Source organism: Camellia sinensis, chromosome 3 (genome assembly GCF_055761805.1).
Source record: "Camellia sinensis isolate YWXY chromosome 3, ASM5576180v1, whole genome shotgun sequence".
Classification (NCBI taxonomy): Eukaryota; Viridiplantae; Streptophyta; class Magnoliopsida; order Ericales; family Theaceae; genus Camellia; species Camellia sinensis.
Window position 1 is genome coordinate 110,696,608 of NC_138963.1, and position 72,089 is coordinate 110,768,696.

The 72,089-nt window shown below is 39.0% G+C and overlaps 1 protein-coding gene and 1 pseudogene across 10 annotated transcripts; both read left to right on the plus strand.

Moving 5' to 3' along the window:
- Nucleotides 1-1,519: 1,519 nt before the first annotated feature.
- LOC114317316 (2-isopropylmalate synthase) lies at nt 1,520-27,894 on the plus strand. Of its 9 annotated transcripts, XM_082920537.1 has the most exons (10): nt 1,520-1,905; nt 5,224-5,290; nt 7,416-7,612; nt 8,213-8,326; nt 16,552-17,133; nt 22,882-23,288; nt 23,376-24,123; nt 24,238-24,302; nt 25,095-25,558; nt 27,533-27,894. In XM_082920537.1, the coding sequence occupies exons 1-9, from the start codon at nt 1,690-1,692 to the stop codon at nt 25,420-25,422; spliced, it is 2,724 nt and encodes a 907-aa protein (XP_082776663.1). In that variant the 5' UTR covers nt 1,520-1,689; the 3' UTR covers nt 25,423-25,558; nt 27,533-27,894. The 9 variants fall into 9 exon arrangements, with proteins under 9 accessions (XP_082776663.1, XP_082776664.1, XP_028119821.2 ...); XM_082920538.1 differs by having other exon boundaries at nt 1,521-1,905; nt 7,351-7,612; nt 22,882-24,123; XM_028264020.2 differs by having other exon boundaries at nt 1,521-1,905; nt 22,882-24,123.
- Nucleotides 11,650-13,118, plus strand: LOC145822726 (prefoldin subunit 3 pseudogene; annotated as a pseudogene). Its single transcript, XR_014364406.1, has one exon. The product of XR_014364406.1 is annotated as a prefoldin subunit 3 pseudogene (transcript).
- Nucleotides 27,895-72,089: the final 44,195 nt, after the last annotated feature.

Consider the following 72,089-nt stretch of genomic DNA (forward strand, 5'->3'; position numbering starts at 1 on the left):
TGCGACCCCCACTGAGGGTCTATAGCGGAGCTCTATTATCTTTTATTTCCAGAATAGGGTGAATGCCGTTTTTTAAAAAACAACTTTCGAAAAACCGTGTCTTATAATTAAAATAATAACAAAATTTGAACATAAAAAAACCACTTTAGAAAAGTCAGTTTTAATTAAGTTTTTAATTAATTTTAAATTAATTAAAAATGATTTTGATAAAATCGATTTTACATTAATTTTTAATTTTTTTAATTTATATTTTTAACTTAAATATTTTTTGACTAAAAATATTTTTAATAAAAAATGGTGTTAGAAAAGTCGTTTTAGAAAACGATTTTAGTAAAGCCGGTTTTACATTAATTTTTAATTTTTTTTATTTATATTTTCAACTTAAATATTTTTTGACCAAAAATATTTTTAATAAAAGACGGTGTTAGAAAAGTTGTTTTAGAAAACGGTTTTGGTAAAACCGGTTTTACATTAATTTTTAAATTTTTTTAATTTATATTTTTAACTTAAATATTTTTTACCAAAAATATTTTTAATAAAAAACGGTTTTAGAAAAGTCGTTTTTACATTAATCTTTTTTAATTTATATTTTCAACATAAATATTTTTTGACCAAAAATATTTTTAATAAAAAATGGTTTTAGAAATTTTTTTTTTTAATTATTTTTTCTCATGTGGAAAGGTTGGACTTGGGAATCAAAAGATAAGTAAGAGAGCAGCAATTTCAATGCATTCAAAGATGAGTTTCTTTAGAAAATTACAGCACAAATAAAAATAAAAATTAAAACGTAATGCTTGCTTTGAGTTTTCTAAAATATTTTTTAGATAATTCTATTTTCTTATTTTTCGTATTTTTTTGTTTTTGTTGAATTTTTTAATATTTTAAGTTTTTAAACATACCTAGCATAAATACACTAAATACCAAAAATACAAACAAACAAAAAAAACGAAAATTCAGTACATTTTTCATATTTTTGTGTATTTATTAATTTTTGAAAATATTTTTTTACAAATATTTTACTTTTTAAACACATCTAAGTAAAATGCATCTAAAAAAGTAAAAAAAAAAATGCTTAAAATTTTAAAAATATTCACTAAAAACAAAAAACTCAGTTTTCAAAAAACTTAATTCAGAAAACTGAAACCTAGGGCTTGTTTGGTTTGTATCTCAAGATATAATTTTTGAGAAATTTTTTTAAAATTTTTTGTAGTTCAAATTTTTTGAAAAAAAAAATTCCAAAACCACTTTTCAAAAATTTCCAAAATTTCAAAGTGTTTACAAAACCCACCCTAGAGTGGGAATAAATATTTGAATTTTGCTAGAGAGCTCTAATTAGAGCTGCTCAAAAACAGCTCTAATGAGCTGTCACCATTAAAAAATAAATAAAATAAAATAAAGAAAGGTAAAAGACAAAACAAGAGAAAAAAAATGACAAATTAATGCCCTTTAAAGCTCCAATTTTAAACGTCTCACTCATTTTTGTTAATCAAAAAGACACCGCTAAAGTGGACTAAAATTTTGAAAATGGTATAGTCAGGGAAATCAGCCCTCCCGCCATCCCCAATCTCTCTCTCTCTCTCTCTCTCTCTCCATACTTTCTCTCTCTAGATTGCTTCTGCTCTCAAACCCCAAAATAGTGTCCCTAAACAAAACCCTAATTTGAAAACCAGCCCTAATTAAGCTGATCCAATGCACAACTCGGCCGCGGAGGTCGCCGGAGTCGGTGATCTACAGCAACCCGTCAGCCGGAGATTGGTCCACTCGACACTGTTCCCGCATAGGTCGCAAGACAATGCAACAGAGAAAGAGGACAAAGATGGCGATCAAAAGCCCAACGAAGAAGAAGAGTATTGCGCGAGTCAAGGCAAGAAGAAGAGACAGCGAAAGTCCGGAGCTCCTAAGAAGGTGAGTTTCTCAATTTCGGCTTGGTTTTGTGTTATTTGTTTATTTATTTTTTGATTGAATTGCTTTCTCAATTTCGATAGGGTGCTGATACAGTCAAGACATTGAAAAAATTATGCTTGCATTTGTACTAATTTCATGCTTAGTTGGCTGGATGGAAAGTAAACAAGCTTGAACATATCGAAATTTTATAGGATGTACATTAACAACTTAATTAATCCAGGTAATGGAATAGTCACTGAGTTTGATCAAATCATCAAACAAACAAGAAAACTTGTTGCCTTTGGATAGTGGGTGTGAGTGAACAACAAAAAACTCTTAATCTTGATTATGCTTCTTTAAAGAACAGGTTATGGTTGTAAGTTATTTTGCAGTCTATCAAGGCGGAAAATCTAATCGAGGATTTGAATAATTTTTATTGAAAATTCATAACATTCACAATCAAAACAATATTATTTGTTGTAATTTTAATTTTTTGATTGACAATCATCGAATATATCTAACTTCGCAATCAAAACAATTTTGATAATTACTAAATTAAATCATGTAAGGCCATCTCCAACGTTTAACCAAATCCATCACCAAATTTGAATTTGGTGAAAAAGTACACTTTTTGGTCTCCAATAGTTTTATCAAAGCTGTATCAAATTGAGAACATCCCAAATCTTTCACCAAACTAAGGATGTTTTGCATTTTTCAGCAATTTACTGTACGTAGTCGTTGAGTGTTGGACCCACTGGACGACCGGTCGGACGTCCGGCCGGATGTCCACCTGATCATCCACTTAGTCAAAAAATTCAGGTCAATCAAATTCAAGTTCAACCCAGTTGAAGACTGCAATGAAAGAAAGGGGATAACCCAAGAGCAAGGTTTGTGTTTCAGAGAACAGAGTAAAACAGAGGAGAGAGAAAAGGATATAAAAACTAGTTGGGGAAAATCGAAAATGGTTTTTTTTCCCTTCTAGAGACAGAACAACGAATAAGAGAAAAGGGTATTTGCTATTTACTTTGATTCTAGAGTTTAGGAAAGAGATTGAGTTACAAGATGAGAGCACAAAGGAAGATGAAACAGAAGTTGACAAGATCAAGCTTATAGAAGCCACTGGCATGTTGTCAAAGCTTCCAACAATTGAACACTATGACATGAGTGCAACTATAGAAAAATAGATGCAAATGAAGTTCCAAGTTGAAGAATCCAAAACTTCAGAAGCAATGTCTGAGTCCTAAGTTTATGGTGTTGAAGAAATTCATGATTGGGCCAAGCCTAACTGTGGGAAAGACTCATATAGACGAAGTGGAAGAAATCAAAGAAGCTCCATATACAATATTTGAACCCACCTATCAATGTGTCGAAATAGTCATTGATAGAGATATTACCATTAATCAAACTCTCCCAACTCAGAGAAATGAGCAACTTCAGGAACCATCCTCTTGCCCAAGGAACAAAACCACGAAACTCCTACCAATGTGGAGTTGATAAAAGACAGACCACAAAGAAAGATGAAACCCAACCGAGTGAGATGAAACCTAACAAAAATTTTAGATTTTTCATATTTTGGTAATCGCCAAGTCAAAATTTTAATTTATTTTCAAGTAGCTGTTTGCCCTATTTGGTAGGATTTATTTCCAGCTTATTTAAGCTTTTAGCTTAATTTAAGCTATTTTGATGTGTTTGGTTCAGCTTAACAATACAACTTATAGTTTTTTGTAAGTCAAAAATCAACTTTTAATCTTTAAGTGGAGGAGGAGAAGCTTAATTTATAAGTCAAAAATCAGCTTATGTTCACAGATATAAGTTATAAGCTGTTAGGCTATAAGATGTAGAAATGTTTAGGCTCTTTGGTTTTCAGAATTTGTTTCCTGGGGGGGAAAAAAAACTTATTTTGGTGAAAAAATTGAATTGGAAAAAAAAAGAAAAAGAAAAAACTCAGGGGTTTCATACGGTTTAACCTTTTTTGAGGGCAAAAATGATTTCTAAAACTTCAAAAACATATTTTTGGTGTTTATTTTGTTAAACCAATTTATATTTAAAAAAAAAAAAAATCAGAAAACTGATTCTGAAATTGAAAACAGAGCATTAGTAGCTGTTGTATACTAAAAGGGCAATTATCCAAGCAAGCCAGAGTTCACCTTCCTGATACAGAACCTTTGGGTGTATCTGTGAGAATAATATTCTCACAGTATCCAACCAATTTATACTTAATTGCTTGTTTTGCTACTCTCTTTTTGTTTCAGTGTTCTTCTCAAACATGTTGCACATAAAGTGAATACAGCATAGAAGTAAGCTGTGCTTTGTGCCTATAATCTGTACTGACCTTTGTAATTCTTCACTGCTTCTATCTTTGGGTGCTACTTCACTCTTTGATAGCTGTGTGGTGTGGTTGGTGTGTTCCTCAGTTTCTCTCTCACTGGTTGTAAATTTTTTGGATTACACTTGCCGGTTGACCGGCGTTTTGCTGACAGCCAAAAAATCACCGTTGGAGCGTTGGATATCAGATAGAGGAATTTCTCAAATTTTTACTTAGATTTGGTGAAATATTTGATATACCGTTGGAGATGCCCTAAGATTTCGTACTTTTGTGGAAAACAAAAACAATAAACAATCAAGTGAATGTACATGTTATAATTTTGATAACCAAGTAAACAAGGACAATTACTTTTTGTAGTGAAGAAGAGGGTGATGGGCCTGAACCTTAAACCCCATACTAAAATGCTTGACAAAATAGTATTTTGTTTTGATAATAGGCCTCGTTTGGAAAGTGGTTATTTTAGTAGGCTATTTTAGTTTTTGGCTATTTTAGTAGGTTAAAATTTTTGTGTTTGGGAAGATGATTGGATTTTTTTGTGGTTGGATGTGATGTTTATGAGAGAAAAAGTGAAATGATTATGGGTTTGATGTGATATTTTGTCTTATTAGCTATTTTAGTCTATTTTGTCTTTTTGTGATTTTTAGCCTAAACTAGGCTATTTTTTTTCTTCCCAAACACCCCCAATAATTATTTATGCAATACTATTGTTTACTTTTTCAAATGTTGAGGAAGGTTTTGATTGATGGTTTCTTTTATGTATGTACACACTGTAGAGTAATGATATAATAAGTGAGGTCCTCCTCTACTAGGCGAGTGCCTAAATTGCCTTACCCTTGAGCCACTACTAATTGTCTTTCTTCTTCATTATTTCAATTTAGTCTAAGCAAGTTCATTGGATGCAAGTTTATTGTTTCACCATTACCTCTTACAGAGTTTCAGTCCTCTATATTATTTTTAGTGCTGTTATTTTAGATGTCAAAACAGTTGCACTTTTCTGTCTTAATTTGATATAGGTTGCTGTAAATGGCAAAGAGATCCCGAGCAAGAAAGTGGATGACAAAGATTGTCCAGCTATTGAGAGTAAGTGCACGCCATGCATGCTGGAAAAGTTTTCACCGTTTTTCAAGTTAGGATGTCATGAACTCTTAACCACTGCACTTAGAAGGCCTGCAAATTGTTTAATACCACAAATATTTTGGGTTTCATGCAAATCCTGATTTATTTTTAAAAGCTTCTGAAGTACAAAATCCACAAAAAAAGCAACATTGTGTTGGTTCACCATGTTCTCCTTTAGAATCTCCAGCCAGTACGTATCTTTTCTCATGTTATATGCCTCCACATTCAGCTTTTTGTAGCCTTTAACTCATCAAATTTAAATCATGATATTGCAAGATTTTGAAGAGAAAAATGATTTAAGTAATGGAAGACACCAGGCTTAGTTTTGGCAGATAATACCATATCGTTGTAAAATGTACAATAACACTGCAATTGTTTTTGGCCTTAGAGTGTAAGGCTTATTCAAAGCCAGACAGGCCCGCAAGTTTGTTGAGGAAAATCTCAGTAGCAGGACTATTTGCATTCAACTCTTTATGGGCTTACCTGATGCATGCATCCACGGAAATGAGTCTTTACTCAAAATTTGTTGGGGGTAATCATTAAAATGGTGGTGGTGGGGGGTGGGTAGGTGGGAGCCATCAATGTAAACCTGGCTTGGGCTGAATGACAGACCTCTGACAGAGCAAACCATGCATGCTATTGACTTGCAACCACATTTAGGAATTAGCAGCGGCCAAAATTTGATAATTCAAGGTTAGATCGATCCATGCTCAGTCCTATATTGTTCTCCAATTTGAATGGAGATAAGCATGAAAGGAAGAAAGCACCTCCTTCAACTTAGATGAATTCATCTTTAAATCAACAAGGAGATTTGGGGAAATATCAGAGAGAAATTTATAATAATATTAAGTGCATCTGAATGCTAAAAAGTACAGTGGCTTCAAAATGAACTCTACATAAAACTCCCAAGGTTTAAATTCCAAATTAGTATACATTGCAGAAAGCAATCTACTTGAAAACACCACCTAAAACTGGCATTTGCCACTACATGGAAGTTTTTAGAGAATTTACATTTTGATGCCCCTTATATCTTCTGTGTGGTGGAAAAATCAAACAGTGAACAATTTTCTTAATCTGGTCCATTGTTGGCAGTGTAATAACCATAGCCGTTTGATAGATCTGTGATAAGGCTGGATAAAATTTATGCAACCTTGGGATAATCGCAGAGAAATGTGCAGATCCTTAATATCCAGATGAAGGGATATGTAGAACCATATTGAGGATGGATATCCAGAACACCTGGGAAGGAAATTATGAGGGCCTATTCCCGGTTGGAAGAAAAGTCCCATCTCCAAATTATGTATAGAATTTTCTGAGATGGCAATGCTATGCTTCATATCTTCTTCTCAACTATGTTCTTGGATTTTCCTTTCATTTTCTTTATGCATTGATTATTTCATGAAAGGGCGGATTGGCCCAATGATAAAGGCTTGGTTTTAACGTCTTAGTGGCACAGGTTTGAGTAAACAGCCTCTCAGAAGCCCGGAAATGGTGGTAAGGCTGTGTACATCTTACCCTTCCATACCCAACTTTAGCAGGAGCCTGATGCATTGGGTTGCTCCTTTTTTATGTCTTGATTATTTGATTCTAAATTATCCCAGTACGGTGAATTCTAGGATTTTGAATTTGTCACCATGGTTAAAGCCAAAGAGCCTTGATGTCCAGATGGACTGAGATCCCTTAGTTCTAAAAGGAGGTAAATTAGGATAACTTAAGGCAGACAATAACTTTCCTTCTAAAACTTCGTTGGCAAAATGAGCTACTTTGCATATGGAGATTTTTTGCCACTAAAACAACCTAGTAGAGAAAGAGGTACGCCCAAAGAAGCAATTGCACCTCGAATCACATCTTCAAATGGAATCTTTTTGATCAGTACATATTTATAAGAATGTTTATAGGCACCTTTCTTGAAAAGTTCAAATCCCTTTGAGGTCAATCCGCAACTTGGGAAGTAAATCCTTTTGTGAGGCATTTTTGTGTTCATCTTCATCATGTTTTGAGTTCGATATTTAATTTATTGCTAGGTGCTACACTTCCCTACTCCCATTGTCGACTGAATAAATTTGATATGTAATATGTTATTTGGAAGATATGAAGATGCCTAGACAGTTGAAGCGACATGCAAATTCTACACCAAAGAAGAAGCAGATGCAGCAGGTGCAAACTACACCCAAAAAAAAAATTATGAATGGTCTCCCTGAGCAAATATCAGACAGTCCAATACAGAGTGGAAACACGACACAATCAATTCCTGATGTACTGTTAGAGGCAAAAATTAAAGCTGAGGTTAGTCACTTCTGTGCTCTGTTTACTTTTATGTCTTTTATTTTTTTCCCCCTTACCTTAGACCTATTTCTTGTTGCTGGACTTTGATCCTAGCACTTATTATTTATGTTTTTTTTTGTGTATACACCCTTTTGAGTGACGCATTTTAAAGATGAATCCATATTTGTGTAGCACTTATTTGAAACTTATTTCTGTTTTTTTTAAATTTTTGATTATGTGAGCTTTCGCTTGGAATATAATAAAATATTTTTTAAGTTTTAGGTTTTATTTTTTTTTGCTTTGTAAGACTTTTTTTTTTTTTTTTGATATACAATAAATGAAAAATATTGTTTAAATTATTAATTTAAAAAATAAATTGACCTATAAATCAGTGCCAAAGAAAAATGCAAGTCTGAATTGTTGCTTGTACATCTCTGCTCTTGATTCACCCTTTGTTTTGCATTGGCCAAAAGCAAGAACTCATTGTCAAAACCCTAAACCCTAAATCACAATGGAAACTTGAAATTCAAACCGATCGAAGTCTGAAGAGATCAAAAATGGGTTTCCGTCTTCATGATTTATATATTCATGTATATGTATATGCCTGTTTTGTGTTCGCAGATGGGTTCCCCAAAACAGAGGCATTTCAACCTTGAAAATCAACCCCTAAATTCTCACAACTCTCCTCCTTCTCAGCTCATCCAAAACCTCCTATCCGCCATTCAAGCTCCCCAGGTACTCTCTCTCTCTCTCTCTCTCTCTCTCTCATACTTGAACTTGTGTGATTTAACTTGACTTGATTTGATTCGTTTTGTTTAAAGCTAGGGTTTCTTGCTATTTCTATTAAAATTTGATAAATTATCTTTAGTTTACGGTTTATTTCTACAATGAGAAAAGTAATTAGTTGGAGGTTTTTAGAGCATTGCTACATCCACCGAATTTGGGCTCACCTGAATTGTCCGAATTTGTGCATGCTGATCGTTTTGTTGGCCATCCGAGCGGTTGTCCCGCTGGTCTGGTAGGATGCCGGTTGACACATTAGTAGACAAGGGTGACAGTCGCAATTGACAAGAGTGACACCGGTCGTTCGGGCGGTCATCTCGCTGGTTGTCCGAGCGGTCATCTAACCAGGTGTTCAGCTTATGTAATTTGGGTAATTCGGGGGAGCTCAAATTCGGTGGATCAATCATTTTTCTTTTACGGAAGGCAGACATAAGAAAAGACACAAAAAATGGAAGAACAGGAGACTCTAACCTAGGCTAAGTTTGGGAACCACCTAAAATCTACTACACATCCTCACTTGTTTTCTATTTTTAGGGCTACTAAATGTTTCTACCTTTTTTCTTTGAACCCTCCATTTCTTTGGTCCCACACCATCCAAAATTACATTATACCTATTTTTCTTTTTCATCCCCACCATATTCCCAACTTTACCCGTCTTCCACTCCTCCCCTTCTCTGTTTTCTCCAGTAGTCCCCTTCCCTGCCAGTTGCCACTCTAACCACCCCTTCTGTCTCTTCTTCTTCTTCTTCACCTGCAAAACCCTAACCCAACCTCCTCCTTTGTCACTACTAGCCACCATAGCTATCGCCCACCCCATCGCGAACCCCCTCCCTGATTGTGAACCCTAATCCAACCTTCTTCTTTTTCTTCTCCCTGCGAAAGCCCTCTCCTCACGTCTCTCTCTTTCTCTCTCTCTCTCTTCCCCCCCCCAAGGGTTTGGCGGCTAGGGTTTCACAAAGTGTAGACACGGCTAGTGGCGAGGGTGGAGGAAGGTGTGGTCGACGGTGGTGGTGGGTGGTAATGGAATTAGGGTTAGGGTTTCGGGAGAAGAGGAAGAAGAAAAAGGAGGAGGTGTGGCCGATGGTGGTGGTGGGCGGTGATGGCAGCGGCGTCGTGGTGGAAAGAATGAGGAGGAAGAGAGAGTGTTGCGATGATAGCGGTGGTTGGGAGTGACGGCTGTGCTGTGATGATGGCGGTGGTTGGACGACTAACAATAGGCGTGAAGAGTGTACATGGTGGCTGCCGGAGGTGATGGAATTAAGGTTAGGGTTTGGGAAATTAGGGTTAGAGGGTTAGAGATGAGGGTAGAAATGGAATTTTATCTTCGGATAAAATTGGAATTAAGAAAAATGAAAGAGAGGGGGTTTCAAAGAATTAAGGTAGGTGTACATAGAAACCCTCTTCTATTTTTTCATATTTTCAAAACACCGCTCACTTGTTTTCTACTTTTTCATATTCCCAAAATACCTTTGTCAACCCGTTGCCCCTGAAAAGGCACCATATAGCAATAGTCACATGCACCATGTAGCACTAGACACTAAGGCCTCGTTTGGGAACATGCTAATTTAGTAACTTTTTGGCTATTTGGTTAAAATATGAGCTAAAAAAAACTAGCATGTTTGGGAGGACTTTTTGACTTTTATGAAAAGATGTGCAAAAAGTAGAGAGAAAAGAGAATCTTTGACTTTTTGGTATGAGTTGTTGGCTTTTTGGCTTTTTAGTAACTTTTTGACTTTTTGGCTAAACCGGTCGCTTCCCAAACGAGGCCTAAGACTTCTAAATTTTTGTGAATGATCGCTTTACGATTTTCATCTGTTAGAGAACTTCATATAATAATAATAATAATAATAATACTTGAAACTCTTTAAAAAAAAAATCTAATTTAATCCACAATGATGTGGCATAATTGATGTTAATATATATTAATTTTTAATTTGTCACACACTTAATTATAGTAGTAGATAGTGTCCAATTGTCTTGCTACATTATTTTAATTGAATTTGTAGATATAAAATTGTGGATCTCTAGAATTTTTCATATAACAATACATAATTTTATGGTTGAGTTTTTCAAAAATTCAAATATAAACTTGATAGAATTTGGCGGGCTCGTGACTCACCACAAGTTATGTTTTAATGATTCGAATTGTTCATTTTGTACGACCTTCCATGTAAATTTTATCTTGATTGTGTAAAAAAAAATAGTTTATTTTTAAAAATATGTTTGCTGTCTATTTTTTCAGAGATATATGATAAAATAAAAATGTTATGCTTATCAGATCAATTTAATTTTTTCTATAAATGATATATACCGAGGGCTTTACAAAATGAACGGTTTGAATCATCGAAACAAAACTTTTGACGAGCCCACGAGATTGTCAAGTTCTCTCAAATTTAAACTCAGCCATAATTTTAAAAGTTAAAAATTAGTATTTTTTATATAGACTGAATGATCATGCTCCTACAAGTCATTATACAATTAAATTGAATAGACTCATATATTCATTGAGAGACACTTTATCTTCTATATCATGTGTAAGTTTTTCATTGTTTTTTACATATACAACTTTTACTTATGTTTATTGTACAAGAGAGAATCCTACCACTTTTTGATAACACACATTTTTCTTTTACATATACAACTTTTACTTATGTTTATTGTACAAGAGAGAATCCTACCACTTTTTGATAACACACATTTTTCTTTGTTACGAGAACTTCAAACTCAAAATTTTTACTAGAAATTTGTTTAGAAAATAATGTGTGGTTGAGATTTATTTTAGAAGTAAGACCCAACATTTGAGAATTGAATCTAGATCATTTATCAGGATTCTCGATAAATTATGGGTTTAAGTTTCTTCTTTCTTACAATTTTTGCTTAGTTATTCATCGGCCAAATCACATTTGTACATCATCAGTTTACTATATAACAGTGGTTCTACAACTTTCTAATATCGAACCTCTCACTTTTCTCATCCACTATGAAATACTATTTTTGTGTTTGGTTGATAAATCCACATAAAGAAGAAGAAGAGGAAGAAGAAGAAGAAGAGAGTGTGTCAGGGTGAGGCCAGGGATGGTGTCAGTCGGAGGGCGGCGGCGGCCGCAGGAGGTAGGAGGGCTAATGGTAACGGCTGATGGCAGGGGTGGGGTTAGGGTTAGGGTTAGGGTTAGGGTTGTGATTGGAGAAGATGAGGATATTTTGGGAATATTGAAAAATTGATGGTGTGTATTGAGTGAAAAATAGAAAATTAAAATTAGATGTGATGTGCAATGATTAAGTGGTGTGTACTGAGAGAGTGTGTGGTGTGTAAATAGAATTTCCCTGTCGTCAACTGCCAAAAAGCATAGTTCCCAAAACAACCATAAATTCGATGCATTATTTATTTATTGAAATCAATATATATATTTTTAATATTTTCACATATTTTCAAGGTGCTTTTTACCTTAATCCCAATATTAAACAAGAATAATTCTATTTATACTAACAATCGTACTGAAATTTTTATTAAAAATACAAGAAGCCAAATGTGATTGGTTATCAAAAAAGTGTTAGAATTTACCTTAAACCTACCACCACTACCACCTCACCTACTCCACTAAACCTAACCCACTACACCACTACCACCTCCACTTCACCTACTCTCCACCTACTCCCAAACACACTCCTATATAATAGTAATCCTTGTAATTGGAAAAAACATCAATCAATAATATCCATCAATATATTTTACATGGTATCAGAGCAAGGTTAAGAACCTATTCATTCTGCTTCACCGGCGGGCGGCAGCCTCGCCTTGGCTGCCCGCCGGACCTCTACACATACCCAGACTGTAACTTCTCTTACCTCTCTGTTCTGTCCATTCAAAGCTTAGAAGCGCCGGAAAACCCCTCCGGAATACCCACGCCGCCGGACCTAAAAAAAAAAAAAAAAAAAAAAAAAAAAAAACTCACCCTTGCCGTCAGATCCATCTCTCTCTCCGTGTCGAAAATGGCAACAGCATCGTCGTCGTCGTCAGCATCATCTGGGGTTACAGAAAGAAGAGGAATACCAGCAGCTGCTTTCGTGGAAGATGTACACACCTACCTCTCTCAATTAGGTCTCGATGTCAACTCCACCCTCTCTTTCCTCCAAGAAAGGCTTCAGCAATACAGGTTGGTCGAGATGAAACTTCTTGCACAGCAAAGGGATCTTCAGGGGAAGATCCCAGACATTGAGAAGTGCTTGGATATAGTCACTACTTTGCAAGCTAAGAAGGGTACTGGTGAGGCACTGCTAGCCGATTTCGAAGTGTCTGAAGGCATCTATTCTCAAGCACGCATTCAGGACACTGATTCAGTATGTTTATGGCTGGGAACTAATGTCATGCTGGAGTACTCATGTGAAGAGGCCACCAAGCTTCTACAAATGAATTTGGAAAATGCTAGAGCCAGTTTAGAAGTTATTGTTGCAGATCTACAATTCCTGAGGGATCAAGTGACGATTACTCAGGTCACAATCGCTCGCATATACAACTGGGATGTTCATCAACGCAGAATCCGACAAGCACAAGCCTCACCTGACACTGGTCTATCTGAGGAAGCTACTCAGCAGATTCCCACTCAGTCCAAGGCATTTCAGTAGGCGATCACGTGGTTACATTCATGTTTTCCACTGGCTTTGTCCCCTTTTTTGCTTCCATTCCCACTTCTTTATTTATTTTTAATCAATTTTTATGTGACTTTCGCCACCACTTTTGACCCAACACTTTTTCATCCCATCTTTTTTAATCAACTCACTTCCTCTCTCTCTGGTCCCTCTCTCCACCAGACATTGTCTTCCATCCTTTCCCTTACTTTATTCCACCCACGTTACACTCTTTTTTTTTTTATTTTAATAGATATATCTCTATATATTTTTATTATCATATATTTCCTTTATCCCTACCATTGTTCGTGAGCATCACCATTTTCCCATTATCTTCTTATTATTTTTTTATATTCCACAAAAAAAAAAAAAAAAAAAAAAAACCCCGATGTTTTTCCATTCACTCCTCCACAAATATTTTTATCTATTTTCTTTCTCCATTGTTTTATTTTATTTTATTTTTATTATTCACCACACCAACAACACAAAATCACACCAACAACATTCCACAAACTTTACCTTATTTTATTCATCTCCGGGCTCAACCCCGATCACACTTACAAAAAAAAAAAAAAAAAAAAAAAAAAAAAAAAAAAAAAAAAAAAAAACAGCCAAGACCATCATCACAACAACCAAAGGATTTTTTTCCGTATCCCTTCTCTACTCTGCCGCCGGTCTCTTCTTTTTGCCTCCGTCCTGGGCGGCCCTTGCCGGTGTTGCCTCCGTGTTTCCCACTCCACTGGGCACGATCACTAATCCCTGCTCCTCCACTGCAGCATATGGCGGACCTCCGAATCGGAACATCACGGTGGCCTTCCGCTTCAGCTCTTTGTTTTCTGCCTTTAGCACACTTATCTCTGCTCGCGCATCCTTATACATGCGTTGGAGCAGAGCCAGCTGGGAGTTTAAATGCTGCACCTCATTTGTCCTACTCTGCAGCCGGTTCGACAAATTTGTGACCGCCGTCATGCTTTCCACACATGCCTTCAAAGTATACTGATTGGCCTCCACATCCGACTGCACTGCCATTCTTTGCTCCACAGACCGCATCGGAAAGTTCAACGGAGCAAACTCCGGGGCGCTTGGTTGAGGTTCCAGTGCCACCGCACCAGTTCTCTCTCTTGTTGACTCGTTGAGGTCGGGAAAGAGGGTGAGCAGTCCACGGGAAGACGAGGACGAGGCCATTTTCTGGGCAACAGTATGTTACAGACTCTCTCTCTCAACGAAGAGTTTTTCAGCCTCTCTCTCTCAGCACAACGAAGTTTTTTTTTCAGAGGTTTTTCGCAGCTTTTCTCTGCCTCAGCCTCAGCATCAACCTTGGTTAAATAGCCAAGGCAGCCACGCGCATCGCGCGCCTCTTGCCACCAGCCGACAAACGGGCACGCAAGCCAAGGCGCCCACGTGCCTCGCCATCATGTCCGGCACACCTTTTGATGAATTGGGCACGCCTTTTGATGGCACGCCTTTTAATGGATTGGGCACGCCTTTTGATGGCACGTTTTTTGAAAATTGGGCGCACCTTTTGAGGATGCGATTTTTTAAGGGGTCCGACAAGACTCTGTAAACTGTCCCGACATTGATTCCGGTTAGCTCCTTCATGGGTCCGACAAGACTCTGTAAACTGTCCCGACATTGATTCCGGTTAGCTCCTTTATGGGTCCGACAAGACTCTGTAAACTGTCCCGACATTGCTTCCGGTTAGCTCCTTTATGGGTCCGACAAGACTCTGTAAACTGTCCCGACATTGATTCCGGTTAGTTTCTACAAGGGTCCAGCAAGACTCCGTAAACTGTCACAACATTGTCTGCTACAACGGTCTGACATGACCCCATAAACTGTCCTCTACCACGTTCTGACACCACCATACAGTGTCCTCTACAACGTTATGACACCACCATCCAGTGTCTTTACCAACGGTCTGACACGACCATACAGTGTCTCCTATCCTTTTTTTATTTTTATGTATTTTCTTGTTTTGTTCCTCTCTTCAAACTCAAGTTGGTTAGTTTCTATCCTCCTTGAGTTTGCGGGGGGCTGTTAGAATTTACCTTAAACCTACCACCACTACCACCTCACCTACTCCACTAAACCTAACCCACTACACCACTACCACCTCCACTTCACCTACTCTCCACCTACTCCCAAACACACTCCTATATAATAGTAATCCTTGTAATTGGAAAAAACATCAATCAATAATATCCATCAATATATTTTACAAAAAGTAACAATATTTAAACAACCAATGATATTGGGACATGTATGGCTGTGTTTGGTTCTATTCTCCAAACATATATCTACCCCTTGTTTTGAGTGTTTTATTTGTTTAGAGTTTTTAAAAATTAATTCCACACTCACTTTTGAAAACTCTTTCCAAGGTAGGAAAATTTGGGCTAACCGGTCGTCCTCCCGGACGTTTGGCCGGTTGACTGGAACAGTGCTATTTTTTTTTTTATAAACAATTGGCACCTGTTATTTTTTATATTTTAAATAAAAAAAATTCAGAATTTTTTAAAATCTTTTATGAGCTTTGAATAGAATTTTGAGTTGTGTGTTTGGTTATGAGTTGTAAGTTTTTGTATCAAATATCATATGTCACATTAAAATTGTTCCACTCAATTCAAAATTCTTTCACTAAACAAATTTTCCACACTCAAATCATAATTCCAAAACTCACAAACTCAAAATACAATTCTATTCTCAAATCATATTTAGAAAACTCTACCAAACACTAGCTATGTTTTTAGTAAGAATGTTAGTAAGAATTTAAGTAGATGTAGCATTGTTCATTAAACAATGCCCCAGGAGCATTCTTTTTAGCATTTGCCTTTAAAAAAAATGGGGAAACATATTTGGAGAAGTTTAATTATGTCTCATGTAATGCATTTGCTGAAGGACTGAGAATTTCTGAAATGCTTTGGAATAAGCGAAGGTGAAATTTCAGATATTGATAACATATTAGTTATATTTTGAAAAATAGTATCCATTTTGGGAATTGAAATGCAATGATGCTAACATGTTTGGAAAATTGTATATCAAACTGTGTTATTCATAAGACACTCTAGAAGCTTAAATACTGGAAATCTCTTTACTTTCTGTTTGAAAACTTATATAAGAAGTATCAAAATTACAGAGTCTGCCATTTTCTCACTGTTTTTTTAATGTTTTTCCTTCCTGATTTACATTCTTGGCAACAAATTGTAAACAGCCCAATCTTTTTCCATTTTGTCATTTTTTCATAACAACATACATGAACACACACTTCATGATCAATTTCATCATGTGGACCTTGTTTATGATGATCTGATTTGGTATGGGAAACATATGATTGTTTGACAAATTGCATTGGAAAAACATACTCATCTTCTTTCTATTCTATGCTTCATCTATTATTTGTTGAAGAATTCATGGGAAGAAGAATACAAAGTCAGATTTTCAGATTTACTGTGCCAAATTTACTTTATGAAATTTTGTGCTTTGATTTTTTATTTTATAGTATATGCAAAATAACATCTTCTTTCATTTGATTCAAAACTTGATTGTTCTAATAGCAGGGTCTGAAACCACCACTACTAAAAAGCTTGTATTATCTGCTTATCCATTTGTCTTCTAATCCTCCAACGTGTTATCCAAGAGCTGGAACTGATTCAACTTTTTGCAACAACGGAATTGGTCAGTACGGGATCAAGGTGTCATTTGAAGATATATGTAGTCTCTCTGATATATCATTCAAAGAGCTTTCTAAGATGTTTAGGCAGTTTCTCTCTGTTTTACCTGATGACTCTGCAAGTCAGTCTCCAGGACAAGCTAGGATGCAGTTGGATATCAGGGCCACTGCTGAACAATTAAATCTTCAGTTAAGGTGTTGTATGGTGTTGTTGAACTTGCTAGTAGCTGATCAGTATCGTCTTTTGGAAAACGGCCAAGTTCTTCTTGATATACTCAGAGAATTATGCTCACAGAATTTAACCAACAGAAATGATGATAATACTATCAGCTTCGAGAAAGTTTATCACAAATACATATATAATGACAATGATTGTAGCACCTCTTTCACCGAGGACATTGTTGCTTCTTGGCATTTTATGGTGCCGGTTGATCTTCGTCTACATTACTTGTGCACAATGCTTGAGGTTCTTGACAAGTCCAACTTTTTTTCCTACTTTATTCACCTATATTCTCAGTAGCTTGACAAAGGAAGAAATAGAATTGCATAATATTACGTTACAACTTATATACTGTTATTAACAAGCATGCTTTACTGATTTTAGGAGTTGTTTACCAGATACATTTTAAGCTATACATTTGTTAATGCTCATAATATTTGTAATTTTCACTTGATATTTGTTTTACATTTTCAGATTGAGTTATATATGATTTGCTCCCTTTGTTATTGGACATAGAACTGCAACTTGTTCAGAGTAATAGATTTTTATTCAAATGTTAAATAAATATTGCTGTCTCTATGAACACATACTAGAACTCATGAGTCACGACTAGGTAATGTACATAGCTTATTGGCTATAGCATGACTGGAAGTTTATAGCACATTGTTTGTATTAGGCTATAGCACTGTAAATAAATCTTCATGACATGGACATGCACACACGTGCACGTATAGAAAATCCAGTATTGGAATTGAAGAACACTTAACTCCCTTTGTAAGTTCTCAGATGTTGTAAATTTAAACAAATTAATTATATACTTAGAATTCAGAGGAATCTAAAAAATGCTTCAGGCAATGCATGACAAGCAAGGTTAGGATACAAAGGAGGGGTTAACTATATAGATTTGCGCCACATGTATATTATAAGATTGATTATTAGCTCCCCATGAAAGATTGATCTACTGCCTATTGCTTATTTGTGGGGCACATAAAAAGCAAAAAGATGGATTGTACCCAGGTATGAGTGTCGTGTGGGGGTGTATCTAGGGGTCAGGCACTTCAAATCTCTACTCGAAGGATACGCCGACTACAAAGACATGAATACAACCTATGAAGCATGTTGTTAAAATTCACCTACTACACACCTACCACTACCACCTACTACACACTCACCTACTCCACCTACTCCTCACCTACTCCTCACCTACTACACACCCACCCTCTTCTATATATAGGAATCACGAATCATTGTAATGATATCAATAAACATACACATCAATCAATAATATACATCAATTTATTTTTACATGGTATCAGAGCGAAGTTAAGAACTTAGTATTTTTCGCTTCACGGCGGGCGGCAACCTCGCATTGGCCGCCCGCCGGACCTCAACCTAGTCCGCTAAAATTCTCTACACATACCTTCACTCTTCTTCACCACCTCGCCGAAGCAAACCCAAAATCCCTCTAGGACATTTCGTCGAACACCATGTCTGCAACAATGATGGATCAAAACACACATTCCGCAGCATATTATTACACCATGGCAACTGCTCTATCAAGACTCTCTCTCTTCGTCAGCTACTCAACAACAACCTAATTGTATCAACGGTGCAACTGAGGATGCCAACAACCCACTGGGCAGCCACGCCAGTATAAATATTGACAGTAGCGATTGCCGAGGAAAGATGGCACTCGGAATTGGAGGACTGGACAAAGGGAAGAGTGTTCTCACTGGTGACAGCATCAATCCCAATGATGCTCATCGCACTCGGAATCAATTGGGTTCTTATCTCCCAGGTGCTGGAACAGCAAACATAAATGGATACATGACTACAGATTGGATGGCGGGCTCTAAACCGTTGGATGATCAGTTTCAGTCTCATTCTTCGTCACTCTTCTGCTCCTGTTCCTCCTCGTCGCGTCGCTCTTCGAACCAACTCACGGTGGAATCGTCGGCAACGGAAATGGGGATCTTCGTGTCTTGCTCGGCTGGAAACAGCTAGAAATCTCTCTCAGATTCTTCTCTCCCTCCGCGGCCCCTCTCACTCCCTCGGTGATAACCACATTGTTTTTCTTATCACTGCTCACCCCATGTGATCCACTCTACCACAAACAAATAAAATAAATAAATCAATCAGCAAATGCATTGAACCTCGGGCCACCCAATTCCCTATTCTTATTATATATATACTTTTCCCTTTTCACATATTTTCCACCCATTTTTCTTTTCTTCTTTTATTTCTTTATTTTTTCTTTTCTATATCTGCTCACTCTCTCTCCTCACTTTGCATCCACCGCCCAAACTTTTTTTATTATACAGCTTAATTGGTGCACTCCTTGTTCCCCACTTTCTTTCTTTTATATATATATATATATCTCTTTTTATTATATTATATTAAAAAAAAAAAAAAAAAAAACAAAAACAAAAACAAAAAAAAAACAAAACAAAAAACATCATCTCTCCTCCGTTTGCTTTCAAACTCCATTATTTTTATTTATTTTCTCCAAACCACTTTCCTTATTTCCCCCATCTTTCATTTTTGATTTCAAATATATTTTTATTATTTCTTTCTTTATTTTCTTTCACATTATTTTTAATCTTTTTCCAATTCCATTCATACCATATCGTTTTGCACACCAAACCATATTTTATTCATCTCAGGGATCAACCCCGATCACAATTTTACACCAAAAAAAAAAAAAAAAAACAACAAACCACCACACACCACCAAAAGCTTTGTTTTCTTTTCTGCAGCCGGCCACCAACCGACCTCACTTCTTCGCCTATTCCGCCGGTCTTTTCTTCTTGCCTCCGTCCTGGGCGGCCCTTGATGGTGTTGCCTCCGTGTTTCCCACTCCACTGGGCACGATCACTCCACCCAGCTCCTCCACTGCAGAATATGGCGGACCTCCAAAACGGAACATCACGGTGGCCTTCCGCTTCAGCTCCTTATTTTCCGCCTTTAGCACACTTATCTCTGCTCGCGCATCCTTATACATGCGTTGGAGCAGAGCCAGCTGGGAGTTTAACTGCTGCACCTCATTTGCCCTATTCTGCAGCCGGTTCGACAAGTTTGTAACCGCAGTCATGGTTTCCACACATGACTTCAATGTATACTGATTGGCTTCCACATCCGACTGCACTGCCATTCTTTGCTCCACAGACCGCATCGGAAAGTTCAACGGAGCAAACTCCGGGGCGCTTGGTTGAGGTTCCAGTGCTACCGCACCAGTTCTCTCTCTTGTTGACTCGTTGAGGTCGGGAAAGAGGGTGAGCAAACCGCGGGAAGACGAAGCCATTTTTCTGGGCAACAGAGTGTTACAGAGTATCTTTCTCAGCAAAACGAAGAATTTTTCAGAGGTTTCTCTCAGTTTTTTCTGTCTCAGCTTCTGCCTCAGCCTCAGCCTCCGTCTTGGTTAAATAGCCGAGGCAGCCACGCGTATCGCGCGCCACTTGACGCCAGACGACAAACGGGCGCGCCAGCCAAGGTACTCACGTGCCTCGCCATCATATATGGCACGCCTTTTTATGGATTGGGCACGCCTTTTGATGGCACGCCTTTTTATGGATTGGGCACGCCTTTTGATGGGACGCTTTTTTATGGATTGGGCACGCCTTTTGATGGCACGCCTTTTGAAAAATTGGGCACACCTTTTGAGGGTGCGACTTTTTAAGGGTCCGACAAGACTCTGTAAACTGTCCCGACATTGATTCCGGTTAGCTCCTTCATGGGTCCGACAAGACTCTGTAAACTGTCCCGACATTGATTCCGGTTAGCTCCTTCAGGGGTCCGACAAGACTCTGTAAACTGTCCCGACATTGATTCCGGTTAGCTCCTTCAGGGGTCCGACAAGACTCTGTAAACTGTCCCGACATAGATTCCGGTTAGTTTCTACAAGGGTCCAGCAAGACTCTGTAAACTGTCACAACAACTGTCACAACATTGTCTGCTACAACGGTCCGACATGACCCCATAAACTGTCTTCTACATCGGTCTGACACCGCCATCCAGTGTCCTTTACACCGTTATGACACCACCATACAGTGTCCTCTACAACGTTATGACACCCCTATACAGTGTCCTCTACAACGTTATGACACCACCATACAGTGTCCTCTACAACGTTATGACACCACCATCCAGTGTCTTCACCAATGGTCTGACACGACCATACAATGTCTCCTATCCTCTTTTATTTTTATGTATTTTCTTGTTTTGTTACTCTCTCCAAACTCAAGTTGGTTAGTTCCTATCCCCCTTGAGTTTGCGGGGGGCTGTTAAAATTCACCTACTACACACCTACCACTACCACCTACTACACACTCACCTACTCCACCTACTCCTCACCTACTACACACCCACCCTTTTCTATATATAGGAATCATGAATCATTGTAATGATATCAATAAACATACACATCAATCAATAATATACATCAATTTATTTTTACACATGTATATGTATGTGAGGACCAAACACAGCCAAAATATGCTATATATGTATGTGAGGACTATGAGCATAAGAATTTAGGCATGGCTCTCTTGAGGCAAGAGATCTTGAGTTGCTTAATCGACGAAGAAAAATAAAAAATTGAAAAGAGAGAAAAGAGATGTGATTTGGTAAAAAAAGAGGGTTTGTTGTGATTAATAAAGAAGAGAGGGGAAGAAAGGGTGAGAAAATTGAAACGCAACAAGGATGATGTCGATCCTTGGAGGCATCACAAGCACATCAAATGATGTCGGTCGGTGAATAGGGCAGCCAAATTATTGATGTCAACTGTGTATCCTATAGGTATCTGGTGAAGAAAAGCTGATGGTGATCCATGGCTTTTCCCTTTTTCCTCTTTCTTCTAGAGTATAATCTTTTCTCTAGTTTCTTTTGAAGAAGTAAAACTAATTGGTGAAGCATTAGCCATGAAAAACAAAAGGAAGGTTGGTCCATTAGTGTAAAAATTTATTTGTTAATTTCATTGCCATATCCAGGTGGAAACAACCACATCTTGGTTGTTTTCTATATTCGTACTTGTGTCATGTCGAGATGGGTCCTCTCAAAATTTTGAAGGCTTTGTGTAGCTTAGTTGTTAATCTTTTGATTTGAGGATGTCAACATTTGCACAAGTGGAATGGGCACTTAGACTAATAGAAATTTGGGACAAAACTTTGGGAAACCAAGAGCTAATCTCTTAAGGGTTGTTTCTTTATTTATCTTCGTCTAACATCTTAGAGGTGTTGGTTGTACTTAAAGAAATTGTTAGTGTTAGGATTAGGATTAGGTCAACAATTTCATGATTTTGTAATGTTTGACTTTGGGTTGAACATTAGCCACTACTATTAGAAGCACATGGATAAGTCAGATACCTTGAAAGCTTCAATAAGTGCTATGGCAGAGCTTGATGGAAGAAGTGCTATGGAAGAACTTCATTGGCATGGAGAAAGTTTTGGACAAAGATTGGACTAAGACGATATGGACTTTATGAGTGTCCAACATGAGTTCGATACGGACAAACCACTGTTTTGAAAGTGTCCATGCTTCTTAGGTTTTATGCATAGTTTTTTTATTAATGCAAATTACTAAGTATGCTAGCTAGGTAATTGTTCAACTACACTTTCTAGACACATCTCGTTTCCTTATCCAAGTGTTGAGTATGTGACACAGGTACTTCATACATGTAGAAGAGTTCGTGGGACCAAAACATTGCTAATGTCATTATTATTCTTCAAGTGACTATACCTAATATCAAATCTTAAGTTTGTTTATTTTTGCATTAATTATGTATTTGAGCAAGTTGTATAACTTAATAGCATGATTGCGTCATGTCTTGTCACCATGAGTATTGTTTATGTTAAGAATTTTTTAAAAGTTTATAACCCTGATCCTAGTTATATATATATTGTCTCCTTTTCCTCTCATCTTGTACAATTTTCTCCACTCGGTTACCTGTTTGAACGGTTCTTTGCAGCTTGCCAGTATAATAGAGAATTATTTCGTCAGGTGTTTGCAGATGAGCTTTTGGTGCGTGGACAATTAAGAGAGTACTTTAAGCTGATTGATTCTCGTTCGTCTACCAATAGAAAGCTATTTATGTGCCACTCTAGTCATGGTGATATCGGAAGTGTTATAGAAGTTCTCTCTACTCATTTTTGTCTATCGTTACCAGATGAGCAAGCATTTGAAAATTTCCTCAATAGATTGTTTTGGCTGCGTGGGGAGGATTTCAGAGCTCCTGAAGTGAGCCTGACTGCAGTTTTAGTATTGCTTCTCAATCCTTCCATGCTTTGTGCACCAAAATTTCTGCAAGCGCATCTGATTTCCATGGCTTCTGACACCATTGGCATGGGTTTGGAAAATATGAAGCCAGATGTCAGACTAATGGATTGTTACTTATCAGCATTTGAAAGGTCAGTCATCTTGTACTTGAAACACATGTCAACTTTGCAAATGAATGATTGTCCTTCAGGTGATGAGGATTCTGTTCTTAAATTCAGTACATATGGGGGAAACTCTCAGCCATCTTTCGAGTCTTACGTTAAAACAGACACAAGAAAAAAAATTAATGATCTAATTAGCAAGTTAGATCATTCATGGCAATCACGGTTACACAACATTCTCTTGAGGAAAAAATCTGACCTAGCCACTTCCTCTATTGCATACATAAAGGAAAGCAAACATATTGTTGACGTATCATTCAGAGATGAGATTTTGTCAAACTTAAGCTGCATTATATTGAAAGCTTTTTCTGATGAAGTTGACAGTACTGCATTATATGCTAGTGGGGATACAAGTCCACAAGATATATATCTTCTTGCTTCGATTTTGAAGTTAATGAGTTGTTCATTGTTACAAGCTATTTGTTGTCTGATGCATAATGGCAATTTGGGTTGTTTGAAGACCTTGAAAGATTTCTCTTCATGCAAGGAATATGATTCTATAGTGAGAATTATCAGTTGTTTCCAACAATTTAACATCTGTTTACCAATTCAAAAGCCGTTATATGGGTTAATGGAAACTCACCCAACGCAGCATAAAGAATCCAAACTAATGCTGTTGCATTTTTTGGGTTTGCTATCATTAAGTGTCTGTACTGGGCTTGATTTCTTAGTGAAGGGCTGCATATCGACAATTGTGACATTGATGAATCTCTTTGTTTTCGAAGAGGGTAATTTAGATGCATTGAGGTTTGTTGACAGATTAGAACCCATTTCATCTGGATCACCTCATGATAATGTTCAAGAGGTGAATTTTTTGCTTAACCTGTCTTCTTTAAATATATATATATATATATATATATATAAATATATTTTTAAATGCTTATGTTACATGTTTTCAGACTACTGATTAATGTTGCAGGTGGATCAAAGCTCTAGCCTTGTAGTTGCATCCAAATTTCAGAAAATCCAGACACTGTACTTGAGGTATATGATATTCTTGTGTATATTGTATAAGATAGTACCTAAAATGCTATTTGCTAATTGTCCAAGTATGTTATGTGTTATATTGGATCTATGTTGTGCTTGAATTTCCATCTCTGTTCCAAAAAAAAAAGATTGTCAACTTCTTGGATGGCAGTAACTCTACTAAAACTAGCACCTTGAATTTCTTTGTTTATGTTATTCCATAAACATCGTTATTATCCTTTTAAATCTGTTTGTTGTTTACAGTCTATTGGACGTTCACTTCTTTGCTATAATCTACTTATAATTTGAAAGACGGCATTACTTTCATAGGTAATGGAGGACCTGGTGGTCTTTTGTTTAGGTTGTAATATATGTTTTGCTTGGAAGAAAAATTGGTTCTGGAAAAAAAGTATAGTTACAACATGATACTGAAATTAGTTTGTAGTGCTACTGCTGTGGCATCATTATAAAACCACTCCTCGTCAGATTTTTTTTTTTTTGATTGGGAGAAACAAATTTATCAATTTTGCGATGAAGTAAGACAACTTCATATTTTTTTCCTGAGGTTGTTTTCTAGAAATTAGGCCACGACATACATAATAGTATAATACACAAATGTTAGCATTGCTAGTCACAACCTTTATTCTTTCCAGACTTTAATTTCCCTTGCTACCAATAGACCCTGAGTTATGTGTTGTTGAGAAAGTTGGTGTTATTCACTTGCTTCTATTATTGATAACTGCTAAAATAATCTTTTCACCCTTTATCTAATTTTGTGAGATTCTTTTGCTGTATGCCTTCTATCGCAAGTGAAAATGGGCAAGCAGAAACTTCAACAAATTCCTCAGGCAAGGATAACATACAGTGTGTTGTTAGCATAGAAGAGGAAAAGGAGGAAACCTGTAATGGTGAGATTTATCTCAAGTGCGTACTGAAAACTGGGGAAAAACAATCTGAATTTGATGATTTGGTTGATTTCGTTGAGTGCAAGAGGGGGAAGGATTATTCTGACTGGCTAAAGGATCGACAAAGGTATCGCAAATGGAAATGTGAGAAAATGGCAGTATTAAGGTGGAAAAAGAAGAAAAAAACTTGGAAATATATGAAGGAGAGAGTTGTTTGTAGTTTGAATGACTGAGTAAATGCCTATCATTTTGAAGTCAAGTTCTGCTGTTGACGTCATTGTGAGCCCTTTGTGCTTTCTGGCTAAACTTCATTTGTTATGGATATTTCATTAACAGCTCCTGGGAAGCAGGTGAGAGCAATGTTGCCAGGTGAGGGTAATCTTCATTAACTCCTAATTTTTTGAGATTCTTAATTTCTGCGTGGCATCTGCTTTCAAGAAACATTAGTAGTCAGGTGTTATTCACATTTTTCTTTATATAAATTGTTTGTTTAGTGGGAATGCATTGAGCTGATGCATTGTATGCATGCTTCCATATACTATCGATATGACATATACTGCATACTATATAGTTAAATAGAGAGATGGAATGCTCCATGAACATATTCCATATTAGTGCTTGAAGCAGATTGTGACATCAATGAACAATAGCATCAACTAGCTACCAAATATGACTAATGCTCTATTTGGTTTATTGGAATGAGATGGAATGGAATCATTCCATTCCACTTCATTCCAATGAACCAAATACTACCTAAATGTCGAAAACAAAATAAAGAGCAATCGAAAGTGACACACTATAGCAAACAGTCACTTAACCTTGTTTAATATTACTAAACTTGTGATCTTATGTGACAATGTTGGATAACTTTAGTCATTAAAGTCTTATTGTTTATGTAAAACTCACATTTTTTTACTTTTGGGTGGCATGACTCCAAATCTAGGTGTTGGACCTCAAAAGGAGATCTTTTTTGAGTTTGATTCGGATCAAGGTGGTGGTGGATTTTAGAGTAGTGGGACCTATTTTGCCACTAATGAGTTTATGTTGAGTACTAAAAGCTCATTACTCATATTGTGTATACATATAAGATTAAAAATAATAATAATAATAAATAAAAATTGTTAGTCTGCTTTGTTAATCAGTTAAGTTGTGAGGGTTTAGAACTTATGGTCATCTTTCAAAGATATTACTCTAAAGTTGGTTTCCTGAATATGGTCTCTTTATTTAATGCTGCTCTCTGAATTATATTATACTGTTCTTAAAAATATTGAAGTATGTAACAACGACGGGCAATAACCCTTAAATCTGCCTTGTAAAGTCATTCTAGGCTTGAGCCCATGCTGAAGTTGTTTGGGTCCACAAGGACATGTGCATTAGTATTACTAGGTATTAAATCTACATTTCAGGCGCTAAGGACATTTTTAGGACTTTTATACCCTCCATATCATTTTTTCTTTGTTTACTGGGATTTCCTTATCAGTTTGATTCGTTCTCTAAGAGCATGTTTGATTGACAGGATTAGAGCATGGAATTGAGATTATTAATCCGTGGGTCCAATAATCCTGTTTTTGTTTTGAAATTTTGTTTCAGGATTATTAATCCAATAAATTTGTAGGATTATTAGTAATGGGATAGGGGTCGGATTATATATCCTAAGTTGGGAAATAAAATAAAAGGACTCTTTTACCTAGTAATCCAATGCAAATCAAACAATAGATAAGGAGATAATTTATCTTACTAATCCAATTGGATAGTGAATACCATACTAATTTGATAGGATTATTAATACTTTCACTATTAGTCTTGTGAATCAAACATGGCCTAAGAGTATTAATTGTTGGAATGGTTTTTGATTTTTTGTTTGTAAACGTCGTCTTGATGTATTACTATCTTCTTGATTCATTTTGTTTATTGGTTTGTGGATGCTTTGAAGATAGATTGACGTTCTCTTCATGTGATATATTCTTTTTTTTTTTTTTTTGATCGGTGAAGGTCAGTTGTTAGTTGTTAGATTAGCACTTATGGAAGTTAGTCTCCTCACCCTTTGCAAAGCATCAAATGCTTATCTCCTTAATTCAACTCCCCCTAAGAAGAGTTGAACTCATTACCTCCTCCTAGGGACTAAACCTTTAGGAAAGTCATGGTGGCCAACTAGGCTAGGTCTAGTTGGCTCATGTGATCTATTCTTTGTTGTTCTTTTGATTTTAGTAGGTCTGCAATTTTATGTTATTTTTCTTTTTTGGATTCTTTGTGATATGATGCATGCATTGTTCTTAGTTTTTGTAATAATTTTTTATTCATTTTTTTTTTTCCCTGACATTTTAGTTTTGTTATTTTTAACAGTTTTGTTTGGCAAGTCAAGTGCTCTTCTTTGTGCCAGAAACCATGTGTCATGGCTGAGAGAAGGAGAAACTGTTGCAATGTTGTATTAGTTGTGCTCATTAGGTTTGGTAGATGCATTAGGATTGTGAATCATAATGTAAAGAGATCGAATTAGGGATCCTATTATAATGTTCTTGAATTATGTTAGTAACAAAACTCTTTGTTTCTACTTTTTATTTTTATTTTTATTCAAGATCCTGTACATGTGCTCACTTTGAGTACGAGAACTGATTCTTAGAATTTGATTGTCGATGTTTTGTTCAAGATGGAAGAAACCTTTTCAAGCACTAGTTTGTTGTATCAGATTTCTTTCTTTGATTCTCCATAGTTGGATCTCCGTAGATGTGAATCTTGAACCCGAACCTCTTGGTGTCATTATTGAAAGATATTGGAAGCAATCTATTTTTTGGCAGAGTACTTGCAATTTGGAAAGGTGTTACTCCATCATTTTCTGCTTATGTTGAACTATTTTCGTATGGGATAATTTAGTCATTTTGGCACAACTGTCGACTGAAGCAAATGGAATTTACAAAACTTGGAGATTTTGGGTCGGTTTGGTTTGGTTTTTAGAATTTATTTTTATAATTTTTTTTAAAAAAAATATATTTAAAACTAATTTAGTGAATAATAATAAAAAATAAAAAATAAAAAATACTCCTCAATTATAGTTTTATATTTTTTGAGAGCAAAAATAAATTTTAAATATTTAAATATATATTTCTTGTGTTTAATTTTGTCAAACTAATTTTTATTTTCTTTAGAAAAATTTCAAAAATTAATTATGAAATTGAAACCAAACAAATATATATTTGATTTTGAAAGATAATTAGGTCATTTGGTCACTCGACATGATTGAGCGAGAAGATTCATTGACAGAGTAGTAGCTGCCTCATTCATTTACCAATGTGATACTTAGTATGAAGTTAAAATTTTTTTTTTTTTTATTGTTGTGCGATGTAATTTCTCATTCTCATCTTTATCTATTGTGAAAAAGCCTTATGCTGTGTTTGGTTGAGAGATTTGAAGAGAGATTTAGAAAGGGAAATAGAAAAAGTAGGTGAAATGTAAATAAAATATACTTACATTTCACTTAATTTCACATACTTTTTTCATTTTCCTTTCCAAATCCCTCCCGAAATTCTCTAACTACACACATTATTAGTGTGAAGTTCAACGAGCATGTTTTGAAGGCGTATGTCATCTAATTATTTTATTGAAACCCTTTATCTTCTATGTAATTTCTCATATGATTATTTTATAAATATGATAAGTTCTATTATTTTATAATCATGATAAGTTTTGAAACTAAATGGTAAAACATATTCAGGGAAATTATCTAATAAATCATCCTTTTCCAATAATTTTTTCATGAATTAACCTTCCATTGCTAGGACTTAATGAAAATTTAATTGGAAAATTAAGATTTGTTTGATATTTTCCCTAAATTCAATTACAAATATAATTTTTCTTTAGTTTCACAAGGGGTGCTTAGTGCTCTTACTAAATCTCACATAAAATGGAAACAATAATTTAGAATAGGGATTGATCTCTTCTTACCATACTACTATTAACAACGTCTTGCCTTGCCTTTATATGATATTTGCAACTTAAAGATATTAAGAATTTACTCTTCAAGGTTGAAGTGAGTTCAATGTAACATTTCATGCATTGGAAGAATTCCTCATTATAAAAATAAATTTGTTGAGAGGTTTGAAAAAATTATACATACTTTTATGCAAAACATACAAGTTTGTATGCCTCTTAACATGTACCTAAGAACACACATTAACAAAACCTTTTATAAAATTTCGAAACTATCAAGAGGTGATTCTTGTAATTTTCCAAAATGAGGGGATGATACTTACAAAAGCATGGCACATCTATATAAAAGAGACTGGCCTCTTTACTCTCTCTCTCTAACAGACCTGCTTTCCAAAGGTACTAGGCATACACTAGAAGCCCAATAGACAAGGCAGGGCCTGACTGTTCTAATACACAATCAAAAGGCTCTATTTGAGTCTCACATATATCATCAAGAGAAAATGAGGAAATAAAAATGAACACCACTAATAAGTAATACACATAGATATTGAGATCTAAATTAAAATTATTGCTGAACCACAAAACTGAACCAGTTCCGGGATCTGCTTCCTGGTTTTTAATGGAGAGGCTTGCAAATTGGGGGTCAAGGTCCCAAGTTTTGTTTCGGCAATGCTTGGAATTCTGATGCTGATGAAGTTGGCATAGTGTTCTAAGCCTTGTGATTTCTCTTTCCAACACATCCTGCTCCACTGTACCAATCAAGACCGTGTGAGGATACAATACACAATATTCAGTAAACAGCTAAACTTGACAAGAAGATTAAAAAAAAAAATAAAATGAATGAATAAATTTGTTTGATAAACAAATTGGAAAATTTAAGAGAGTTCGTCTTAGTTTATTGCACAAAACATTGACATTTAAAAACATCTGCAAAGTCGCAAATTTGTTCCAAAGAAAACCAAGGGGAGTAATATCATTGATGCAACATATTTCATAATTCATATTCGATAGAAGCGAGGCAAATTTAGCTCCTGCTTTGTGTAAGACATTATTATTCAATAAATAGAATGATTTAGCAATGAAGCTACTGCTACTAGATAAAATCGTCTCATTAGGAAAGAATATTTACAGTGTTTTATCATATGCTCCTGGGATAAACCGTCTAATCGCTGCCTTACGACTCTGTTCTCCATTCCTAATATAAGATTTTTCTGATCACGAAATGTTGGAAAATGGTTTTATATTGGCATAATTTTGAGCCCATTTTGGGTGGGCCCCAAACGTTGTTTGGGGTGGGTCCGAAGAGGTGAAGTATTCCTTGCCGCGTGGCAAGTCACACGGTGAAGACGGAACGTCAAAACCATTTATGAGTGAATGAGAAATTGACGACGATTTCAAGTTTAACATTAATTTTTTAGACAAAGTTCATTTGAATTTTTTCAATAAAAATTATTGTGAAAATTTAATTTAATTATAAACTTATTTTTGATTTCTTAAAGTGGTTTCCTAAAAATGATTAAACTATTCAAATAGTTTAATATAAATATTCCAATTGGTTGAAATAATTTGTTCCTCTAAATGGTTTGTTTTTGTTTAATCTATTAAACTATGTAAATAGTTTAAAAAGTGTATTCCAACAAGTTTTATAACTGTTGCACCTCGGAACCTTTTCAATTTGTTTGAAAATAAGCAACGGTCAGATTTAAATTTCAATCAAATCTGTTCATTTGAATAATGAATAAGGCACCGGTTGACCACTTTTTATATCTGTTTGGACTATTACAAACGGGGACTTTGTTGCCTATAAATAGAAATTTATTCCAGCAATCTTTACAATTTTTAGAGACATCCGAAAATCAGTCAGATTATTTGTGTTCTTGTTGTCCAGATTTCATTTGATTGCATTACTTCTTCATTTTAGTTTTAGAATAAATTAAAGAGAGTATAGATCACTGGTTTGGTTCGCCGAAAAAATTTATTTGAAGTGCTTCTATAAATTTGTGAAGATCATTGTATCATGGGAGATAGACGCCACTCAACCGTAAGCACCGTAGCGGGGCGAATCTGTCTTAAGGACAGAGTGTCACACATTCGACTTGGTCTTGTAATTTTTATTTGGTTCGACAAAATAAATCCGGTATGTTATTTATTTATTTTGTTTGGATTTATTTCTAGTTATTTTATTTATACAGAAGATTGTTCCAACAATCTTAAGACAGATTCGAATTATTCTGTTTATAGAATTTTTCGTTTGTTTCCTTTTTTCATTCTTCGTAAATAATTTCGGAAGAAAACTTATTTTCTGTGAATTTACAAAATAATATTCTGGTTGGAAAAACAAATAGTGATTATATGCTATTTGACAGATAGTAGTAAGATACTGTCTCTTTTCTTTGACAATAACTAGTAGTACGATATTGGTGTCATTAACAATTCAGAATATATTTTTGTGGAATTTTGTCAGAAAACTAATTTTTGGTTTTTAGAAATTATTTTCTGAGTTTTCTTTAATTAAAATTCTGTTTCAGTATTTTAATTATTGAAGTGTTAGAGAAATTTAATTTTCTGTGTGGAATTAATTTGGTTAAATAAAATTTTATTTTATTTCCAAATTAATTGAAAAAAAAATAAAAGTTATAATTTTTATTTCTTTTATTTTTACAGAATTTACTTTCTGTGTGGAATTAATTTGTTTAAATAAATTTTATTTTATTTTCAAATTAATTGAAAAATAAAAGTTACATTCTTGTTTCTTTTATTTTTACAGAATTTAAATATGTGAATTTGGTTTAATTTTCTGTGTAGTATAAATTCTAATTATAATTTTGTTTTATATATTAGAATTGATGGCTACTGAAACGAATGCCCAAACAAGTACTACTGTGGTGGCTGCAATGACGCCAACCCCCTCTCCTGTTGCAATAGTACCGGTAAATCACGGTGAAAAGCCAGAGAAGTTCTTAGGAACTGACTTTAAAAGATGACAACAGAAAATGTTGTTTATCTTACAACTCTGAACCTGGCTCGTTTTCTCCGTGAAGATGCTCCTATCCTGAAAGAGGATGAAACCGACCGGCAAGTGGTTGCTGCGGTTGATGCTTGGAAACATACCGATTTCCTTTGCCGGAATTATGTCTTGAACGGACTTGACAACACATTATACAACGTCTACAGTCCAATCAAGACAGCAAAGGAACTTTGGGAATCGTTGGAGAAAAAGTACAAAACGGAAGATGCCGGCTCAAAGAAATTTGTGGTTGGCAGATTCTTGAATTTTGTAATGGTTGATTCAAAAACTGTGATCAGCCAAGCTCAAGATTTCCAACTCATTCTGCATGACATTCACGCAGAAGGTATGTCTCTCAGTGAATCCTTTCAAGTTGCAGCCTTAATTGAAAAATTACCAAAAGGCTGGAAGGAATTCAAGAACTACCTCAAACACAAGCGCAAAGAAATTTCTATGGACGAGTTAATTGTGCGTTTGAGGACTGAGGAGGACAACCGCAATTCTGAAAAACGGGCTGGTAAGCTTCCTATGGAGTCTAAGGCAAATGTGGTGGAACATGCTTCAAAAACCAAGAAACGAAAATCTTCTGGAGAAAGTTCATCACAAGGCTCTAAGGGGGGGGGGGGGAAACAAAAAGTACAAGTTTAATGGCAAATGTTACATCTGTGATAAAGAGGGACATCGGGCCAAAGATTGCCGTAGCAAAGGCAAAAAAAAAGAAGAACAAGCAAGAAGCCTGCTCAAGCCCACATGACCGAAGTGGATAATATTTCCAATGGTGTCGATGACATCAATCTTTCTGCAGTTGTTTCCGAGGAAAATCTTGTCGGAAATCCTAAAGAATGGTGGGTAGACACTGGTGCTACTCGCCATATTTGTGCCGACAAAAATATGTTCACATCTTATTCTATAGTGGACAATGGTGAACAACTGTTTATGGGCAACTCCTCAACTTCCAAAGTTGAAGGACAAGGAAAGATTGTACTCAAGATGACATCTGGAAAGGAACTCACTCTCAACAATGTGCTGCATGTACCGGACATTCGCAAGAATCTTATTTCTGGATCTTTGTTGAGTAAGAATGGGTTTAGGCTAGTATTTGAGAGTGATAAATTTGTACTTACTAAGAATGGGATGTATGTAGGAAAAGGTTACATGTCTGATGGCCTTTTCAAGTTAAATGTAATGACCGTTGTACCCTCAGTTATTAATAATACTACATCTTCTTCTTACTTGCTTGAGTCTTCAAATTTATGGCATGGTAGACTAGGACATGTTAATTATGGATCTTTGCGTAGATTAATTAATATGGAATATTTACCTAAATTTAACATTGATTCAAATCATAAATGTGAAATTTGCGTTGAGGCAAAATTATCTAAAACTCCTTTTCATTCAATTGAAAGAAGTACAGAACCACTTGAATTAATTCATAGTGACATTTGTGATTTTAAATCAATTCAAACTAGAGGTGGGAAAAAGTATTTTATCACTTTTATAGATGACTATACTAGATATAGTTATGTTTATTTAATTCGAACCAAGGATGAAGCTTTGGAAACTTTCATTCAATATAAGAATGAAGTTGAAAATCAACTTGGTAACAAATCAAGAAACTTAGAAGTGATAGAGGTGGTGAATATGAATCACCTTTTGGTGAATTTTGTAAAGAACATGGAATAATTTATCAAACTATCGCTCCTTACTCGCCTCAGCAAAATGGAATTGCTGAAAGGAAAAATAGGACTTTAAAAGAAATGATGAATGCCATGTTAATCAGTTCTGGATTACCTCAGAACTTGTGGGGGGAAGCAATACTTTCTGCTAATTATATACTTAATAAAGTACCCCGAAAGAAAGTGAATCAAACACCTTATGAATTGTGGCATGGAAGAGTACCATCCTACAAATACTTAAAAGTGTGGGGGTGTTTGGCTAAAGTGGCTATTCCTAGTCCTAAAAAGACTAAGATAGGTCCTAAGACCATTGATTGCATTTTCATTGGTTATGCCAAGAATAGTAGTGTATATCGGTTTTTGATTCATAAATCTGAACATTCCGAAACGCATGTAAATACTATTATTGAATCTCGGAATGCATCTTTCTTTGAATATGTATTTCCAAAGAAGACTGGACAAGAGACTAGTACTAATAAAAAATCTTTTGATGCTATTACTAGTCAGGATCAAGAACATGATCTAGAACAAGAGTTAGATCAAAATGAGGAAGAGGAACTTAGGCGTAGTAAACGTGCTAGAACCTCAAAATCTTTTGGTTCAGATTTTCTAACATTTTTGTTAGAAAATGAGCCTTTAACTTTTAAAGAGGCTATGTCTAGTCCTGAAGCTCCTTTATGGAAAGAAGCTGTCAATAGTGAAGTTGAATCCATCTTGCAAAATCACACTTGGGAATTAGTGGACTTGCCACCAGGTTGTAAACCTCTTGGGTACAAGTGGATTTTCAAAAGAAAATTGAAAGCGGATGGATCAATAGATAAATACAAGGCAAGACTTGTAGTCAAAGGTTTTAGACAGAAAGAAGGTCTAGATTACTTTGACACATACTCACCGGTTACTAGAATCACATCCATTAGAATGCTAATTGCCATTGCATCTCTATACAATCTAGAAATTCATCAAATGGATGTTAAAACCGCTTTCTTAAATGGTGAGTTAAATGAAGAAATTTACATGGAACAACCAGAAGGGTTTTCTGTTCTAGGGAAAGAAAAGAAAGTGTGTAAATTGGTTAAATCATTATATGGTTTAAAACGAGTGCCAAAGCAATGGCATGAGAAATTTGACAAGGCAATGATGTCAAATGGATTTAAAATTAATGAGTGTGACAAATGTGTTTATATTAAAAATACAGATAAAGGTTATGTCATTGTATGTCTTTATATGCTCATCATAGGTGGTAATAATGATATGATTAAAACTACCAAGAAAATGTTAAATAAACATTTTGACATGAAGGAGATGGGCATTGTTGATGTAATTCTTGGTATGAAAATTACCAAAACATCAGAAGGATATGCTTTGTCACAATCTCATTACATTGAGAAAATACTTGACAAATTCAACAAAGATGATGATCATCTAGCTAGAACACCTGTAGATGTTAATTTGTATCTTTCTAAAAATGTACAGGAAAATATTTCTCAATTAGAATATGCCCAAATTATTGGAAGCTTAATGTACTTGATGAACTGCACTCGCCCAGATATAGCTTATGCAGTAAGTAAATTAAGTAGATATACGAGTAATCCGGGAGTAGAACACTGGAAAGCAATTATAAGGGTTCTAAGATATCTCTGATTTACTCGTAACATTGGGCTGAATTATACTAGATATCCAGCAGTACTTGAAGGATACTGTGATGCAAATTGGATATCGGATACAAGAGACTTGAAGTCCACCAGTGGGTATGTCTTTACTCTTGGTGGGGCGGCTGTATCTTGGAAATCTTCCAAACAGACTTGTATTGCTAGGTCTACTATGGAATTTGAATTCATAGCTTTAGACAAAGTTGGGAAAGAGGCAGAATGACTTCGCCACTTCCTTGAAGATATTCCAATTTGGCCAAAATCGGTGCCTACTATATGCATACATTGCGATAGTCAATCAGCAATAGGTAGAGCACAGAGTCATATGTATAACGGTAAGTCTCGACATATTCGTCGTCGACATAATACCGTAAGACAATTACTCTCTAATGGAATTATTTCCATAGAATATGTTAAGTCTAAAGACAACATAGCGGATCCACTAACCAAAGGGTTAGCAAGAGAGTTAGTTGAAAATTCATCGAGGGGAATGGGACTTAAGCCTATTAAATAAGAGTTACCACAACGGCAACCCAACCTAGTTGACTGGAGATCCCAAGATCTAGGTTCAAAGGGACAACCGAGTTGTGATTGACTCAGAAGGATCACTGTGGAGTCCAACTCCTACCCATTTTTATGATGAAATAAGTGATGTCTGCAGCGATTTAGGTTAAGTAAAACTTTTAATGATTCTTATATCTAGGTAAACCTAGTGGAGTATGGCAGGATACTTTTCATAAGAATCACCTATGTGAGTGTGAACTGGGCCGGTTCTATAAGATTTGTGAAGGGCTACAAGTCTTTAGAGCACTCATGATAGACTAGGTTGTTCAGGGCCAAAATGAACACAATAGTGAGAACTAAACTGTGTCTGGGAATATACTGTGTGAGTTCTATTGTCTTGGTTTACACAAACGGCTGAACAGTTCAAGACATCATGTTCACTGGTTAGCTAGTAAATCCGATAGTGTCTCACAAGGGAAGGTTCAAAGCCAAAAGCTACCTATCCTTTGCAGAATATTTTCAATTTCTGTACTCTCTGTAATTAGATCATGTTGTTGCATTTTCTCTCCGTCAAATTCCATTCATGTGGGGGATTGTTGGAAAATGGTTTTATATAGGCATAATTTTGAGCCCATTTTGGGTGGGCCCCAAACGTTGTTCGGGGTAGGTCCGAAGAGGTGAAGTGTTCCTTGTCGCGTGGCAAGTCACACGGTGAAGACGGAACGTCAAAACCATTTATGAGTAAATGAGAAATTGACGACGATTTCAAGTTTAACATTAATTTTTTAGACAAAGTTCATTTGAATTTTTTCAATAAAAATTATGTGGAAATTTAATTTAATTATAAATTTATTTTTGATTTCTTAAAGTGGTTTCCTAAAAATGATTAAACTATTCGAATAGTTTAATATAAATATTCCAATTGGTTGAAATAATTTGTTCCTCTAAATGGTTTGTTTTTGTTTAATCTATTAAACTATGTAAATAGTTTAAAAAGTGTATTCCAACGGTTTTTTATAACTGTTGCACCTCGGAACCTTTTCAATTTGTTTGAAAATAAGCAACGGTCAGATTTAAATTTCAATCAAATCTGTTCATTTGAATAAGGCACCGGTTGACCACTTTTTATACCTGTTTGGACTATTACAAACGGGGACTTTGTTGCCTATAAATAGAAATTTATTCCAGCAATCTTTACAATTTTTAGAGACATCCGAAAATCAGTCAGATTATTTGTGTTCTTGCAGTCCAGATTTCATTTGGTTGCATTACTTCTTCATTTTAGTTTTAGAATAAATTAAAGAGAGTATAGATCACAGGTTTGGTTCGCCGAACAAATTTATTTGAAGTGCTTCTATAAATTTGTGAAGATCATTGTATCCTGGGAGATAGACGCCACTCAACCGTAAGCACCGTAGCGGGGCGAATCTGTCTTAAGGACAGAGTGTCACACACTCGACTTAGTCTTGTAATTTTTATTTGGTTCGACAAAATAAATCCGGTATGTTATTTATTTATTTTATTTGGATTTATTTCTAGTTATTTTATTTATACAGAAGATTGTTTCAACAAATTCAAGCATGGCTGAAACTTCAGATCGTTCAGCCTGTAAGGCAAGAAACTGGCAAGAATGTGTCAAAACTGGTATCATGCACATACCACAAAGTATTAATCACTTTACATGGAAACAGTAGTAAATACAAAGTACAGCTGTTTATGCTTCCCTGCCTGTAAAACTTGTATAGTCCTTTCCTGATCGGCTATGTATTGAGTTTCCTGTTCCATGACTGATCAGCCGATTGCCTACATCTTACAACATGTTAACTGGTTTAAGTGTATCAAAACTAATTCCACAAAAACTGAAGAACATTTTATTAATAAATATAGAACTCTGAGTACATTGGATTGTTTCTCATACTCTTGTTCCCTTTCTTGCACACTAGTTTTGAAGAAAAGGAAAGGTAATAAAAAGAGGAAAGAAAAAAAAGCAATCATGGTTTATGCAAGGTAATCCATATTGCTTGCTAGGCATATCTTTTTAATAAATCAATGCTCAAATTCCTCTGTTAGAATAGTTATTTTCTGTTTTATTTCTTTATTGTACTTTTGTCAATATTTACTTAAGTTGAGGATATGATGGTCATTTCACTATGTTAGGGTTTGTATATATATTTTGCTGATGTAGACTTAGGCCAAGTTTGACAAGTTGTTAAAAAGTCAAAAAGTTACTCAAAAAGTTAAAAAATTATCACTATTTATCAAAAGTAAAAAATTACGGCCGCACAACTCCCAATCCTAATTTTTCCCTACACACTAATTTATACAATTTTTTAATACACATTTTTCTATAAAAAGTTAAAAAGTTAACCCAAACATCCATATTTTTTTCCTCAAATTTTTAGTCCAAAAAGACAAAAAGTGCACTTATTTAGGACACCCCAAACAACCCCTTAATATTTTCATTCTAGTTATATAAAATCACTTTTTCTCGTCTTCTTCTTCTTTCTCTTAAACCCTACAAACCCTAGCCCTCAATTTCTTCATTATTCATTCTAACTTGGTGTCAGAGCAATCTATCATTCATTAGGAATTGTTCTATAGATTCTGGAGATCAATCGGACGTGACCGCGACGTGCTGACATCATCATTCGTACGATGACATCAGCATGACATCAGTACTGTACAGACGAAACCCATACCCCTAGGCTCGAAAATCTCTCTTGAGATTTATAGTGATTTTTTAGGAATTTTTTGAGTTTTCTATTTTCGATTTTTTTCGTATTTTTTGGTGCCTCTTTGAATTTGGGCCTTGTTTTTGCTGATTCTTCTTGCTAAAATATATATATCCTATAGGAGTCGAAAGTTACCTCCCTAGTGATATTTGGTGTTGATGTTGTTGGGTGAGTATTTGGTCCAAATTTTTGCCTCAATCTGTTTAGCAGCTTCAGTATTTGTTCAGTAGACTTTTTTTTTTTTCTTTGTTTCTACCCATTGGAATTGACTATATAGGGGCTAAAATCCTAGGGCTGAGCAAGGAATCCGTGAAATCCGTAATCTGATTCAGTCCAGTCTAATCCGATAGGTTTGGATTGGTTTTTTGAATCCGTGGTTCGGTTCCAGATTGAAAAATTAAAAATCCGTAGTCCACGGATTGGTTCCGGATTGAACCTCTCGGTTCCGGATTGGAACCGATCCGGACCGTATACAAATAATATATATTTTTATTATATATCATCCCCTATAATATCTTCTCTTATTCTATATAAAACCTAAACTCAAACCTAAACCCGCATAATATCTTCTTTTATTATTTTTGTTTGTTAGTTTTTAGTTTTAATTTGTAATGGTCTAAATACTTATGGTGAAACCAGTTTTCTTATAGTTGTTTAAATTCTAGAACAGTATGTCGCTATTATAAAAAGACATGTTGCTATTGTAGAACTAATATAGCGCTATGTTTATGTTTTTATGAAATTAAAGTGTTATATATATATATTTTTTGTTATTTAATTATGTGAATCCGTGGTCCTAAACCAATCCAATCCGTGTTTAAAATGGATTGGTTCGGATTGGTTCCATGATTTAAACGGATTGGATTGGTTCCAATTTTTCAAGAACCGTAGATAACGGATTGATCTTGGTTTTACCCCAATCCAGTCCAATCCGGACCACGCTTACCCCTATGAAATCCTTCTAGCAAGGGATAATTGATCTTCAGTGTTAATTTCCGCTAATGGATTGTTGTGTTGGTTCAATTTGGGTCTAAATCTGTTTGATAGATCTGTGTCTTCCTCACTTACATGCCTGATTTGTCATGAATTCTTGTTTGTTGAGCTAGTTTTGTTGCCTATATTTGGTTGTTGTGGCTACTTATTGCTGTGAATAGTGACTATTTGCAAGTATTTTGCTACATTCGTGTTCGTTTATTGCGTATTTTGTGTAATTGATCATTATGGCTGAGATTAAGGCTAAAGCTATGGCTATGGGTAAAGATGATGACATGCCTAAATCTATCACTACAAAGAAATTGAATGGTGCCAACTACTTGGCTTGGATTGATGTAGTCAAAATTTTCTTGCGTGGCAAGAAGAAGACCCGCTTCCTTACCGGATCTCCTACAACTGATCATAAAGCATATGATGATTGGGTGATATTATAACTAAACCTTTGGCTCGGTCTTTGTTTCATCGTTTATCTGTCAAGCTGGCCATGTTTGACCTCTATGCTTCAGCTTGAGAGGAAGTGCTGTAATAGTTATTTTATATTTTATTTCTTTATTGTCCTTCTGTTAATATTTACTCAAGTTGAGGGTATGATGGTCATTTCACTATGTTAGAATTTGTATATATATTTTGCTGATGTAGAGTTAATATTTTCATTCCTGATATATAAAATCACTCTTTCTCCTCTTCTTCTTCTTCTTTTTCCTCTTAAACCCTATAAATCCTAACTTTAAATTTCTTCATTATTTAACTTTAAATTTCTTTGTTATAAATTTCTTCGATATCAATTTATTGAGGGATAACTCAACAAAAAAAAAAAAAAAAACCAGCATCCTTGTCCATAAGCAGTGGCTAAAAGGTGATGAAAGGTTGAGATATATAGGCAATGGGACATTCAACTGGCATGATGAGCATCTATGCAGCCGAATGAGCATAAAGATTATCAGTTTCCAAATTCATTCGATAAAATGCACGTCTGGTTTGTCAGCCAACAATCCAATATGTCTGAATTTCTCTAAAATTCTGAGGTAATATATCAAAGCATATCGAGATGATTGTTTCATATCATGTTATATATCAATGGCAACCATAATAAAAATAAATAAATATGAAGGTATGGCATTTGTATCAAAGCACATTAAGATGATTGTTCCACGTTCACTGAAAAGTAGCAAAATTATTGAGATGCATTGGTACCATGACTATAATATTGTCATGAGAATAACATGACCATAGTATCAAAACATTACCTAAACAATATAATTGCTAACATTCAACAAATGAAGTATGAAGATATGTTGAAGGATGGTACAACTTGGGTGGTTAGTTGATTATTAAATTGTCTTTTGACAAACATGTGAGACAGTTATCCATATTGATGCAATCCTTTATGGCTATAGCTAATTATTTAGAAGGCAAAGGAGCTGAAATCATTAAGCAAAACATGCAGTAATTGTAAACAGTGAGAAAAGCAACCAAGGCACAAAACCACTCATAAGCCCCAACATATGCAACAATAGATCTTAGGGAAACATGAGCAAATAAAATTGCTTCAAGCTTTAAACTATGTTTCCTACAGAAAAACATTCCTCTCTAATGCCACCTCTCTTAATTTGACATCCATCTCAGCTTCTATCATTTAATATATGCATTGATAGTTCGTACATTTTGCCACTTATTTCATTTTGATCTCTACACTTAGCTTAATTTTGACTCTTAATTTTATATTTTGAGTCAATTTGGTCCAAATTGATAAAGTCTGAAGTGTTTTTGATAGAAAATGGTGACTGAATTAGTTGAGGATAATTCATTGAATTGAGCAAGCATATAATTTTGCCCCTAAAAGCATGACATATGTCATTTATGTGCGTATTTTTCATTAAAAATGTTAATAATTGTAATTAATTGAACTAAATTGAGACAAAAAATCATAAATTCAGAATCAAAATCGAGTCAATTAAAATAATAGGGACTAAAATCGTACAAAAATAAAAATACAAAACTACCGGCATAATTTGTCCTATATTCTATCTATCTATTCTTCTATTCTATAATATAAACACTGTCACGTTTGTTTGTTCCCCCCCTCCCCCCAAAAAAGCCCAATATTAAATAATTATCCTCATCCGTCAAACCGTTTTTCATTCATCAAACCATTAAATTTATTATTATTATTATTATTTGTAAATTTATTTGCTACTCTTTCAGTAATATATTAGATATCATCCATTGTAATGAAAACATAGAACGTGGAACACTTATTTGTATCCTTGTGAATTTCAATTTCATTATGTAAATATAAGAGAGTAATTGTCGAATTAAACGAGGGCAAGACCAACATCTTCCATTAGAAACAATCAATCCCAATCAAATCCCAAGATATACACTGGAAACCAAAAAAACCAAAAAAACATATACATGCACATATATGTATATATAAATACATAGAGCCAGTAACAGAAGATCAAACAAAAGAATAGCATATTCGAGCATCTCCAATGCTTATTATTTTTATTTTTGTCTTTTTTTCCCATCAAATTTGAGTAAAGATTTGGTTAAAAGCTTTATTTGATACCAAACCTTTCAACGTTAAATTTTCAATTTTCATCAAACAACTAGTCGACTAGGAAGATGTCCGGATAGTCGGCCAGCTTGTGTAAATTTCTCTCCATTTTTGCAAGCACGAGGTTGTTCAGGAGGACAACCGGTTGTCCAATCGTTTGGTGTCATGTGACGGCCCAACGGCCACCTGCAACAATAACGGTTACCTTCTTAATTGATGTAATGCTCAAGCCTCCCTCAATTGATGAAAGTTTTTGGTTTTCCCTCATCTAACTTGTCTATAACTTATTTTATTTATTTACAAGTTTTTATCATTTTATTTGGTGTGATTTTTACTTATTGTTTATTAGCATAAATAATTTAAATAAACTCAAAAAAATCACTTATCTTAAACTTGAGAGAATAATATATTTTTGGCTTTTAATTTTTTATTATTAATTTTTAATTTATAATAAATTATACTAAACAATCTCATGATATTAAATAATTTGTAAATTTTAAGTTAAGATGTTGTTGGCAGTATAATTTGTATAAGCCAATCACAATTCAACATGTGGCATGAAAATGACAATTTGGGGAGGTAATACAAATTGCCAACCATAGTCAAATACGTGTCAACCTATACTGGTAATAATGGGTCTGTGTAGCACTGGACTGATCAAGGGATATAAGGTGATGCGGCCTAACAGTTACTCACAAGATTCAAATTCAAAATCAAGAGGGAAGCCTAACTGCAAACATGACGTAGTGGGACTGACTGTGAGGAGTATGTTCAGCGATCATGGAGGGACATTTCGACGGTTAGGAGCTCACTTCGACAGTTATCATTGAGAAGTATAAATAGCAGAGAAGACCCCAGAAAGGAGGATTCAGACTCAGATAAAAAAACCAGTTTTATCTACTTTATTTTCCTTTCCAGTTTTTACAATTCTTTACATTTCTGTACTTCAAGTTCTAGTATTACACTTCATTCATAGAAGTAGTTTCAAATAGCTTGTTGCTGTAAACCTCTACGAGGCTGGGTCAGATCATTGTAAGTTTTTCATTTTTACTTAATGAAATTTTGTGATTTTCTTCACTTAATTGTTGTTTACTAAATTCTCCTAAACAAGCCACTAGTAAAAGCCCTCTTCATTGAGGCTGAAAGAACTAAAACACAATCGTTTGATAATTAGTTGGCAATTAATCTTCTGTAAGGATTGATTGATCCTTGTTGGCACGCTTAAAATTACGATACTAACCTTCGAAATCTAAAAAAGCCAACATATATTTTTGGCACTCCCGGTGGGACTAATTGAAATGGTTAGAAGTAGGAGACAATGAGAAAATGAACGCCTAGAAGGTATGGAAGAAAAGATAGAGGTACCTGATCCAGAGGATAATGTGATAACACATCCTATGGAAGCACCTATCTCATCAGAACCTATGGTCGAACAGACCAGTAATGCAGAATATGCACCACGTGTCCAGAATAGTGGATGAGACCATGGAATTGGACCATCCACTGTTCCATCTGCTCAGCCAATGAATCCATGGGGAGGCCCTGTAGATGCCATGGGATAGTAGTTAATGAACACAATGGAAAGATGGGCAATATCCTTTATGGATTGGATGAATACCCATCAACCAACTAACACAAGGCATATGGAGGAAATTTCAAATGTCCCTTAGCAAGGATTGACTAGAGATAAACAGCATATGCAAAGTAATGGACATACTAATGGTCAAACTAGTAATCAAACTTATGAAAGACCATCACCTCAGTCTTGGTATGAGCCTATTTCGAGGCCTATGATAAATCAAAATGCCTCATTACTTAACAGTGAAGCTATGCAAATTGGTGGATGTGGGCCAACACAAGAAAATGGCATGAGAATGTTTCCAAATCCCATGTTCGAAGCCATACCTGGCATAAGGGGGTTTGTTAATCCTTTATTCGAATTCGTACCCGGGGGGTTGAAAGGGTTTCCTGCGGCTGGAAGAGAAATAACACCTGTTCCTTCTATTACAGCACCTTTCGCAGGTCTTTTCGCAGGACAGGCTCAGAGGAGTCAACCATACCCTCAACAACAGCTAGTACCATAGGGACAGCCAGTCCCAAATATACCTCCCTATGGACCAAGAGGACCTTAGACACAAGGTTTTTCACAAAATCTTGTGTTTGTTCCTCCAGTGGTTGTCCAACAAGCACAAAATATAGTTCCTAGGGACCAAATTGCTGATATTGTCAGAGAAATGTGTAGACCTATGGCTCGAGGGGTTCAAACTCCTGTATATAGGAAACCATACCCAGAATGGGTAGATAGGGTACATGAATACCCAAGAGGGTTTAGAATACCAGATTTTTTTTATGAGAATGGAAACCAGTCAACAGTAGAACACATTGCTAGCTTCACTGCCCAATGTGGTGAATTTACCAATAATGATTACATGAAGTTAAGACTTTTTCCAAATTTTCTAACTGAGGTAGCTTTTGTATGGTATATTAACCTTATACCTGGCTCTATCCAAACTTGGTAACAAATGGAGGAGGCATTTCATGCCCAATTCTTCCAAACGGAGCCAGAAGTTTCTATGGCAGATTTGGCAAGGTTGAGTCAAAGGCCTGATATAAAGGCTGTTTAATTTATTGCCAGATTCAAAGAGCACGAAACAAGTGTAGAGTCATTCTACCAGAGCCTGAAATTGTAAGATTGGCTGAAAATGGTTTAGAGTTTAGGCTTCGAAAAAAGTTTGATTCAATTGAGTTTTGAGACTTAGTGGAATTAACCAATAAGGTGTCTAGATATGAATTATTACTTGAGGAAGAACAAGATCGAAGTAATGCGTCATACAAGACTCATTATAGAAATCCTAATTATGAGATTGATGCAGCAGAGATCGTAGGGAAAGAGCCTATGATTTGTGAGGCGTTAATCCATAAAGACATTACAATAGATCAGCAGTTTAAAAAGAAAGACCTTCATAGGAAATATTTTTTCAATTTAACAAAGGCAGATGACATTTTTGATCATTTGCTTGCAACGAATTTCCTAAAGTTACCAAAAGGAGTTAAAATTCCTTCTCCAGAAGAACTTAAAGGAAAAATGTATTGTAAATGACACAATTCTTAGTCTCACTCAACTAAAAACTGTATTGTTTTTCGGGACATGATCTAAGAATAGATTCAAAAGGGGAGTTTAAAGTTCCCAGCTAAAATAGAGAAAGCTATGGGGATTGACACTAATCCATTTCTAGAAATTGGAGAAATTACAGCCAATATTATTGTGCCAGACTTTCAGAACTTATCCCTGAAGGAATTGGAAGAGGTTAATGTGAAGATGCATGTTACTAGCCAGACTACTGTTAAGAAAGATACCAGAAGTTCACCAGCAAATGGGCAGGGCTTTGCAGACCAAATGGAGGATTTTAGTAAGGAGGCACTGGATGATGACTCTTTAGAGGCAGCTGTCATGCAGAGGATATGTCCCAAATGCAGGTTAAGTTATAAATAGTTGAAAGGGCTTCCAATTGATGGGAAGCAGTATTACAATGATGCGCAGAGGCGTCCTAAACCAACCAGTGCCTACAACAAAAGGCCATACCCAACTGGTCCCAGACAGCAGCCATTCTTGGCTGGACCAACAGCCACTAGAGCGCATTCCAAGGGCAAGAGACCTCTACATGAGTTCAGACCACCCAACTACTACAAGATGAAGGGCAATCATCCTGAGAGGAGGCCTGAAGTGGGCTCAAGTTATGGGATCAGAGCCAGCGATTGGCCTTCTAAACTAGCCTCACACAAGATAGAAAGCAGCCACCTTGATGGAAGGCCTGAAATAGGCTCAAGACAGGGGATCAGGGCCAAGCAGTGGCCTCCAGATGTAGCTTTGAAGCTGGCTTCAAAGGCAGAAAGAGATAGTTCAACAACTGAGCTACTGAGTTCATGGGTACCTGGGGTTCTAGATTGGTTTGTCATGCAGAACAAGCCTAAGGAAATGCTTACCCAGAGAGGTGTTGTTGGAGACCAGGGTAGGATGGTTAAACCTCCCTTGGTGGCTCCAAATAATTGGGTATTACTGAAGCATCCAAAAATAAAGGAACCAAATATGGTTCCAGTAATTTCTAGGTCCCAAAGGAGGAAGATCCAGTGAAGGTACACTTAGTATCAAAAGATCAGAAGGAAAGTGGGAAGAGTTCTTCATTGGCTCAGCCAAAAGGCAAGACAGAGGAAAGAGAAATTCCAAAATTGGACCATAGTCCAAAATCGACTCCTCATAATACAAGGAGTTTCAACAAAGAGCAGTTGGCTAAAGTTCACTCTGAACTAAAAGCCAATGAAAGATCCAGCTTAGCAAGTCTTGAAAAGGCTTTGATGGAAAACAACAGTGAGACAAAAGGAGAAGTTGACCTAGGCCAAAGGAAAGAGATGGTTGAGGAGGAGATGTTTGAAGCTTTCATGGCTGAATATACATTTTTGGTCGAAAAACCAGCAGGAACAGACCATTCGAAGGAAGTCAATAGTGCTGAAGTGCTAGAATGCAACATGGAAGATACTTTTGAAGTAACTGAACAAGTTAGCCTGGAAAAGAAGGAAGTGCAGCCAGTAGTTCAATTTGACTCATTTCTTCTAGTATCAATGAATATGATGCATATACTACCACAGGAGTTCCAGGCTGAACCAAGAAGGTCAAGAGATTGACCCTATTCCAGTTTCTAGTGAAGATTCACAGGTTAGTATGGTTCAAGATGAATCTGAAGTGGCCACACAGATGGAAACTGAGAACGAGAGTGAAGAAGAAGTGAGTATGAGTATAATCTCTCATTTCCTTTTGAGTATCCTACAACATCCATGACACAACATGTCAAGCCCTTGTATATCAAGGCTTTTTTTGATGGGATATCGATAAATAGGGTACTGGTGGATAATGGAGCAGCGGTGAACCTACTTTCGAAATCTTCTTTAAAGAAACTAGGGAAAAGGAACCCCAGATTAATTCCAACCAGCACAGCTATTGCTGGTTTTGCTGGAGATAAACAGATGGCTCAAGGTATTTTGCCCATCAACCTGAGTGTAGGAACCAGAGATTGCATGACAGCATTCTTTGTTATTGACAGCAATGCTAAGTATAATGCTTTACTTGGCAGGGATTAGATTCACACCAACAAATGTGTGCCTTCCTCTCTACATCAGAAGATAATGATGGCCTTGTGCAATGGAGAGACAGAGGAGATCAATGTAGATCCTCAACCCTTTGTCGCTTGTGCTGACTTTGCAGAGGCGAAGTTGTATACTGAAGGAGTAACACCACTCAGTATACTGAGAAAACCTGATGGTTCAACCGAAGTGACGGCTGATGAAAAAGTAGCACACCTGAAGTAGTTGGTACAGGATAGTGCTGATGAAAAATTCGTCATCAAAGATAATAATGCTGCTTGGTTGTAGGCAAGAAGATGAAACCCAAGAAGCCAGACCTTTGGCTTTAGTCAAGTTCACAGCATTGGACTTAAAAGCAATAGTCCAAAAGGTTTAGGAATAAGAGAAGGAAGTCATGGTAGTTGGCTGTAAGCATAAACAACAACAGGTTAGACCTTTGGCCTTTGATAAATACTATGCATTGGATATCGAAACAAAAGTTCAGGAAATACAGGAGGAAGAAGCCTTATGGACAGACTTTGTCTATGAGGAAGAGGGCAAAGATGTTGAATTAAAGAAAATTGGAGCAGAACAAAGCAAAGAAATTGCTTCGAAGACAGAAGAAATAAAAAAAGAAGCATTAGTGAGTTCTCAAATACAAGACCCTTTGGAAGAAGTCAATTTAGGGGAAGGGATGACACTCAAATGAATATAAGTCAAGCAGCATATCAAAAAGTAATACCACCCTTAACTAAAAGGAATGTGGTGCTAGAAGACAATCATAATGACTTACAAGACCAAGATTGGAGATATCCAATGATACAGTACCTAACTGGCCCATCTTTGAAAGCCAGCAAAAAGATCAAATTACAATCTATGCAACACATAGTGTATGGTAATGCCCTTTACAAAAAGGGAGCAGACGAGTTGTTATTGGAATGTTTAGGGCCAAAAGAGGCATTGACAACCATGCCTGAAGTTCATGAAGGCATCTGTGGTGCTTATCAGTCTAGAGTGAAGATGAGATGGCTGCTTCGAAGACATTCCTACTATTGGCCAACCATCCTTAAAGATTGTATAGAGTATGCTAGAGGTTGCCAGACATGCCAAAAGCATGGCACGGTAAAACATGTGCATGGAATGTTTAGGGCCAAAAGAGGCATTGACGGCCATGCCTGAAGTTCATGAAGGCATCTGTGGTGCTTATCAGTCTAGAGTGAAGATGAGATGGCTGCTTCGAAGACATTCCTACTATTGGCCAACCATCCTTAAAGATTGTATAGAGTATGCTAGAGGTTGCCAGACATGCCAAAAGCATGGCACGGTAAAACATGTGCCAATAACTGATTTGCATGCAGTTGTGAAGCCTTGGCCATTTGGAGGATGAGATATGGATATGATAGGGAAAATACATTCACCCTTTTCGAAGCATCATTATTTCATCTTAGTGGCCATAGACTACTTCACTAAGTGGGTTGAAGCTAAACCATATAAGGCTGTAGACCAAACTGAAGTTATTGGATTCATTAAAGGTCTGATCCACAGGTTTGGCATCCCACAAACCATAACTGTGGATAATAGGACTGTATTTGATGAGAAGATGGTAAAGTCTTTTGTAGCAGAGTTTGGAATTAGCCTCGTTAATTCTACCCCCTATTATACACATGCAAATGGTCAAGCAGAATCATCCAATAAGTCTTTGAAAAAAGGAATATATAGAGTTGTGGAAGACATTCCCAGGGATTGACATAACTTACTGTTGGATGTATTATGGGCTTATAGGACTTCTCCAACATCAAGTACAAGAGTAACTCCTTATGCCTTAGTATATGGGCATGATGCAGTGTTACCTGTAGAAATTAACATCAAGTCTTTGAGGGTGAGATGCCAGGATCAGTTAGTTCCTGAGCAGTACCATCAGAGTATATTCTTGGAATTAGAGAATGTGGATAGAGCTAGAATTTTGGCATTAAATAGCATTCTTTTCCAAAAGAAGAAAGTAGCCAAAAACTATAATAAGAAAGTCAAGCACATTAGCTTTGATGAAGGTGATTTGGTATGGAAGACAATACTCCCAATAGGAATTAAAAGCCATAAGTTTGGCAAATGGTCACTGTAGACACCCTATTTTTGACCAACCTTAAGACTCAAATGTCATCGTTTGTGCACGCGATGATTGCGCATGTTTGTGCTTGTTTCGAGCGCCCGAAGGTCTCGACTGAGTGCCTTGTTTTTGAGCCTCTTAACACTTTGTGTTTTGGCCTTGTTTTTGTGCCAACCCTTGTTGCCTCTTGCCTTGGGGAGAGGAGGGCCTTGCCAGTCACTTGTGGCACTTGCCAACCACTTTTCTCCCTTGTAGGCCACTTTAAGTGGCCGGCCGGTGTAGACGTCCCCGAACGTCCCAGGAGGATGAATCCCGTTTTGTTCATATGGGCTTACTACAGTTCAGGACTCAAATGTCACGGTCCTGTATCTATTCTCGCAGAGTGCAATGCAAGACCGATGAATCATCAAAGAGTCCAAGTCCGGCAAATCGTTTTTGAAAACAGATTTTTTTGAAAGAAGTGCCAAACATGGACTGCTTTGCCAGATACAGAGTCGCCACCTAAATATTTTATTTTGGAGAATTTAGGAAACCCTGACTCGTTTGCCTAAGGCCACGTGTCTGTCATCACCAAAGTTGCCTCGGCTTGGGAACTTGGGTACGATTGGGGAAGGTCGCTTCGTGAGCACCCCCGCTCGCCCGATCAAAGATCGGCCTCTACTAACCATGATATCGAGTTTTGAAAACATTATGTGCTCTTATTCCAATTATTAGCCTAGATTTACTATGTGATGCGCACAGCATACAAGTATAGACTGGATTGCCTGAATTGGAACAACACATCTCATGTTTGTTTATTTTGAAAATGGTTTGATGGTGCTACCCGCAAGTAGGCTAAGACGTGGATTTGCCACTCTCGGGTGGGCTTAGAAAACATGATTTTGCCACTAACTAGTGGGCTTAAAACTCACAGTCAATGCATTATTCCAATTCAGATAATCCAACCTTCACCCACAGGCATTCAGGCAAGTATATCACATAAGCACATAGCCTCATGGTAAGCATGCTATTATGGCAGTCACTCACATACATGCAAGAATGTTAAAGAATAAACACTTACCGAGTACTCCAAGCCAAAACAGAAGCTATGTTAGAAATCCATGCATGATCCTAACTATGCTGAAATGCCTAATGCAACACATGCAAAAATGCAACTACAATAGGCTTGGCTATTCTAAGATTGGCATATGAAATGCAACAACTGATACACGTATTCAACTTGGAATTGAAATACAATGCAGTTAGTATGATGCGCCGAGCCCAGTGCAGGCAAGACAGATGAATAGATGCAAACATGCGAGCATAAGTATGCTAATTGAAATATGCCCTAATCTAACCATCATAAGCTGATAAATAAAAGGGAGAAAGATGTGGGGTTGGAAGGCATACATCGCACACACGCACACTTATTACAATTGTGCCCTCACTTGGAGGGTCTGAATAAATAATTACAGTCCGAATGAATAATTAAATATTACAAAACCCTAATTAATTAACAAATTAACTAGGAAAGCAATAAACTAGTATGCAAATTCATGGACCGCCTCAGCTCTGTTCCGAATGATGAAAGATGCATGCATGCTCGAGTCGCCTCGTCGGGAAATTCCATCGCGATGCCTCGTCTCGCCTTTGTTTGCAACTGATTTTAGAAACTTGCACAAAGCTCCAGAAGGCTGAAACTCCACCTTGGGAAGGCTGCCGACCAGGTATTGGCTTGGAAGACACCTACCGACCACCCTTTGTGGTGGAAACCCAAAAAGGTGGTCGGCCTGCCAGAAAACCTGGTCGGCCGACCACTTTCTACCCCTAGATCCTGGTTTTTCTGCAACAAAGGCAAGAGGGAGAGAAAGCAAGGTATGTTCAACATATGTGTGCAAGACCACTCTCCCCGTCCTTGCACAAGCTCAAGGGAGTGTAGACCTTGATCCTCGTGCCACCAATCACGCATCTCGATGCATGGTGGCCAAGAAGTCGAAGTGCACGACTCAATGGAATGAATGCAAGTATAAACACAACAAGGCTTAGACTCCATCATAGTTAATCCGGAGTGTCGGCGACCGGGAATTGAGACACGTTTCGTCACTTTGAGTACGAAATGTCCCTCGTTTCCCGTGTTTGGGCTAACTCCTATCCCAAACACAATGCAAATGAGATGACATACACAATGCGACTAACATGCAACCTAGCATATGCAATGCTATGGACTAAAATGGCATACACAATGCACGCGATGTAACATGGCATGCACAATGCTCTAACATGCAACCTAGCATACACAATGCTACGGACTGAAATGGCATACACAATGCAAGATGGGCTTACACCAATATGAGTGGACCTCAGCCACACTCACATCAGTGGCCATATGATGGAAATGAGACAACCGAAACACATGCAAACATGCACGATGCAAGGGACTGATCCTGAGGCATCAAATGCCACTTTACCAAAGCATGGCGTGGGATGAAAGATGGCATACAAACATGCAATTTCCAGCTCTGAAATAAGATGCTCAATGGTCCCAAATCATGGAAACATGTCACCTAATGCACGAAATAAGCCCCGAAACTCAAAACTAGGCAAATGCATTGAACCACAAGTATGCAAAGCAAGCATTATTTGACCATGAGGCATGAAAACAGAGCCAAGGCAGTCCTAAACATGCACCAAATCAGTTCTAAGCATGGCCAAAAAGTGCTAACATGAAGGGCTAAAACAACATGCAACATAGGCTAGTAAGTATAGTTTTCACTACATGTATATGAAGCACAAGAGAGGTCACCAAACCAGCCAAAAATAGCAATATGGTATGCTAAAATATGCCCACATAACCACTGAAACTCAGTCAATGCATACAAAAATGATGGGCTCCTTTGGAGGGCCATGCAAGGGGTTGTTCCACACCTATATGACGGACACACCAAATGGCAAAACCAACTCTGGAAATAGGTTATAAGGGTCCTAAAACCCACCAAAAAGGCCCTGGAATGGGTCAATGAAGCATGCAAATGAGAGCCCCTTTGAAAGGCCTTGAGGAGGATTGCTCCACACATGCATGATAGACACAAAATATGGCCAAAGGGGCTTCCGACAGAGTTAAGGAAGACCTAAAAACTCACAAATAATGGCCTGAAACAAGACTTCAAAGCCTGCAAAATGGGGGTCCTTTGGAAGGCCAAAAGGGCCAACAAACAAGACAAGGAGAGAGGGGGTTACCCCTTCTGATTTTGACTCTCAAAACAGTGTGATAGCCACTGAAAATCCACTGGATTTCAGTGGCTAGAAGGCCAAACAAAGCATGCAACAAAGGCCTAGATGCAAGGCTCAAAACAAGATGCAAACAAGCATACAAGGGGGTAGATGACCCCCAACAGAAAAATGCCCTTAATAAAACTTCAAGAGGGGCTCAAAATAAGACTCTTTTCAGTTTATGACAAATCTCGAAAATTCTTGCAAGTAAGGCTAAGATAGGAAGAAAAATAAGCCTAAAAAGAGGGATACAAGGAGGTAGATGACCTCAAACAGAAAAGTATCCTTAAATAAACTTCAAGAGGAGCTCAAAATAAGACACTTTTCAGTTTAAGACAAAACCCAGAAATGCTTGCGAATAGGCCTAAGTTATGAAGCAAAATAATGCAAAAATGGGAAAAATGATGACTTACCCTTGTAGCACAGCAATGCAGTAAGTTCTGGACCAAGATGGTGAGCCTTTAACCTCTGAAAAATAGCTCCAAGGTGCTTGGATGGATGGTGGAGGTGTTGTGCTAGGAGGTGTGGTGTAATGGCCAAGAACAATGGAGTATTTGAGCTTGGATGAGAGAGATATGGAGGAGAGTATGTATATGCCTTGGCTAAATTTTCTAACCCTTGCAAATGGAGAGGGAAGGCTTGTTTTATAGAGGAAGAGAGCCAAGGCTTCTTGGAGAAGCCTCAAGAAAGGGTCAAAGCTGCTCAAAGAAGCTTAACCAAAAGGGTCAAGCTTCTTGAGGAAGCTGACAAAAGGGTCAAGCTTCTCCTTGAAGCTAAGCAAAAGGATCAAATCTTCCTTAAGAAGACAAACAAAAGGCTCAAAATCCCGGAGGAAGAGTCAAGTGCTTCACAGCTGGCACAGCTGTGTTGCATTCAGGAAGGCCAAAAAGTAGAAGGCTGGTCGACCAGCCAAGGTGGTCGGCCGACCAGGGGTCAAAAGAGTCAAAGTGAAATGCTGGTCGGCCATACCAGAAAGGTGGCCTCCCAGATGAGTAGAATACAGCTGTATGGTGGGAGACCAGAAATTGTGGCCCAGGGGAGAGGAAAACCAGCTTTCTAGCAAGGTTCAAAAGGGTCAGGAAGAAAAGATGGTCGGCCTACCCATATTGGTGGCCTCCCAGATGAATACAACACAATGGTGGTATGGGAGACTAGAAATTATGGCTCAAAAGTGAGGAAAACCAGCTTTCTGTTAAGAAAACCAGCTTTCTGGAGGAGAGAGAAAATGATTTCCAAAAGAATTGCTGGTCTTCCACTATATTACCACCTCCCAAACAATGAAAATAGGGTCCATACCAAAAATGAACCCTAACCGATGCAAAATGGGGGTTCGGGGGCCAAAACACGCGGTCTGGGGCCCTGAAAACAGGTTGTTAGGTACCGAAAATGGCATGCGACCACGAAGGTGGTCTCTCGGGCCACAGTGTCCCTCAAAAGAGAGGAAACAAGGTGTGTGCCAAAACTCGGAGCAAACGGAGGTAGTTAAGCAGTCCCGAACTGAGGCATACGGCCGACGGCTCCGAAAATCGAAAACTGGTCTCCAAATGGAAAAAATGGCCTACGGCCACGAAACATAGCCTAAGGCCATGAAACATAGCCTAAGGCCACTGAGAGATGGTCTACGAGACCTCTCCCTCCCTTCAGGAAGAGAAAATAGAGAAAACAGGACCTGGTTCGTAAACCGAGGCAAAGCACAAAAGAGCCCCGAAGTCCGGAGGCAAGGCTTGCAGCCGAGACTCTGAAACCTCAGAACGAGCACAATATGCACCATCACCGAGCGCTCAATTGATGACGTCCGAGTCTTAAGGTCAGTCAAAAATAGGGTGTCTACAGTTGCCCCTCTTTGACAGAACTCGGAAGTCATAAGTGACGGGAGTGAATGTCAAAGCCCAGAGACGACCCATTTTTGACAAGGCCGAAGACTTAGACAAACAGGCGAGATAAACAAAGATGTGCCCGCAGGCATGCCCGCAGGCAGGGGGCAAAATGAAAAATGATATGCACAAAGCCGAACGCAACTAATGACAATGCAAAGCAGCGAGCTGTAATGAAGCAAATATTCACAATAAATGCAACAGTTTTAAGCAAGAATGCAAAGCAAAACTACATTTCATGCAGTAAGAATGTAAGAGAATCACAATTCTCGCTACGTCTCACACGGAGAAGATACAATACTTGCGCGGTTCGTCTGGTCGCACCAGTCTCAAATGAACCGTACATACAATATCGTGCCTGCAAGAGAGAGAAACTTAACAAGTACAACATAGTTAGCAACATATGTTCAACGCTATATCGAACGCAAACGAACATGGTGCCGATGAGAAAGTGCATCGCAATGCGAGGAGAAACGTGCGTGACAACGCAAGTTAAGCATGGAGGCATGACAATACCAATGAAACGTGCACAACAATGCAAGTGGTGTGCATGAGAATGCAAGTGACGTACATAACAATGCAGGATAAGTGCAAACTCGAATGCATATTTGACACAAAACAACGAGCAAAAAAATGCAAGTTTCGACGAGGGTGACTCAATCGCGGCCTCCAGTTTACCTCTCGGAAGGGTCACAACGTATTCAAAAAGGATACACCTCGCTCTTGACGAGTAACAATGAAACACGCATCGAAAGTTGGGGTTGAAGTTCCCGCGAAGGGATTTCGCGATGAAAAGTGTACTTTTCTTGTACTTTCTCGAGTGCCGGAGACTCCAATCACTACCAAAATTTGCAGAGAGTTCAAAAAGACCTTGGAGACCACCTTAGGAACACCACCGACCAGGTTTGGAGGCTATTGGAGGCCACCGACCAGGTTCGGTAAAGGGGGGTGGTCGGCCTACCAGAAAAGGTGGTCGGCCGACCACCTAGCCCAAATCCGGGGCAGTTTGGTACTTTCACACTTGTTTCTTTAAATACACTCGGCCAAAGCTCTTTTGCTTACAACTCTAAGTCCGAAATCAGTCCCTCTCCCTTCCTAGAGCATTTTCCCTCTCGGATCTACGCTCTATATGCGTTTTCTAACGCCCTACGCAAAGTTGTTTCGCGAAATCTTTCAGTTTTCTTCACTTTGAACCGATTAGATTTTGATTTCGGAGCTCTTTTCCTCATTTTCACCACTTGAGGTAAGTTTGTCTCAACATTTGGAAAATTTTCTCGGGAGTTGACTTTTGTTGACTTTTTCATTTCCCAAGAGTTGACTTTTGTTGACTTTTTCCAATTTTGGCTCATTTTGCTCATTTTTGTTCCTTTTTGCAGATTTTTCGAAATGGCAGGTTATTTTCCCCATGGCGGAGGTCCTTCAGGTGCCGGAGGCGATCCAAATATCATGTTTGCCTTTGAGGATTCGCCCCTTTATTCCCGAGAGGTACGACCCTCCGACGCATATCCTCCCTCGGGCAGTTTTCTACCACTTCACTGATTTTGACGAGCGAGCGCCTGTAGATTTGTTATTGCGGGAGCCGGAGTCCCACCTCTCCTATCAGGCACGGGAGGTATGTAATTCACTTTTACATTTTCTGCAATGTATTCTGCATTTTTCGTGCATTTCATGCTTTTGCTATGAATGCTTATCTGCTCGTTCTGAACACACTCACACACTATACTTCTGCTCATCCTAGCACACAGCTTGTCCTGAATACTTAGTCTATAACACAGTATTCTGTTTTGCATCTTGAACACACAGTTTAATCACCTGAATTTCTGAACCCGCAGCCCATATTTGATTGTGAACACACAGCACACACTTGTTGAGAGTTGAACACGCAGCCCAAACTTTGAATTTCTGAACATGCAACCCATATTTGATTGTGAACACGCGGCACACACTATTTCTGAAATCTGAACACACAGCCCAAACACTTGATGTTGAACACACAGCTCGACCTTTTGAGATGAACACACAGCCCACTGATTTCGAAATCTGAACACATAGCTCAAACACTTGACATTGAACACATAGCTCGAACTTTGAGATGAACACACAACCCACTGATTTTGGAATCTAAAACATATAGCTCAAATACTTGACGTTGAACACACAGCTCGAACTTTGAGATGAACACACAGCCCACTGATTTTGGAATCTGAAACACATAGCTCAAATACTTGACGTTGAACACACAGTTCGAACTTTGAGATGAACACACAGCCCACTGATTTTGAAATCTGAACACGCAGCTTAGACACTTGACGTTGAACACACAGCTCGACCTTTGAGATGAACACACAGTCCACTGATTTTGAAATCTGAACACACAGCTCAAACACTTGACGTTGATCACACAGCTCAAATTTGAGGTGAACCCACAGCACACACTTGTATTTGCACGCAGCTCACAGCATTGTATCTGATTTGATTTGCACACAGCTCAATACATTTCATTTGCACGCAGCTTATTCATTTCATTCTGAAACTGAATATGTTCATTATGAATGCAGGTGTCTTCCCGTGTTACATGAGGATATGGCTCCATCGTTGCGAGGGAGTGGTATGCAGAGCTCCCGGAGGCTGTTCGTGATTGGTTTGACCAGGCAGGGTTCAGACCCTTCTGCATAGGGATATCCCGCTATCCTGCTAGCAGGACGTTGATGGGCGCGCTTGTAGAGAGATGGTGGGACACCACCAACTCTTTCCATTTTTCAGCCACCGGGGACATGACTATGACCCCGTTTGATTTTGCTATACTGATAGGCCTCGACATGGGAGGCTGGCCGATCCCTTACGATGAGGACATGGGCGAGTGGGAGGCTGCCTGGACTTATCTATTGGGAGCTCGCCCACCGGTTGACAGATCATCAGGCAGGGTCCGGTATACATGGTTTTCCACACATTTTAGGGGGACTGAGCCCGAGACTCTCGAGGAGGTAGCACAATACACTTGGGGATTCTTGATGTTCCTCCTTGGGACCACTCTATTCTCCGATAGGGGGAATACCGTCGGACTCTATCTGCCGAGTGCTCTGGTAGACCTATCACAGGTCAGTCGGTATGACTGGGGTGGCATCGGCTTGGCTACCCTCTATTGCTACATGAGTGCGACCTCTCGCGGACGGGAGAACATAGTCGGCGGCTATTGGAGAGCTTGGGAGGTACTTTCTGCCCTCTTGATTTACATTTTTGCCTTTCATTATCTGTACATTGCACACATGGCACACTTCACATTCTGTACTTTGCACTCTACTCTCAGCATTCTGCATTCTCTGTATATTCTGTATTCACATTCTGCACTCAGCATCCTGTATTCTAATGGCTATTGCCCTGTTTTCCACAGCTATAGATTTTCGCGTATTTTTCGACGCTGGCCCTGGAGCTCGAGGTGGCGGTGCCTCTCACGATCCCTTACTCGCTTGTATTTGAGGGCCAGTACCGGCCGAGGGCCCGGGAGATTTTGCCCTACCTGCAGCAGTATTTTGACATAGTGCGGCCGATAGTGGTAATTCAGAACTCTCAATTCTCCATGTTTTCATCTTTGATTCATCTTGCACATTTACGATTTCTAATCGGCTTATGCATTGGTTATCCGCAGATCACATGGCAGCCTTGGGCTTGCGGGGAGCCCACTACTATTGCAGGTAATGTTTCCCACCCAATCTCACATATGTATAGCTCACATCACTCGGCCCTCAGGCTTGGTTTTTCTCACAAAACCCTTTTCTTTTTTTTCTCTCATCGTACATCTCTCTATTATTTATTCTCTCATTTTTCATCTCTCCCCAGGTGTGGTTGATGGACAAGTTATAGATTATGGAGTCTTGCCTAGCATACTCAGCTCGTGGCTACTTTTTCTGACAATGCCTGGTCGATGCCCTGGATGAAGGGTGGTGGTACAACTGGATGTGCAGTTTGTCTGCAAATCGCATCGCTTGGCGCTGCCCTTGGCTTAATCTGCCGGCAATGAGTTACAACATGACCCGTCAACCCGGGATTCAATTGATTGGCATGACACATTGTGTCTTCTACTTTCCGTTCCAGTTCCAACACCAGTTCGGCCATGATCAGACTTGCCCGCCAGAGGGGATAGAGTATCCGGCCGCATTCCCGGTCCGAGGTGCACAGCTTGCCCGGTATGCCACGGCATGGAAAACCAGAGAACTCCTGGCCCCCGCTCCCACTTTTAGTTGCACTCTGTCTGATAAGTGCTTGGATTGGCTCAATGAAGAGGCATAGGAAGGGCCCACCTTGGCATCAGAGGCTTCAACCAGCTTTGGGAGGGGGCGCAGGGACACCTGACTTATCTATGCCCCAGATTTATTGCTTTATTAGTACTTTCAAGTTTTCTTTATGAATGTAAGAAAAAAGCAACTTCAATTTGTATGCAAGAGCAGGAGAACTCTGTATTGAAATCAATGAAATTGAAGGTTGTGGGTACTGAAAATTTTTCGCTTTGGTCCAAAAATGGTCTAAGTTGTAAAAAGATTAATTTTGAACAAAATCAACTTTTATTAAAACTTTTCAAAACCATTTTCGATATGGATCAGAACCGGACACGCCTGAAACCTGTCACTGAGATGCACAATCTCGGATCCTAGCAACTGGAAAGTTGCCCCTAGTTTGAATAGTACCGCGGCACTGCAAGGTAACGGAAAGTTACCCCTAGTCTGAAAAGCATTGCACCGGGGATCATACCCGAACTCTCGAATGCTGAATAGACAAAGATGGCCAAGATGATCAAATGGACAAAGTTGATCGGGGAAAAGTTTATGGCTGAACTTCAGGATGAAGTTGCCTATGTATCCCAAAGATGGGAATCAAGCCTTACGTAGTTCAGGCTGGGGTTCACTCGAGTATTTTCACTCTCCTTTTACGCTCTAACTTTTGCCAAGGCCGCCCTTTACGGGTTTTCAACCTTGCGAGCTCAGTTTTTATGATTTCAAATTTTTTGTGCTTTGACTTTTGCCTAGGTTGCCCTCTTGGGTTTTCGGCCTAGCGAGCCTCTCAGGGGTAATATTTCTTCAACTTGTCCATGTTGATCGGTTGGGAGAACTCTAGGCCACCTGACCAAATAGACTTAATGATGTAGGGACTAGTCCAATTGGGTCTGAACTTGCCCCTAGGGTCGTGGATGGGAGCTCGGTTGTCCTTGAGCACCAAATCTCCTTTTTTTAAGATTCCTGGACTTAACCTTCTTGTTGAAAGCCCTGGCAATTCTACGCTAATAACCTTGAACATGGTACAGTGCTTTCAGTCTTCTCTCATCAAAGAGCATGAGTTCTTCAAATCTGCTTTGCTGCCAATCTGCTTCGGCTATCTGACACTCAGCCAGTACTTGCAAAGGCAGAACCTCAATTTCAATAGGCAGAACGGCCTCCATCCCACAAACTAATGAATACGGAGTCGCCCCAGTAGAAGTTTGAATTGACGTCCGGTAACCCCACAGAGCAAACGATAGCTTATCTGGCCAATCCCGGTAGGTTTCCACCATCTTCTGCAGTATGTGCTTGATGTTCTTGTTGGCGGCCTCAACCGCTCCATTGGTTTACGGCCGGTATGTGGATGACTTATGAAAAGCCCCGTTGTATTTTTTCAACAAGTCAATCACTTCCTTCTTGAAGTGGAAACCATTATCTGAAATGACCTCGTTTGAGACCCCATAACGACAGATGATGTTGTTTCTGATAAACTTTGCAACGTGCGACGCCTTCAACACCGCATAAGATTGGGCCTCAACCCATTTTGTGAAATAATCTATCGCGACTAGGATGAACTCATGCCCATTCGACCCCTTCGGAGTAACAGCCCCGATCACATCGATTCTCCAAACTGAAAATGGCCATGGCGAAGTCATATTGTACAGCTTCGACGGCGGAATGTTCATGCAGTTCACATGGATCTGACATTTGTGGCATCGCCGAACAAAGCCGATACAATCCTCCTCCATGGTGGACCAATAATAACCTTGTCTGAGGATCTTCTGCGCTAGCATTACCCCGTTCATATACGCACTGCATTCCCCTCCATGGATGGCCTCTATCAGGCGTTTTGATTCTTCAGCTTCAACGCACAGCTTATGCATTCCCAGATGACCTCTCTTATACAGTTTACTTTCGCAAATGATGAATTGAATGGCCATTCTTCTGATTGCCCTTTTATCCTTGGCATTTACTCCTGGTGGATATGCTTCCTTCTCCAAGAAATTCCAAATATCGTAATACCAGGGGTTCTCATCTTGAACCTCGTCTATAGCAGCAATCGACTCGTAAGCCGGCACAAATTTTTGGTCGATAATGACTGGACGCATCCGGACTCCAAATGGGACGTCTATCATGGAAGATAGAGTTGCTAGTGAATCTGTGAACCTGTTGTTTTCTCTTAGTAGATGAGTGAAGTTTAGCTTCTCAAACCGAGGAATCAACAAATCCAAGGTCTGGTGATACATTATCATCTTTTCTTCTTTGACTTTCCAGTCTCCTTTTGCTTGAGACACAACGAGGTTCGAGTCCCCGATGACGTCCAACCGTTTTGCCCCTAGTTCTAGGGCTGCTTCTAGACCGGCAATGCATGCCTCATATTCTACTTCGTTGTTCGAGACTTTGAATCGGAGTTTGAATGCTAGAGGGATACGGGAATTGTCGAGTGCTATTAGTAACACCCCTATCCCATACCCGTACTGGTTTGACGCTCCGTCAAAGTACATCGTCCAAGTTTTGTCTTCGATATGCAAAATGGCCTCATCTGGGAATAAGTACTCAACTGCTTCACCTTCTTCCACTGGATGATCGGCTAAGAATTCTACTACTGCTCTTCCCTTGACTGACTTGCGCGTCACATATTTCAGATCGAATTCGAAAAGCAACAGCAACCAACAAGCTAGCCTACCTGTAAGTGCCAGCTTCTTGAAGAGATATTTGATGGGATCTAGTCGTGAAACCAACATTACGGAGTGAGCTAACAGGTAGTGCCGCAGCTTCCTGGTAGCCTATACCAAAGCTAAGCAAGCCTTTTCCAATGGTGTGTTGCGAGTCTCATACTCTAGCATCTTCTTGCTTAGATAGTAGATGCCTCTCTCCACTTTGTCTTCAGATTCTTGCGCGAGCATGCAGCCCATTGTAGTCTCAGTTACTGAAAGATACAAAATCAACGGCTTCCCCGGCTTAGGTGGTGACAGTATAGGTGGGTTCTGTAAGTATTCCTTGATCTGTTCAAAAGCAGCTTGGCATCGGCCATCCCATTGGAACTTCTTTCCTTTCTTCAGGAGGCCAAAAAGTGGTTCACAAGTCAAGGTTAATTTTGAGATAAACCGTCTTATGAATTGCACTTTACCCAAAAAGCCTCGCACCTCCTTTTCAGTCCTTGGTGGTGGCATTTCTAGGATGGCCTTGATTTTGGAAGGGTCGACTTCGATACCTCTTTGTGTAATCAGAAACCCTAGCATTTTCCCTGCTGTAACACCAAACGTATACTTCTAAGGATTCAGCCGCAACTGAAATTCTCTGATCCTTTGAAAAAACTTTTGCAAGGCAGTATAGTGGCCCTCTCTTTCTTTGGACTTGACAATCATGTCGTCCACATACACCTCAACCTCTTTGTGGATCATGTCGTGCAATATTGTGGTCGCGGCCCGTTGATATGTAGCTCCAGCATTCTTCAGCCCAAATGGCATTACCCTGTAGCAATAAGTCCCCCATGGGGTGGTGAATGTAGTCTTTTCTCGGTCTTCAGGTGCCATCACTATCTGGTTGTAGCCCGAAAAGGCATCCATGAACGAAAGCAAAGCATGCCCCGCTGTGAAGTCCACTAACTCATCGATATGCGGCAAGAGGAAGTCGTCCTTCGGACTAGCTCTATTCAAGTCCCTGAAATCCACGCATACCCGGATCCTACCATCCTTCTTCAGCACCAGAACGATGTTGGCCAACCAAGTTGGGTATTCGGATACTAGCAGGAAACCTACGTCAATTTGCTTGGTGACCTCTTCCTTAATCTTGAGAGCCCAGTCCGGGCGGATCCTTCTGAGTTTTTGTTTAATGGGTCGGGGCTCGAGGTCAAGAGGGATTCAGTGCTGTACAATCTCAGGATCGATTCCAGGCATGTCTACGTAGGACCAAGCGGAAACATCTTTGAAATCTTTTAATAAAGCGACTAAGCGCTCGCGTTCCTCCGAAGACAACGTGGACCCTATCTGGACCAGCCGCGGGTCCTCCTCAGTACCAATATTCACCGTAGTGATGTCATCAACTAAAGGTTTAACAAATCTTTCCCGCTCTTGATCAATTAAGCGTTGCAAAATCGGAGGAATTTCTTCCTCACCGTTTTTATCAAAATTTTGAAAGTCTTGATTCAAGCAATAAACCAAAGGCACAGAAAAATACTCAGAAACCACAGCCACAACATTCTCATTAAGCATTTCCAAATCGTCCGATTCTTCGGTTACAACAGACTCAAACGAGAAAGAAAAAGACGACCTGGACAGGACTGTGGTATCCGGGTTATCATCCCTAGCAATACCAAACTCAGACTCAGTCAAGCTGGAACCTGATTTCGACTCACAAGACTCGGTGGAATTAGATTCCGGCTCACTACCTGATCCGGTGCTGCTTGACAAAAATCCGTCTTCATACTGCCAAATGAGAGAGGGTGCGATAGATGCATCCAAAATGTTTGCTGGTAGGCTCGCAGCCATTTCATTCCCGATCACGCATACCGAGAAGTTATCCCTTAAGCACTTCTGTTCGATCGGAGGATCTGAAAGTAGACATGCCAGCGCTACCCCCATTTCACTTTCGGCGTCCTCAGACCCCACTTTCTTGCTCTGCTCAGCCTCAGCTAATGGGTCTGTCTGCTCATCGGTAACGTCATCCCCGGATAACTGTAGGTCAAAGAAAATCTCAAACCCCGACACACGGCGCTTCTCTTCGTTTATTCACGACTCTGGGAAGCCACAAAACGGAAAGTTCTTCCCTTCTCGGACAAAGCGTTCGTTTAGGGTACCCTGGATGGGTTGGTGCATTAACTTATATGGCTTCCCTGCCTTCTTTGCTCTGGCTCTCCCAGCCATCTCCCTACCTTTTCTCACCTAATCCTCTTTGGTGGGCAAATAACCCAAACCAAAGGTATGTGGGTTGTGCAGCACTTCGGCCAACGCTGTAACGCCCTTCCGGCTGCTCTTTCCCAATCCCATCTCGAGGATGTGTTGAAGCTTGTTCATGAGGTATACTGATTGAGCACTGACATACACCCTCTCATTAATAGCCAAAATGTTCTGCACGACCCGGGCCTCAGCCAGAGTGAAATCGGATAAGAGCACATCCTCCATACTGTGCTTAATTTCTAGGACTGGTGTAGACACCTCCGGCGGTGGATGGATCGATGGATTCTCAAAAACGATGGCTACTCCCTTCCCATGGGGGTATTTCACCATCTGATGCAAGGTGGGCGAAACTGCCTTTACTTGGTGCAACCATGGCCGTCCCAAAAGTAGATTGAAGGTCGCAGGAACTTCTAAGACATGAAAGTCTACCTCGTGCTGTCCCGGCCCAACCTTGGTCTGAATTTTCACTGTCCCCATTACTTCCCGGCTTGTGTTATCATATGCCCGAATTACCTGGGCTGTCGGCACAAAGTCTGCGGTCTTTAAACCGATTGCATATGCAGTTCTTGCCGGGCACACATTGATGGCGGACCCTATGTCGACGAGCACCACGGGTATCCATTTGTTTCTGCACTCCACAAAGATGTAGAGTGGCTTGTTATGGTTCGCACCCTCAGGTGGCAATTCTTTGTCGGAGAAAGTCAACATCGGGGTAGCCTCTCCCAGAAAAACTAAGCACACTAGCTGTTCGGGCGTGGTGTCTATTGAGAGCTTGGCCTTGTCCATGGCTGATAAGACAGCTTGTCAATGCACTCGCGATGCCATAAGCAGTCCCCAGATGGAGATGTCTGCTTGTATCTTTTTCAACTGCATCAGTATAGCCTCTTCTTCGAGTTGCTTCTCTTTCTATTTCTCCGCCTCTTTATCTTTCCCAGATGCCTCTGGCTGATCCAGATGTGGGGGACTTGAAATACCGCTCGCTTCTAGTCATATGATCGACTTCGTCGATGTACCAGGTATCGTCTGGCTGGTTGCTCCCCCAATTCTCATCCGTGAGGGCAAGACATAGATCATCGTCTTCCCACCACATTTCGTCGACAGCCAACAGACACTTGTCCGGCTCCGTTACAATTGTACTTGTAGTACTTTCCATCCACATGCTCGCAGCATTCTCTATCCTCGTACACACAGTACTTTCAGTCCCCACGGGGGCCTTGGCTTTTCTAATTCTCTCAAATTCCTCGATTCCTTTTTGCTCCAACTGCGTCAGTACAGCTGGCTGCTCTATAATTCCTATATTCCAAGTGCCCAGATCCTGAGCGAAATTCTTAGCATCGGCACTCTCCGGCGATGCATTCTGATTTCTGGCCTTTCTGGCCACAACTGATGTCCTTGCCCCTGCTGGGCCTTGTTCTAACTGAGTTTCATCGACAACATTTGGTAGGTTATCAAGCCACCCGGTTACCTCTGCTGACTCCTCAAAATCTGACCAGTTGACTATCATGCCCTCTGGATCCTGTTCATTGAAAAATTAGAGGTTAGCAAAGTCCTCTTCCACAGCTGCCAAGTCACCTATCCTCTGACCAGATTCATCCCCCTGTATAACGCAAAGCTCTGCCCCTGCCGGCAATTCCACATTTGGCCCAACCTGGCCCACTGATAGAATGTAGTCACTTGGACTGTATACCTCCTCAGCAAAACTCCCAGATTCCTCAGATTTTGACTCAACAATCCCATTCTGCCCTGAAATCTTCCTTGTTCTGTATTTGACAGTCACCACCATTGGTTCAGGTTGGGTTCTGGAGATGTCCAACATGCACAAGTCAGTGCAGTCAGGAAGGAGCACCTCCGGCTTGGGTAGGTGGGATAGGGTGATATATATGCTAGGATCATAAGATACGACCCCAGTCTGGATAAAGTTGATACGTTTGGGGGGTGGAGCTTGGTTGTGCGGTGGGAGAGGGTTTGTGGTGACATTGGGTTTTTCTGGAGGCATAATCACCTGCTTGTCAACGAGATCCTGAATCTCGTGACGCAATCTAAAACATTGGTCAGTGTCGTGACCATGTTGTTGGTGATATGCGCAGTATTTTGCTGGGTTATAAGAGGGAGGGAGTGGATTTGGCAATAGCCTCGGCTCCAGGGGCTTTAGGTGCCCTTTCCTGATTAATACCCCCAGAGCCTTGGACAGGGGCATATATAATGCGGTGAAGGTCCTCTGGCCTCGAGGTTGGTATTTGGTGGCTTGTGTGTTGCTTCCGGACTCGCCGGAGAAAGGTGTAGCTGCCATGGGTCTTGGAGGAGGAATGGTGGTGACCATGCTTACTTCTGAAGCTTTAGCATTTGCGGCATTGCTGGTGCCTGTATTGTTGTTGCGGTTGAAGGTTCTTCTAGGTTGCTCTCTGTCATTATTAATCAAGCCCTGTTTCAAGGCATCCTCAATCTGTACTCCCATCTCGTGTAGATTTGAAAAAGTAGGGAAGGGGAGCACGATCATTTTCTGCATCAGCTTAGGCTGGAGATTGCGCACAATCATTCGGATTTAATCTTTATCGGTAGGCTTTAGGGTCATCATCGAGGCCTTTGCCCTCCACCGGGCTACGAATTCAGAGAAGCTCTCCTTAGGCTCCTGCCTTATTGTCTCAAGATCACGGGTTGTAATCTCGATTTGCGTATTATAGGAGTACTGTGCAATGAAAGCCTCGGCCATCTCATCCCAGTTCCGCTTAACATCGTCTTTTAATTTTGCGTACCAGATAACGGCCACACCCGACAGGGTCCAGCCGAATAATGAAAGCTTCTGCGGCCTGGTGAGGCCCATCGGCCATAGTATATCTAAGAACAACCGGAGATGCCCCATGGGATCCCCAGATCCGCCAAAGCGATCGATTTGTGGCATTTTGAATCAATCTGGTAGCGTCACAGCCACGTCGGTGTACCCGTCCTCAATGTCCGGGATAGACTTCACCCCTTGGGATTTCTTGAACAACTTCTCAAGCTTGCTCAATTTCAACGCGGTAGGGTTGACCTCGAACTCGAAGGGAGAGTCCGGTAGATTGGTAGGTGTTTTAGATAGCTGGGGTAAAATTGGAGGTGGAGCCAGCCCTACCGGAATGTCCGTACCTTCCTGGACATTGGGTGTTTCCCCGGGTGTCTGAACCCCTGGTGGTGGAGGAGCTTGGTGTGAAGCAGATGCCCCGGTTTGTTGTTGCATCCTGGCAATTAACTCTGCCTGCTGGGCCATGATCTCGGCCTGTTGTTTGGCAAATTCATCTCAACGAACAGCGTCCTGTTGCATGGCTCTCATGGTTTCCTGCATCTGACGCATCATTTCCTCAACTCCTGTCGTTCCTGCCATACCGCCCTGATCTATCTGAACTACCGGTAGGTCTATCTCTGGAGTAGCTTTGGGAAGCTCAACCTGACTGTTCAAAGTCCACTGATCTAGCAATCTCTGCTCGGATACACTGCGTTTTCTCGGCCTCCGTCTGATAACCGGGGGTAGAGAGTGGAACATTGGTTGTCCGTCAACCAGATCCTCAGATCGATTGAGTCGGCGACCTCTTGTCCAGAGTGCTTGGGGAATATCTGTTTGGTCTGAAGCAATTGTGCTAAACTACCTAGTAAAAAGATAAATAAAGCAATAATAAAGAAATAAACAACCAGACAAACGGGCAGTATAACGGCTTTAAATAAATACACAACACACAGCTGGGCATCACAACACACAGTCGATAAGCTGAAAATACTATTCTCAAATACTGATCATTATCCCCAAATTACTGCCCTCCTAAAAACTGAATCTGATACCCGCAGATAACTGATTCCCAAAATACTGAACTGGTGCCCGTAGGCCTGATGCCCCAAACTTGCAAACTGATACGTGCATTCTTGTAGAGACGCACTCTAAAAGCACATAACAAGCAAGTGAGAGCCAAAACACCCCTATGTTGGGGTAGGGTTTCCCTGTCCTATTTTGTCAGGAACTAGGGTTTCACTACGCACACAGTGGTTTTAAACAACCTATAATCGGGTAAACAACCTGTCCTAGTTTGGAATGGTCACTATAGATTCCGAATATGCACTAGGTCGAATGGTCAAAAAGGGTGCCTCGATAAGACCGGGGTTTGTGTTCCCGTCGTGGCAGAGCCCACAACCGGTCAGCCTTATGGCACGCTTTTCGAAGCGAGCCTCTGACAAATCGTTTAGGAATAGCATACGGCAAACACGGTGTCCTAGGCGCACCAATACAAATGCAATGCAAAGAGACACATAAGTGTAATCAAAACAAGATATCATGAGTTCGAGTCAAGTTCTCTAAATCCCCAGTAGAGTCGCCAGAAACTGTAGACGTCCCCGAACGTCCCGGGAGAATGAATCCCATTTTGTTCATATGGGCTTACTACAGTTCAGGACTCAAATGTCACGGTCTTGTATCTAATCTCGTAGAGTGCAATGCAAGACCGATGAATCATCAAAGAGTCCAAGTCCGGCAAATCGTTTTTGAAAATAGATTTTTTTGAAAGAAGTGCCAAACATGGACTGCTTTGCCAGATATAGAGTCGTCACCTAAATATTTTATTTTGGAGAATTTAGGAAACCCTGACTCGTTTGCCTAAGGCCATGTGTGCGTCATCACCAAAGTTGCCTCGGCTTGGGAACTTGGGTACGATTGGGGAAGGTCACTTCGTGAGCACCCCCGCTCGCCCGATCAAAGATCGGTCTCTACTAACCATGATATCGAGTTTTGAAAACATTATGTGCTCTTATTCCGGTTATTAGCCTAGATTTACTACGTGATGTGCACAGCATACAAGTATAGATTGGATTGCCTGAATTGGAACAACACATCTCATGTTTGTTTATTTTGAAAATGGTTTGATGGTGCTATCCGCAAGTAGGCTAAGACGTGGATTTGCCACTCTCGGGTGGGCTTAGAAAACATGGTTTTGCCATTAACTAGTGGGCTTAAAACTCACAGTCAATGCATTATTCCAATTCAGATAATCCAACCTTTACCCACAGGCATTCAGGCAAGTATATCACATAAGCACATAGCCTCATGGTAAGCATGCTATCATGGCAGTCACTCACACACATGCAAGGATGCTAAAACATAAATACTTACCGAGTACTCCAAGCCAAAACAGAAGTTATGTTAGAAATCCACGCATGATCCTAACTATGCTGAAATGCCTAATGCAACACATACAAAAATGCAACTACAATAGGCTCGGCTATTCTAAGAATGGCATATGAAATGCAACAACTGATACACGTATTCAACTTGGAATTGAAATATAATGCAGTTAGTATGATGTGCCGAGCCCAGTGCATGCAAGACAGATGAATGGATGCAAACATGCAAGCATAAGTATGCTAATTGAAACATGCGCTAATCTAACCATCATAAGCTGATAAATAAAAGGGAGAAAGACGTGGGGTTGGAAGGCATACATCGCACACACGCACACTTATCACAATTGTGCCTTCGCTCGGAGGGTCTGAATAAATAATTACAGTCCGAATGAATAATTAAATATTACAAAACCCTAATTAATTAACAAATTAACTAGGAAAGCAATAAACTAGTATGCAAATTCATGGACCGCCTCAGCTCTGTTCCGAATGATGAAAGATGCATGCATGCTCGAGTCGCCTCGTCGAGAAATTCCATCGCGATGCCTCGTCTCGCCTTTGTTTGCAACTAATTTTAGAAACTTGCACAAAGCTCCAGAAGGCTGAAACTCCACCTTGGGAAGGCTGCCGACCAGGTATTGGCTTGGGAGACACCTGCCGACCACCCTTTGTGGTGGAAACCAAAAAAGGTGGTCGGCCTGCCAGAAAACCTGGTCGGCCGACCACTTTCTGCCCCTGGATCCTGGTTTTTCTGCAACAAAGGCAAGAGGGAGAGAAAGCAAGGTATTTTCAACATATGTGTGCAAGACCACTCTCCCCGTCCTTACACAAGCTCAAGGGAGTGTAGACCTCGATCCTCATGCCACCAACCATGCATCTCGATGCATGATGGTGGAGAAGTCGAATTGCACGACGCAATGGGGTGAATGCAAGTATAAACACAACAAGACTTAGACTCCATCATGGTTAATCTGGAGTGTCGGCGACTGGGAATTGAGACACGTTTCGTCACTTTGAGTACGAAATGTCCCTCGTTTCCCCTGTTTGGGCTAACTCCTATCCCAAACACAATGCAAATGAGATGACATACACAATGCAACTAACATGCAACCTAGCATACGCAATGCTATGGACTAAAATGGCATACACAATGCACGTGATGTAACATGGCATGCACAATGCTTTAACATGCAACCTAGCATACACAATGCTACGGACTGAAATGGAATACACAATGCAAGATGGGCTTACACCAATATGAGTGGACCTCAGCCACACTCACATCAGTGGACATATGATGGAAATGAGACAACCGAAACACATGCAAACATGCACGATGCAAGGGACCGATCCTAAGGCATCAAATGCCACTCTACCAAAGCATGGCGAGGGATGAAAGATGGCATACAAACATGCAATTTACAGCTCTGAAATAAGATGCTCAATGGTCCCAAATCATGGAAACATGTCACCCAATGCACGAAATAAGCCCCGAAACTCAAAACTAGGCAAATGCATTAAACCACAAGTATGCAAAGCAAGCATTATTTGACCATGAGGCATGAAAACAGAGCCAAGGTAGTCCTAAACATGCACCAAATCAGTTCTAAGCATGGCCAAAAAGTGCTAACATGAAGGGCTAAAACAACATGCAACATAGGCTGGTAAGCATGGTTTTCACTACATGTATATGAAGCACAAGAGAGGTCACCAAACCAGCCAAAAATAGTAATATGGTATGCTAAAATATGCCCACATAACCGCTGAAACTCAGTCAATGCATGCAAAAATGATGGGCTCCTTTGGAGGGCCATGCAAGGGGTTGTTCCACACCTATATGACGGACACACCAAATGGAAAAACCAACTCTGGAAATAGGTTATGAGGGTCCTAAAACCCACCAAAATGGCCCTAAAATGGGTCAATGAAGCATGCAAATGAGAGCCCCTTTGAAAGGCCTTGAGGAGGATTGCTCCACACATGCATGATAGACACAAAATATGGCCAAAGGGGCTTCGGACAGAGTTAAGGAAGACCTAAAAACTCACAAATAATGGCCTGAAAAAAGACTTCAAAGCATGCAAAATGGGGGTCCTTTGGAAGGCCAAAAGGGCCAACAAACAAGACAAGGAGAGAGGGGGTCACCCCCCTCTGATTTTGACTCTCAAAATAGTGTGATAGCCACTGAAAATCCATTGGATTTCAGTGGCTAGAAGGCCAAACAAAGCATGCAACAAAGGCCTAGATGCAAGGCTCAAAACAAGATGCAAACAAGCATACAAGGGGGTAGATGACCCCCAATAGAAAAATTCCCTTAATAAAACTTCAAGAGGGGCTCAAAATAAGACTCTTTTCAGTTTATGAAAAATCTCGAAAATGCTTGCAAGTAAGGCTAAGATAGGAAGCAAAATAAGCCTAAAAAGAGGAATGGAGCGTACAAGGAGGTAGATGACCTCAAACAGAAAAGTATCCTTAAATAAAATTCAAGAGGAGCTCAAAATAAGACACTTTTTAGTTTAAGATGAAACCCAGAAATCCTTGCGAATAAGGCTAAGTTATGAAGCAAAATAATGCAAAAAATGGGGGAAATGATGACTTACCCTTGTAGCACAGCAATGCAGCAAGTTCTGGACCAAGAAGGTGAGCCTTCAACCTCTGAAAAACAGCTCCAAGGTGCTTGGATGGATGGTAGGGGTGTTGTGCTAGGAGGTGTGGTGTAATGGCCAAGAACAATGGAGTATTTGAGCTTGGATGAGAGAGATATGGAGGAGAGTATGTATATGCCTTGGCTAAATTTTGTAAACCTTGCAAATGGAGAGGGAAGGTTTGTTTTATAGAGGAAGAGAGCCAAGGCTTCTTGAAGAAGCCTCAAGAAAGGGTCAAAGCTTCTCAAAGAAGCTTAATCAAAAGGGTCAAGCTTCTTGAGGAAGCTAGACCAAAGGGGTCAAGCTTCTCCTTGAAGCTAAGAAAAAGGATCAAATCTTCCTTAAGAAGACAAACAAAAGGCTCAAAATCCCGGAGGAAGGGTCAAGTGCTTCATAGCTGGCACAGCTGTGTTGCACTCATGAAGGCCAAAAAGCAGAAGGCTGGTCGACCAGCCAAGGTGGTCGGCCGACTAGGGGTCAAAAGGGTCAAGGTGAAATGCTGGTCGACCATACCAGAAAGGTGGCCTCCCAGATGAGTAGAATACAGCTGTATGGTGGGAAACCAGAAATTGTGGCCCAGG

Excerpts from the sequence above, each read along its gene's own strand:
- LOC114317316 (XM_028264020.2), top strand. The coding sequence starts at position 1,690 with ATGCACAACTCGGCCGCGGAGGTCGCCGGAGTCGGTGATCTACAGCAA. Across the intron at positions 1,906-5,223 it reads AGTCCGGAGCTCCTAAGAAG|GTTGCTGTAAATGGCAAAGA; the intron begins GTGAGTTTCTCA and ends AATTTGATATAG. Across the intron at positions 8,327-16,551 it reads CCGCCATTCAAGCTCCCCAG|CAGGGTCTGAAACCACCACT; the intron begins GTACTCTCTCTC and ends TTGTTCTAATAG.